This window comes from Nuphar pumila, chromosome 9, assembly GCF_984573655.1.
Source record: "Nuphar pumila chromosome 9, dmNupPumi1.hap1.1, whole genome shotgun sequence".
NCBI lineage: Eukaryota > Viridiplantae > Streptophyta > Magnoliopsida > Nymphaeales > Nymphaeaceae > Nuphar > Nuphar pumila.
The window spans coordinates 9,271,386-9,343,474 of record NC_143257.1 but is presented as its reverse complement, the minus strand read 5'-3'; the positions used below and the strand labels follow the sequence as shown (position 1 = coordinate 9,343,474).

The 72,089-nt window shown below is 38.7% G+C and overlaps 2 protein-coding genes and 1 non-coding gene across 4 annotated transcripts; 2 read left to right on the top strand and 1 right to left on the bottom strand.

Annotated features, from left to right (window-relative positions):
- The first annotated feature begins 14,965 nt into the window (after window positions 1–14,965).
- LOC149828393 (uncharacterized) lies at window positions 14,966–15,533 on the top strand. The gene has a single exon (XM_090016833.1). It carries the CDS (start codon window positions 14,966–14,968, stop codon window positions 15,401–15,403), a length of 438 nt encoding a protein of 145 aa, XP_089872959.1. The 3' UTR covers window positions 15,404–15,533.
- Window positions 15,534–29,231: 13,698 nt separating this feature from the next.
- Window positions 29,232–35,035, bottom strand: LOC149828392 (putative 6-phosphogluconolactonase 4, chloroplastic). Of its 2 annotated transcripts, XR_016434280.1 has the most exons (4): window positions 34,470–35,027; window positions 34,221–34,356; window positions 33,052–33,587; window positions 29,232–29,531 (listed from the first exon to the last, which is right to left on the bottom strand). XR_016434280.1 is itself a non-coding variant. In XM_090017551.1 (3 exons), the coding sequence occupies exons 1-3, from the start codon at window positions 34,835–34,837 to the stop codon at window positions 33,105–33,107; spliced, it is 987 nt and encodes a 328-aa protein (XP_089873677.1). In that variant the 5' UTR covers window positions 34,838–35,035; the 3' UTR covers window positions 32,849–33,104. The 2 variants fall into 2 exon arrangements, 1 of the variants encoding a protein (XP_089873677.1); XM_090017551.1 differs by lacking the exon at window positions 29,232–29,531 and having other exon boundaries at window positions 32,849–33,587; window positions 34,470–35,035.
- A 22,842-nt stretch (window positions 35,036–57,877) lies between these two features.
- LOC149828391 (small nucleolar RNA R71) lies at window positions 57,878–57,980 on the top strand. Its single transcript, XR_016434528.1, has one exon. It is a non-coding gene; the product is annotated as a small nucleolar RNA R71 (small nucleolar RNA).
- Window positions 57,981–72,089: the final 14,109 nt, after the last annotated feature.

Below are 72,089 nucleotides of genomic sequence, written 5' to 3'. Positions count from 1 at the left end.
TATTGTGTGGCATTTCAACATCATATAGCAACATATCATCACACGCATTGGCATCATAATATAGCCACATGTAATATCACATTTCAGATATTACATAAACCTCGAAGCATGCATATTTAAATTCTATAATTTCATGCATGCGTGTTTCATAATATGAAATATCTAAACCTCAAGCATACATACTTACTATGTAATTCAAGTCATCTATACATATTTCAAGTCATGCATTTTTAGTAATATATATATATATATATATATATATATATATATATATATATATATTCTTTATATACTTCTCATATACAAAAATATATATTTTAATATCATATAACTGTCAGGTAATTAGCGTAAATTCCTGCAGTAATATGTATGCATTAGAATCGTACAAATACCAGAGTTAGTATTAATTTTCTCTACCTCAAAATCTATATAATTTTACAAGGAGCTAAAAATCCTGAAAATGACATACTTCTTCAATAGTTAGCTTTCACACTTCAGAGCTACCCTAATTTCATAAATTTAGAGAGAGCCTAATTAGAGGTCACTCCCAAAATCGTGAAAAGAATAAGCATTTTTACTTCAAGAAAATCGGTACCAAGGAGAGGAGAGAAAGAGAGAGTGAGAGAGAGAGTTAACAAGGAGGTATTTATACAAAGAAATACATAATGGTGAGTGTGAATATGATATAAGGTGAGTGATGTGAGGAATTTAAGAGATTGTTTGGTGAGGGGTTTAAGAAATTGTGATGGGGTTTGGTGAGGGATTTAAGAGATTAACAACAAGAGATGTGATGGGTGAGAGGATGTGATGGTTTTAGGTTGTTGGATCCAAACCCAAATTCATTACCCATTTTATTTCTTAGATCTAAATAGGAATCCAAATACAATTTAGTTTTAATTTGGATTGGATTCACCAAGTAGATCCAATCCCAATCAAGTGTGTTGATCAATTTGGGTCCCCTAGATCCAAAACACATCGAGCTAAAAAACCATTTCAAGTGGGTTGACTTATGTGGATCTGTTAAGATCCAAACCAAATGACTTTTGGACTTGTTGGATCTGACGTGTTCCAATTGGATATTTTGAATTCAAAATTTTGTAGGTGGGTTTTGATTAGATCTTTACTAAGATCCAAACTCGAATACCTCTTTTGATTTCTTAAATCCAAATCAATACTTGGATTAGAACTAGGGGACCTATGCATGTATAAATCTAGTGGATAGCACCGAATGCACACCCAATCAGATAAGCATAGGGCTCCTGCATGCAAGGCAGAGATGACCCAAAACAATGGTCGAGCACCTAGGTTGGTTAGACCGTCTCAAAAGTATTTTGGTTGAACTAGACTTCAAATCCGAACTTGGTGCAAGTTAGAAAAAATTCAGCCACATGTCTACAAAGTCGTCGGGGACTATTGTTCAACTCTTTTCTCAGACAAAAAGGACCTGGAGGTTATGGGTCAAATTGAATCATTTGGAATTGGTTTAGATCAGTGTTGAGTCTGATCTAACATTAAACAAAAATTTAATCAGACACTACTAATTAGATATAGCCCAAAAATAAAATAATAGCATCGATTCTGTTCCCTTGCGACTTACAGTGTACAAGCGCTAGAGTCTATTTTGCTTTTGTTGAGTCTGATGTAAGCTGCCCGGTTCAGGTGAATCAATACCCCGAAGGGGCAGCCCGTATACTTGAACTGTAATAGTCTGCGGGCAAAATTGTGAATGAATTAAATGCGTTGAGCTTTCTTTTGTTCACCCTCGTTGTGATTGCTTCTTGTGATTGCAACTTCTCTCCCTCTATTCTCTCTTGCTCTCTTGCACTCTGATCATAAGCTTCCGCGACCGGCAAGCGAGCTGACGAGTAGGCTTGCGGCGGTAAGGAAGGACCGTCGCGCCGCGCTGGCCCATTGAAGGAAATAGGCCCATGACAAGTGGTACCAGAGCCCGTTCTCGTGCTGGGGAAGGGACTCCGGAGTCGGTATCGACAGACACGCCGACAGGCTGCGATTTGTGAGCAAGACATCGTGGCGCCTTATCAACACTTGTGCAACACCAGAGGCAAGACAGTTGCCGAAGCTGAGGAGATGGGTTCACCTCGGGGCCAAGAAGAGTTGGCTGCAACTGTTAACAAGTTGGTGAAAGATGTGACTTCGCATGATGAAGCGATTTCACGCGCATGTGAATCATTCAATGGATTGAATGATGTGGTGGCGAGCCTGCAAGAGCAGGTGAACTTACTAATGGGGCAGGTCACTTCGTTGACTACTACAGTGACCGATCTTGAGTTGAGGAACCGTACGTTGCAGCGGACGGTGACCCTGAATGGCGGAAATGGTGAGAGACCATCAAGGATTGATGTACCTAGACCCGCAAAATTCAATGGTTCTCGCGACAGCAAGGCCATTGAGAACTTCTTGTTCCAAGTAGAAGACTACTTGGATATCCAAAATGTGACCCTTGAAGATCTGAGGATCAAGGCTGCAGCGGCCTTACTTGATGGTGATGCTATCGCTTGGTGGAGGCGGAAGCGCAATGACATGGAGAGGGGTCAATGTGTGATAGACACCTTTGACGACTTCAAAGTAGAGTTGCGCAACTACTTCATGCCAAGAAATGCGCAGAGACAGGCTTACCGAATGGTTCGTGAACTCAAACATACTGGTTCATTGCAGGACTATGTCCGAACGTTCCAGAAGCTTATGCTGGAGATACCTAACATGCCAGAAGACGACATGCTCAACTGGTTCATTGTGGGACTTCAACTATGGGCACAGTCCGAAGTGGAAAGGAGCAACCCCCGTATTTTGGAAGATGTATATGTGGCGGCTGAGCGCTTAGTTGATACTCAGCGCAAACCTTTCACCCCATCAACCAAAGTTGGGAAGAAGCCTGACCACGGAGGCAAGAAAGATGAGCAGCGCAACGATAAAGGTGAGGTGTCGACACGCCATCAATCCGAAAAGAAACAGAACTACACAAAGCATAACAATAGCAACAAGGGTGCGGTTGTGACATGTTGGTTCTGTGGTGATAGACATATCGCCCGGCAATGCCCAAAGCGCCTTGTAAAGGACGACGGGCAAGCCAATGCTGCACAGGAAGAATGCAGCGATACTGAAGGCAGTGACACTGAGACCATGCAACCGAGGATGGGCGCCATGCGATCGATTAACGCAGCTAGAAGTTGCGCAGCTAGAAGTTGCGCAGCTAAGAACATGCAGGTCAGTAAGGAACTTATGTACGTAGAAGTCATTATGAATGGAAAGTCTACTTCGGCAATGGTAGACTCCGGGGCCACACACAACTTTGTCTCGCGGGAAGAGGCAGAGCGGTTGGGCTTGAAAACAGGGCCAAAGCAGAGGACTATCAAAACAGTAAACTCTGAGGCCAAGCCCATTCTTGGTGAAGCAAGAGATGTGGCTACTCAAGTGGGGAGTTGGGTCGGCAAAGCCAACTTCTCTGTGGTGCCCCTGGACGATTTCAAGGTGATTCTGGGTATGGAGTTTCTGCGAAGCCAGAATGTGATGATGCTGCCAAAGTTTAACACGTTGACGATCATGGGATCAGACCTGTCCCACACAGTGCAGTGCCTTACGCAGAAAGGCAAGTCTTCAGTGTTATCACCAATGCAACTGAAGAAGGGTGTCAAGCATGGGGAGCAGACATTCTTAGTTGCAGTGCGTGCAGATGAAGGGAAGGTAGAAGCAGCAGTGCCGCCGACCCTAGCCCCTCTATTGGAGGAGTTTCGGGGGGTGATGCCTCCGGAATTGCCAAAGCGTCTTCCGCCAAGACGCGAGGTCGACCACAAGATTGAGTTGACCCCGGGAGCAAAGCCTCCCGCAATGGTTTCATACCGTATGGGGCCAGCAGAGTTGAAGGAGCTGCGCAGGCAGCTAGACGAGATATTGGACGCAGGCATTGTTCGTCCATCAAAAGCCCCATTTGGTGCCCCGGTCCTTTTTCAGATGAAATATGATGGCTCTAAACGGTTATGTGTGGATTACCGGGCCTTGAACAAGGTCACGGTGAAGAACAAGTACCCATTGCCATTGATAGCAGACTTGTTCGATCAGCTAGGCAGTGCCCGTATCTTTTCCAAGCTAGATCTGCGATCGGGTTACTGGCAGGTGAGGATTGCCGAAGGTGATGAGCCGAAAATAACTTGTGTCACCCGCTATGGTGCTTACGAATTTCTAGTAATGCCATTCGGGTTGACAAATGCTCCAGCCACGTTCACGACTTTAATGAACCAGATTTTCTACCCTTACTTAGACAAGTTTGTGGTAGTCTACCTGGATGATATCGTGATCTACAACAGTAACATGGAGGAACATGTCGGGCACTTGCGAACAGTGTTTCAGGTGCTGAAGGAGAATGACCTCTGTGTTAAACGAGAGAAGTGTCTCTTCGGGCAAGAGGAGATCAGCTTCCTTGGCCACGTTGTGGGGCGTGGTGTGCTGCGTATGGATGGGCAAAAGATAAGGGTCATCCAGGAATGAGTTCCGCCAAGCAAAGTGCCAGAATTGCGGTCATTCCTCGGCTTGGCAAATTATTATCGGCGTTTCATCGAAGGTTATTCCCTCATTGTTGCGCCCCTCACAGATTTGTTGAAGAAGAATCGGGTATGACTCTGGACAGGAGCGTGCCAAGATGCCTTCGAGGGTTTGAAGAAAGCCTTAGTGAGAGAGCCAGTGCTGCGACTGCCTGATCATTCGAGACCCTTCGAAGTCCACACCGATGCCTCAGACTTTGCCATTGGCGGAGTTATTATGCAAGACGGGCATCCGATCGCATATGAGAGTCGTAAGCTGAAGGATGCAGAGAGGCGGTACACAGTGCACGAACGTGAGATGACCGCCATTGTGTATTGCCTCAGGACCTGGCGGCACTACCTTTTGGGTGCCGAGTTCGTCGTCAAGACGGACAATGTGGCCATGAGCTATTTTCAGACGCAAAAGAAGTTGACGCCCAAGCAAGCTCGATGGCAGATGTTTTTGGCTGAGTTCGACTTTGCCTTAGAGTACAAGGTTGGAAAAACCAATGTTGTGGCGGATGCCCTGAGCCGTAGGGCTGAATTAGCTGTTGCGCGCACAGAGCCGTCTGAAGTGCATTTGGAGGGTGCATTGCTGAGCCGCATCCGTGAGGGTACACAGCAGGATCCGACCGCACAACACCTTGTTTCTCTGGCGCAGGCAGGGAAGACTCGGCGATTTTGGCTACAGGATGGCCTACTTGTAACAAAAGGGGGACGCATCTTTGTACCACGGTGGGGAAGCCTTCGTCGAGAGCTACTCAAGGAGTGCCATGATACACTATGGGCCGGCCATCCTGGTCAGGAGCGGACCTTAGCACTCCTTGAGCGCGGCTACTATTGGCCGCAGATGAGAGACGATGTTGAGGGGTATGTGCGGACATGCCTCATCTGCCAGCAAGATAAGGGGACGAACCAGAAGGCTGTCGGTCTCCTTGAGCCTCTACCAATTCCAGAACATCCTTGGGAAAGCATCTCTATGGACTTTATTGTTAGTCTGCCAAAGGTAGAGGGCCTCAGTTCTAGTTTAGTCGTGGTGGATCGTTTCTCAAAGTATGCCACCTTCATCTCAGCTTCCAAGGAGTGCCCTGCAGAGAAGACTGCAGAGTTGTTCGTAAAGCATGTGGTGAAGCACTGGGGCATACCAAAGAGCATTGTGAGCGATCGCGATGCTCGCTTCACGGGCAAGTTCTGGCGTGAAGTATTTCGGTTACTTGGCTCTGATTTGCTGTTTTCAACAAGCTTCCATCCGCAGACAGATGGGCAGACAGAGCGCATCAACGGGATACTGGAGCAGTACCTTAGGCACTTTGTTAGTGCCAATCAGAAAAATTGGGTGAAGCTCCTTGATGTGGCACAGTTTTGTTATAATCTGCAGAAGAGCGAATCTTCAGGCCACAGCCCGTTTGAGATAGCCACGGGGCAGCAGCCACTGACCCTGCACACTCTTGCCGCACAAGAAAAGGGAAGGCCATCCTTCGCCTATCAGTTTGTTCGCGACTGGCACGAGCAGAATGAGTTGGCGAAAGCATTCTTACACAAAGCGGCGAAGAGAATGAAGAAGTGGGCGGACAAACACTGTCGGCCCGCAGGGTTCCAGGTTGGGGACCAAGTGTTGGTGAAATTATATCCTGGTCGCACAGGCATCTTCCGCGGGCGGCACCGCGGACTACTCAGAAAGTATGAGGGACGCTTCACCATCACAAAGAAGGTGGGCAAGCTGGCATATAAGCTGGAGTTGCCCCCAGACTTTAAGGTGCACCCGGTGTTCCACGTGTGCAACCTCAAACAGTTCCATCCAGATGATGGAGACCCAGAACGCAATGTGCCGCAACGCGCTCCCATCATGCAGAGGGCCCCGGCAGCACAACGGGCCGAGAAGCACCTCAGTCAGATCCTTCGCCACAAGGTCAACTACTTGGGGCAAGCAAAGAAATACTTGGTGCAGTGGAAGGAAACAGCGGAACCAACGTGGGAGCCTGCATTTCGAATGAACAGTCGCTACCCGGCTGAAGTTAGGGCTTACCACGAAACAGATGGCGCCGAGGACGGCACATGATTTGAAGGGGGGAGCATGTTCCCTTGCGACTTACAGTGTACAGTTGCGCTAGAGTCTATTTTGCTTTTGTTGAGTCTGATGTAAGCTGCCCGGTTCAGGTGAATCAATACCCCGAAGGGGCAGCCCGTATACTTGAACTGTAATAGCCTGCGGGCAAAATTGTGAATGAATTAAATGCGTTGAGCTTTCTTTTGTTCACCCTCGTTGTGATTGCTTCTTGTGATTGCAACTTCTCTCCCTCTATTCTCTCTTGCTCTCTTGCACTCTGATCATAAGCTTCCGCGACCGGCAAGCGAGCTGACGAGTAGGCTTGCGGCGGTAAGGAAGGACCGTCGCGCCGCGCTGGCCCATTGAAGGAAATAGGCCCGTGACAGATTCAAACCTGAACAAAAATCAAGAAGGAATTACACCCTTGTTGTGTCATCTAGTGTAGGAACAACTAGTCGACATGGCTTTCAAGAATACAACTTTGATACCACTGTCGAGACTTGAGCTCAGGGGAGGTTGGTCTTGTGAAATCCAAGTAACGGTCATTATGAGGCACAACTTGAGACGGAGGTGTGCACCACAAGAGAAAAGAAAGTAGTGTAAAGGGACAAAAAGAGAGTTGTCTCTCCTAGTTGGCTGCTTGGGAGACGTGCGGTGCAAGGGTCGATGACAATGGATGGGAGAAAGGGCATTCTCTCCGGGTCAACGTTGGGCGAAGAAGAAGAAGAGGTAAGGGAGAAACACATCCCTTAGAGAGTCAGAAACTATAAACAAGAACTAAGTTTAGAGAAAGATCTCAATAAGCTTTATTAAAAAATATATAGGCTATGTACACCTATTTATAGAGTTACAATGTGGCAAAAGTGTAACATTCAAAAAGGCTAGCCTAGATGGAACTCTAGGTTGGTCGACCTCTATTGTCCGTCTTTTGAGGGTCTCTCTTATAATCCCAGCATAGATAGGAGTCTAGGCTAGGTGGTTCTTTTGGATCAGATCCTGGGGCAACATATCTAGGTTAGATCGGATCCTAGGGTGGTATATAACAACACCTCCCTAATGAAGATAGAAGAAGTGTACCTGAGGCATGGGGACTGGATGTGCGACCACTACCTGAACTTCAGCAAATGTTGATATTGTTTTAGGTGTGCCCAACTATGGAGGACAAACAACCCTAACCTCATCATGTTTAGGTTAGGGTTACAACACGTACAAGCTCTAGACAATAACAAGAGGTTCTTAGTAAAAAACAAACCGATTGAACTAGAGAAAAAGGTGTTGATGGTCGGGGAGATTTGAAAGACGTATATGGATGCCCTGCTTTCAAGGGGTCCAGGCAAAAAAAAATGGCAGGTCATCATGCTGGACATACGAAGGTGTTGCAAAAGGGAGACATGCAATACAACCCAAAGAAGAGAAAGCAAGACATGGGGAGGACGATGCAAAAAATATATCAGAAAAATAAGGAGGATGAGGAAGGGGAGGGTCTCTAGGAAAGTCAGAAATCTGGCAAACCTCTTTTTTTTGTCTGAAGAAAGAGGATGAGTCCCTTCGTTCGCTGGTCCAACCCAATAATAATTATTTTCATTCGGATTAAGGGAAGATGAGCTATTACCTTAGAAATGGAAAGTGCAACCAGGAAGGGATCCAAGAGAGGCATATAGAAGGATGTGTGATTGAGTGTTGAGAGAATCAAGGGGGGAGAGCTAAAATCTTAGGACTCTCTCCCTTTGAGAATTTTATAATTGGGTGGGGGAATAGGTGGTGAGCCTATCTGTTGGTTACCCCCTCAGATGTCACCCCCTTATTCGTTGGAGGGGTTTGGCTTCATTTGGATGGCGGAGACCATCAATTTAAATTTACCCCCCAATATGAATTGAAAGCTTCTTCCATAACCCCATCATATATGGCAATGTCCCTTTTCTAGAAGGGAGAGAATCTTGCCAAGTGTTGACTCCATTCTTAATGCCCAATGTTGAGGGAATAAAGGTACAAAAGTAGTATGATGAGGCTTGTAGAGTTCATTAAAGAATGAGACCTAGTGGACTTGCATACCTAAAGCAACCACTTTATGTGACCTAACAAGAGGACCAATCCTTGCTTGAGGAAACTAAACATATTCATAGTTAGGAGAGGGTGGTGGGAAATGTTGCATGATGGAAGGACAATCATGGGGCCAATCACTATATCGGGTCATGTGTCCATCTCTCTTGAGTGGAGGAGATTAAATGGAGCAATGACCATAGATTTATGTGAAAGCTTTGGTTTGATTGGGGCAGCCTGGTCTGGACCATGCTGGTCCAGACCATGTTGGTCCAGACTGGTATGTCCAGCCGTGTAGGCATAATTGAAAAAACTGTCCAAGCCTTTAGAGATTTATTTGCAGAGTTGCAATTTCGAAGATAGAACCTAAGATCAGTTCGAGAACTGCATATCAAATACATATTCTATCTCTTGAAACCTTTTTTTATCATTTTATCTTTTCATCAATACATCTTAGGGATTGAGGTAGCTACATTCCAAGAATCGCTTCTCACTTTGGGAAATCACGTTCATCAAATTCATTTCCTCTTGATTGAATCATTTTCATATATTTATTTTTTTCCAAATTCATTTTTCCCTCTGAGTGAATCATATTCATCCGGATTTCTAAAACTCATTTTCCATTTGAGTAAATCACAATCACTCATATTTCCAAATTCATTTTTATTTAGTAAATCATATACATCCAAAATTTTCAAATTCATTTTTCTTTGAGTGAATCATATTCATCCGAATTTTCAAATTCATTTTCATTAAGTGAATCACATTCATATCATACATTTTTTTTTCAAGTGATCCTCAAAGTCTTCAAAAGCATTTTTATAAAATCTTCAAGAAGGCATTCTAAATAGGTAAATCTTAACATATCCATTTTTAATCTTCAAGAAATGATTGCTCATATCACATTCATATAGCTATCTTAGAAATCAAATGATAAATTGATACATCCTAACTCATGCATGAATTACTCAAATATCAACTCCCAATTTATAATTTCAATCATATTCATACATATTTAAAACAATTCATTTTCCTCATATGAATTTCATTACTTTCACACAAATTTAGAGGAACAAAAATCCAATTTTGATATGCACATTACTTATCTTCAAGAAAGCATTCCTCATACGTGAATTTCATCCTTTTCACACAAATTTCTATGAAATCAAGTTTTAAATTTTCATATTCACATGGATTTCCAAGAATCTTCTAATTTAGAGAGTAGCATGATTTTCTTAAGTAGGCTTAGGTAAAATTAAAATTCGTGAAAGGCTTAATTTCTTAAGAATGAAAATTTCATAAGGCCCAACTAATTATTGTGATTGATCATAGTTCTTGAAATGAGAAAACACCATTGAAATTGGTACTTCTCTATTTCAACCATGAACCTTACAAAAACATGTAGATCAAGAAAAAGACATAAGAGAAAAAAAATAATAATATACATATTCCTTTTGTTAGGAAAACCACGAGCAAGAAACAACCAAAAGGAAACAAAGAACAAAAACAATCTAACGAAACACAAGAAGAACACAGATTTACGTGGAAAAACCTCTCCTCAAATCCGAGAGAGTAAAAAAACCATGGCCGCCCAGAGAGAAATCTTATTACTCTTATCAGACAGTACAAGCTAGGGAAAGAAAAGCGAGAATATAAACAAGGCAAGGGCGACAACCCTAACCCTAACCAAATTGGGTCGGATCCACTGAAAACCGGGTCCCAAACATAAGTTCCAAAAGGGACATTGCCAGCGGGAGCCGCGCCGGGGGGAGCCCCCGGACCCCCCTTCGTGCAAGGGCAAAAACAGTGAATCAGGCTCCACAACTCATCACCTTTACCATATCCACATGTGTTATGAAAACACATGTTTATATAGTTGAAGAGAGAGAGATGATAGAAGAAGAGAGATGAGGGGTTGAATAAATATCAAGATGCATAAATAATAAATTCACTTAGCTTGACTTGTAAACTTAGGCTTGAGTTTCTCCTTCTTTTGGATCTTTCAAAGTACTAAAAGGGTAGAGAAGCATTCTTAAGAGAGACTCTTCATTACTCCTAATTGAAGAAAGAAGAAAACTCTAAAAAATGTGAAAGCATAAAAAAACAAAAAAGAGAGGAAACAGATGAGCTCTTGGATGCTTTAACCTCTCCAATTGATGAGGTATTTATAAAGAAAAGGTAATGATTACTTTCAAGATGAATGACTTGAATCAAATACAAGAAATAAAGGGTTGAGAAGGGTTGAGATTAAATCACCTTAATTCTCAAAAAAAATCTCCCAAGCATAACTCTTGACCCTCATATCACATGTTGAATTTTTCTAATATGAAAACCTATTCAAGCTAGAGATTCTAGCTCTTTTGCTTTATTTGTTTCACCTATGATATATTTGGAGATTCACATGGGACTTAGTGCATCTTACTTGGATTAAAAAAAATCTAACATCTAATCATTATAAAAAATCACCCCCCTAGTATACTTGCATCTAGTTAGAATCAAACTTGTCATTACTAATTTGTTGTCTTTTCTATTTACTTTAATTAATTATTATTTTATTATTCTATTTAGTTAGATTCAAACTATCATTACTACTTAGCTTGCTATTTTCTATTTACTTTAACTAATTATTACTTTATCATTTCTTAGATATTCCATTTGACAACCTCAATTAATACTAATTCCATATTGAATATTATTTTTCTCAAAATTTCATATTGAGTCTTTAATTTTTCAAATTTTTATCTCAAGGTTACATTTTTCCAAAATTCTATTTCAAGGATATATTTTTTCAAAATTCTATTTCAAGGCTATATATTTCTAAAATTCTATTTCAAGATTATATTTTTTTAAAATTCTATTTCAAGATTATATTTTTTTTAAATTCTATTTCAAGGCATTTTTTCAAAATTCTATTTTAATGCTATATTTTTTTAAACTGTATTTTAAGGCTATATTTTTCCAAAATTCTATTGCAAGACTATATTTTTTCAAAATTATATTTTAAGATTATATATTTTTTTAAATTATAAAATAACTAATGAAATTTAATCAGTCCTAACTAACTTAGCATTCTATACTCTAGATATATAAGCAGCGGGTAGAATCAATATTTTCATATTAAGAATTATATTAAAAGTACCGGAAAATTCATGGGTCTTACACGTTCTACAAGCTCGAGTCAGTCTATTACATTAATTTTTTTTTTCTGACTCGATCTGGGCACGTCCAGACTGAGTCACCCTGGTCGCATGGCTAACTCGGTCTGTCCTTAAGCAGAGACCAAGTCCACCCGACGCTCAGGGTCGGCTCTGTCTCCCTCCTTCTCCGTTGTGCAGTTGCTGCAGGGTACTCCCCTGTCTTCCACCTGAACACAATCGCACCACCGCATTCTGTTTTTTTTTTTTTTTTATATCTCATGCCACCGGCAACTAGCCGACAATGAGGGTAGAGGAGACAAACTCCTCTATGCCTCCTCACCACGAATGGCAAGTGGCAGGGTTTCCCTCTTGCTCTTGTCATTTCCCCTTTTTTCTTTCCTGTCATCGGGAACCTATCAGTTGCTAGTTGCTGGCTGTGAGGACAGAGGGAACCCCCTGCCTTCACCACTGCTATGAGCGGCAAGGACAGGAGGACCTTGTCCCTGCGGCTCTGCAAATCACTGGCAACCGTGCGATTGTCGGTGCCCTTTTAAAAAAAAAAAATGAGAGAGGTGCTTACCCGACCGACAATGGCGTTCCTCGCTGCCGCTCCTCTTCTTCTCCTCTTTCCTCTCAAAATCTTTTGGTGTCACCTCTCTCTCTCCCCTCTTTACCAAAGTCGATAGGGGATCCATGGCTTTTTATAGCCATGCGCTCCTCACCCTCCCCTTCCTATACGTTTCCCCCCCTCCCTCTCCCCACTTTCCGTTAGTGGGAGAGGGAGAGGGAGAGGGGGGTAACAGCCCTCTCCTCCTGTAACTGCCCCAGGTGGGCGTAACCCACTTGGGCAGATTCCAACCTCCAACTGTTGGGTTTTAGTATCGCAAGTAGATGTCGACTGTGCTTGAATGCTATTAAAACCGTGAAAAACTTCTTTATCGAAAGCAGAGATGTGCATGCAAAATATTTTCTCCAACAATGGACAGAATAATAACTTACGTTGTCCACGGGACTTATTCCTTCCTAGGTGGTAGCATACAGACTAGAGAGGGAAGTAAGGGGGACTTCGACCGGAGGTGCTGGGCTTTGATCTCTTGAAGTCAGATCTGGCTGCATTGGAATGAAATCATATTTGAAGAGACTCTCCCAAACTTGAAGCTTTTGCAGATCAGAATTGATTGCAAAAATAATACAAAACCATGGATTTCTAGTCCAAAGAAAAAGGGGCCGGAGGGGGGTGCGTTGAGGAGGTTGGACTAGAAATCTACGGATCTAAGATCCCAGGATCTCAGATCTGGGTGCATTCAAATACAACCTAATGTTTGATTACGTGAATGATCTTTCATCCTTGGTTCCCGACAACCGAATCCCCAAGTCAGAAATGTGCATTTTGAGATGACTATGATCGACTTCAGCAAGTTTGAGTTCGGTCATGCAGCATTCCTGCACTTCACCAAGCATATAAAAAAGTAAGGATAGTTTCACACGCCATGGTTACAGTAGGCCAAAGTGGATCTTTCATTGACCATTATTAAGCTCAGTTAAGTATGATACAGATTGGCAGCCTCGCTCTGTTGTCATTGATTAATTACATGATGGGTCGGGGAACAGTTGGGTTCAACTCCCAGATGTGTGGCTTGGTCCAATGGACAAATCGAAATTCTAATCACAGTGGCCATGTAGGATCGCTTCGTGATTGTAGGTGAGGTAGCAGTTGGGCGGTTTTAAGTTTTTAAAGATCTAAAAACTGTGGATTAAAGACCTGTTTTCAAAGCCATTGATCAGGCCCCATGTTGGATAAGACCTTTGGAACTGAGATATGAGGCAATCAAACGCCTCTTTGGGGAAGAAGACAGTGAAAAGAAGTAGTGCATGGCAAGGTTGTTAAATGCGATGAGGCGAAGCGAGGCGTTGAGCCTGCGCTTCGCCTCTGAGGCATACGCCTCAGGTACCTCTCACAACTGGAATGGAAGTGAAGCGGTGGGAGGGGAGGCAGTAAGAGAATGGCCACCCGCCCAGCTGGTACGGAAGCGAGGGATATGCCGGTCGTCCGGTGGTCAGAGAAGACTGAGAAGCAGCTGCAGCACAGCAACTCCGGTGGTCGGTGGTCACAACTGGTCGGAGGTTGATGAGGGGCGCATCACAGCAACGCCTCAGTACCTTGAGCGTGTGCCTCGCCTCTGAGGCGTACGCTTCAGGTACTGAGGCGTACACGCCTCTCACAACACTGGTGCATGGTTTCACTAGTGGAGGTGAGCGAAATCGAGCAAGCTATCTACGTCATCCTCAGTGCATCTGTTCTCAGATCTTGACTGCTTCAAACATGGGTTTTAGTTACGAGCTTTAGGCCAACCACTCCCAACTACCCCACATGCGATGGCAAACCTCTGATACCACCGAGTAGTTCCACTCATTCCCTATGTCATATCCCATTTTCATACCCCTCTTAGATCTTACGTTGCAAGTTTAGTTTTGATCAAATCTGGCCTTATATATGGATCCAACATGATAGATTTAATAGGAATCGACCCTTGGATCATATTCTTTTAACGAAAAAAATATGATTTTTTAAACCACAAAATTTTGTGTTTTGTCAACTAATTATTTTTTTTTAATCCCCAAAAAATCCTGCACACAAGTCAGACTTCGGGGATTTAAATGTCGATCTGCACTAAATTGCACTAAATGAATGATGTAGATCACATCTGTGGAGTTCCTATTCGATCATAACAACCTGCATCAACGAAATCCCAAAGGAGAGATATTAAGATGGGGATGATGACATGGTGGATGAATGGAACCTGTTTGTGAGACCACCAGGGTTACCAACAGGAGGATGCTACTGTGCAACAAGGGGTCCTCCACGAGCAGCAAATATGCAGGTAAATTAAATTAGAGTCAAACAAAACGCATAATGAAAACACCAAACCGACCAGAAAGTGGTTGACAGTCTTTTCTTAACGCAAAGAAGTTGACTGAAGACAACAAATTAAAATTGAACCCCATGTTCTCCTTTGCTTATTTTACCATTTGAAAGGACCTTCAGATGCAGTTGGTTGAACAAAACACAGTGTTAGCTGAACTCCCAACCAACACCCAGCAACTGCGTTAGCACGATATAAGAAACCCAAGAGCCTCCAATTGCGTCCACCGAACAGAAGCCCAGAAATCAAGTGTAAGGGAGAAACTACAGGCAGCACTGAACCATGGCTACCGTCTTGTTGAGCGACCAAAGGGCTGGTGCAGAGGTGGTTTATGGCGCAGAGGAGTGCTACCGCCACTCCCTGGAGCTCCTGGAGGAGCTGGGCTTCCCCAAGGGTGTCCTTCCCCTCAAGAACTTGGAAGAGTGTGGGAGGGTCAGGGAGACGGGGTTCGTGTGGATGAAGCAGAAGGAGCCGTACGAGCATTTCTTCAAGGGCACCGACAGCAAGGTGAGCTACGCGACCGAGGTGACGGCGTACATAGAGAAGCACAAGATGAAGAAGATGACGGGCGTCAAGACCAAGCAGCTCCTTCTGTGGGTCCCACTCACGGAGATGAGCGTCGACGACCCCTCCAGCAAGAAGATCTACTTCAAGACATCAATGGGGTTGGGGAGGTCTTTTCCTTTCTCCGCTTTCGACTCGGAAGAGGAGGAGGAGTAGGAGAATAAGAAGAAGAAAGAGAATGGAGCCTAGTGAGTTGATCAGTCACTCAGAATCCGATCTCTGTTTGTCTATCAGGAATATATAATCTTAGTATATTGGTTCGGCAGAATAAGTTGAATGTCATGTTCTCTCTCTTCTTCTTCTTTTTGGCTTTGGATTGGCCATGTTGGTCTTAGCCTGCCATACCTCCGGTCGCTGTCTGGACAGTATGAAAGTCCTCAATGTCATGTTATTCGTCGATACCTTGCTTTTTTCAGTTGTTTGTTGTCTCAATCCATATGTGACCCATCGTTTCAGACTTTCAAGCGAAATGCTCGCATCAATTGCATCTTTGGCTTATCTTGGAACGATAATCAAGTGACATGAGTTATATAAGTTGGTATTGTTACAAAAGTTTTGATTACAATAACCAAATTGGTAGAGAATGTTAAAATGTAAAACTGTACATATATGTATATTATTATATATATATAAATACATTTTTAATTTCTTTTTTTTCTGTATTTTTTTTCCTTTATTTTTATTTTTTTGTCTTTATGTCATCTAGTTCAGTTTGAACTAGAATGAATGTTGCTAGTCAAGTCCTGTCCAGACTTGACTAGCAATAGAGCTGCTGGACTGACACAGTCCAACAGCTCTTAATAGAGCTGTTGGACTGTGCCCAACAGCTCTATTGAGTCCTCTTTCAGCTGTGTATATAAAGGGGTGCAGCCCCTCTTGTATTTAACCCCAATGCTTCTTAAGCAATTGGTTTTTCATATCAATAAAGAATACATTTTTATTTTTATTTTGTTTCCAGTTATACCCTTTTTAAGGGTTGTGCTTTACTGTCATTCTTGACACTTGCTCTTGTTAATCAAAGCACGTGTTTCGAAGATCCTCATTTCATTTCATGGTATCAGAGCCGCGAAAGTACTAAATCTTGAGGAAAAGCTGCCTCAGTTTCCGTGCCCGTTTGCAAAAGTGTTCGCCACTTGAAGAGAAGTGTTTTATCACTTCATTGGAGAAGATTTCACATCTTGTTGTATTGTTTTTTATTTCTTTCTTTCTCATTTTCCTTCTTGTTTCTCTTCTATCCCTATTCTTTCTCTCCTTGTAATCGATGGATGACAATGATAAAGTCACCATCATGCCTATGAAACTAAGCGATACGAACTATGTAACATGGGCTTCAATCATGAAGCACCATATATGGGGAAAAGGCTTATGGGGGATTGTGGATGGTTCCGATTCGGAACCTAAGCTATCTCTTACTAAAAAGGAGGGAGATAAAGAGGTCCCTCTATCGGAAGAAGAGAAAATCAAGGCTATTGCCTCATACGAGAAGAAATGGAAAGAATGGAGAATATCTCATGCGAAGATAATGTCATGGCTTATCAATAGCGTTGACATTAAAAAATGCTCAAGTCTTGCCAAATTTGATCATGCCGATAAGGCATGGGAATACCTTAAGAATATGTATTCCCTTAAAGATATTGCACACGTGTGCAACCTCCAAGAAAATGTTCGAATGATGACACAAGGAGACAAAACTATTCGTGAATATTACAATGGGTTGTCCGAACTTTGGGAAGAACTTTCCCTTTTAGAACCAAAGTGGCATTGTGCCGAAGACATCGAGCTTCGTCAGAAACAACTCGATGCTGAACATTTTTACCAGTTTATCACTGGATTAAGGCCGGAATTTGAAACCACTAAATCGGCCCTACTTCACCGGGGAAAAATTCCTTCTATTGTTGAAACTATTGAAGAGTTAACAATGGAAGAAAATCGTCTCCGGAAAGGTTCTTTAAAAATTGAAGATGATTCCGTTTTAGCCGTGTCTAGACCAGGGAATCATGTTCGATCATATAGGCCTCCTCACTTTAACCGACAAAATGGTGACTATGATAAGAAGAAAGTTATTTGTCATCACTGTCATGAACCGGGACACTACAGGCCACAATGTCCCAAACTTAAGGAGCTGAGAGAAAAAAGAGCTGCAATTGCTGGATCGGAGCCTAAAGATCAGGATGCACCAGTTTCCCTAGCCCAACTAATGGAGATTCTTCAGCCTCTCATCAAAGGTGCCTCTTCCTCATCTGAAGCTTCAACCGGCGCATCAGCCTCATCTTTTTCTGATTTAGGTAAAATTTCTTGGCTTCTTGACTCTGGTGCATCTTTTCATATGACCCCAAATAATCAAAGTCTATCCAAATGTGTTAAAAATAAAACAAGTGTGTCAAAGGTCTTTACTGCTGATGGGACTTCTCTTGAAATAGAAGGAATAGGAAATTTTAAAAAAATTTATAAAACAAAAAATTTTTTTATTCCAGAAATTAGACATGTTCCCAAATTAAATTTAAATCTTTTATCTGTATCTCAAATTTCTGATTATGGGTGTAATATTTCTTTTTCTTCTCATGGTTGTTGGGTACAGGATCGCCAGTCAGGCAAGCTGATTGGGGAAGGCCATAGAGAAGGAGGACTCTATTACATGGATTTTTTGGAAATGCCGAAGAAAGCTTTTTGTTATAATATTCAAAAAATAGAGTTGGAACTGTGGCATACGAGACTTGGTCACCCACATATAGCCAAAATCCAACATTTTCCAAATCTAGGAAAATTTTGTAACTCCGAATCATTTGATTGTAAAGATTGTATTCTCGGCAAAATGAAAAGATTACCATTTCAGAACAGAACCTTTTTCTCTTCAAGACCACTTGAATTAATACACTCGGATGTTTGGGGTCCTGCACCAGTAATTTCTAAAGGAGGATTTGTTTACTATGTTATTTTTGTCGATGATTTCTCCCGACATACGTGGATGTACTTTCTCAAACATAAGTCTGAAGTATTTTCATACTTTCAAACTTTTCATAATATGGTTAAAAACAAATTTCAAAATGATATTACTATTTTTCGCACAGATTCAGGGGGAGAGTTTTTATCCACAGATTTTCAAAATTATCTTAAATTGCATGGCATCACACATCAAAGATCTTGTCCTTATACACCTCAACAAAATGGACTGGCAGAACGAAAACATCGCCATATTATAGAAACCACTAGAACTTTATTAATAGCAAATCAAGTCCCTAAAGACTTTTGGGCAGAAGCTGCCTTAACTGCCACCTATCTCATTAATAGGATGCCATCTTCTTCGTTACAAAATATCACTCCCATTGAAAAACTAATGAACATTTCTCCAGACTACTCTAGATTAAGAATATTTGGGTGCAAATGTTTCATATTTACTGACAAAAATGATAAACTTTTCCCTCGTGCGATTCCCTGTGCCTTTTTAGGATATGCTGAAAACCAGAAAGGTTATAGATGTTTTGACTTCAAAAATAATAAACTATATGTGTCTAGAAATGTTTCCTTTCTTGAAAAGGAGAGCTTCTTTGATTTTAGAAAATTAAAAGACGTCACTGAGTACTCCTTTTTGCTAGATCTAACATCAACATCTGATGAATATGACCTTGATTGTAACTTTGATGATGATCAAAGAATTATTGATCTTAATGTTGAAAATGAAGAAGTTCATAGAGATACTAGTATTCAATATTCCAGGCGACAAGAGTCTAATACTCCATGTGCACTTGAGAAATATTCTAACATTCCAACTAGACAATCATCCCGAATCTCGAGGCCTCCAGAAAAGTTTGTATCATACGAGTCTTTCTCACCCACATATAGGGCAGTTATTGCATTAATTCACTCATATGAAGAACCATCCACATATTTTCAAGCAAAAAATGATATCAAATGGATAGAAGCCATGAAAGCTGAATTAGATGCACTTGAAAAGGCTTCTACATGGAATATTCAAGATCTTCCTCCAGGGAAGAAAACTATAGGATGTCGATGGGTTTATAAAATTAAAACCAAGAGTGATGGTACTCTTGAAAGATATAAAGCTCGTTTAGTAGCCAAAGGTTATGCCCAAGAATATGGGATTGATTATGAAGAAACCTTTGCTCCGGTGGCTCGTATGACTACTGTCCGAACCTTAATTGCCTTAGCTTCTATCAAAAAATGGTCTATTTTTCAAATGGATGTCAAAAATGCTTTTTTAAATGGAAAGCTAGTTGAAGAAGTATATATGGAACCCCCTCCTGGTCTAAGTATTCCTAAGGGTAAAGTCCTTCGCTTAGAAAAAGCTCTTTATGGACTTAAACAAGCACCAAAAGCTTGGTATGATAGGTTTAGTCGTGTTATGATTGATATTGGTTTTCAATTCTGTTTAACTGACACTGCTTTGTTTATTAAGAATTCTGATGCAGGGATCATTGTGCTTCTTCTCTATGTGGATGATATGATCATCACCGGAAGCGATAAACAGGGAGTTAAAACAATCAAAACACTTCTTAAATCTCATTTTGAAATGACTGATTTGGGCTTGTTGAGATATTTTTTAGGCATTGAAGTTGCTTATTCTCCTAGAGGATATTTATTATCTCAGACTAAATTTGCTTTTGATATTGTTTTCAGGTCTGGTATTACTGATGATAAGAAAGTTGACACTCCAGAAGTTGTTAATGTTAAAATGAAGATTGATGATGGAGAACTTCTTGCAGACCCTACTCCTTACAGACAGCTTGTCGGGGCACTTTCCTATCTATCCATTACCAGACCAGATATAGCACATGCTGTTCATACAGCAAGTCAATTTCAACATGCTCCTACTTCTGTTCATATGGGAGCAGTCATGCGTATTATCAGATACATCAAGTCCTCTCTTTCACGAGGACTTTTCTTATCTTTCTCATCTTCTCTTGATTTAATTGCATATACTGATGCTGATTGGGGAGGTGATCCCAATAACAGACACTCAACCACTGGCTTTTGTGTCTTTTTAGAGGAATCATTAATCTCGTGGAGGTGTAAAAAGCAGCAGAAGGTATCTCTCTCATCCACCGAAGCTGAATACAGAGCCATGGCAACCACGACCATGGAAGTAGTTTGGCTCCGACGACTGCTTGCTGACATGGGAGTTAAAGCAACAAAGGCTTCACAAATGTGTTGTGACAACAAAAGTGCGATCTACATTGCCAGTAACAGAACATTCCACGAACGCACCAAACACATCGAAATGGATTGTCACTACGTCAGAGAGGAATATCTACACGGGATAATTGATCTGCCATATGTCACTTCAGAATATCAGTTAGCAGACTTCTTTACAAAGCCTCTCGCTGCTCCCCGATTTCACTTTCTCTTAGACAAACTTTCGCTCATTGTACCGTAAGTTTGAGGGGGAGTGTTAAAATGTAAAACTGTACATATATGTATATATAATAATATTATATTATTATATATATATAAATACATTTTTAATTTCTTTCTTTTCTGTATTTTTTTTCCTTTATTTTTATTTTTTTGTCTTTATGTCATCTAGTTCAGTTTGAACTAGAATGATTGTCGCTAGTCAAGTCTTGTCCAGACTTGACTAGCAATAGAGCTGTTGGACTGACACAGTCCAACAGCTCTTAATAGAGCTGTTGGACTGACACATTCCAACAACTCTAAATAGAGCTGTTGGATTGTGCCCAACAGCTCTATTGAGTCCTCTTTCAGCTGTGTATATAAAGGGGTGCAGCCCCTCTTGTATTTAACCCCAATGCTTCTTAAGCAATTGGTTTTTCATATCAATAAAGAATACATTTTTATTTTTATTTTGTTTCCAGTTATACCCTTTTTAAGGGTTGTGCTTTACTGTCATTCTTGACACTTGCTCTTGTTAATCAAAGCACGTGTTTCGAAGATCCCCATTTCATTTCAGAGAAGACAAAGAAATAAGGTTGAAACTAAATTGCCTGGATGCATACGAGCGAATGCACTTCTTTTTACTCGATATTTTGCCGTTCTCATGGAAGTGATAAGAATGCCAGGAAAGGATATTGTCAAATCGATTGTGATATACATCGGATCCTACTTAAGTCAGCCAGTAGAACACAGATAAACAGTAAACATTCTGTTGCCAAATTTACATATAATGCAAAACAGCGAGTCTGACACACCTTTTTTTTAATTTATAACATCCGGCAGGAAGACCTGGTCACGCAGGCTCAGCCTGCCATACCAATAGTTGTCGCGCCGGCTGCATAAAACTCCGAGGCAAGGACCCCTGCCCCCCGGGGCCTATGCTAGGCATTGGCTTGTGCAGAGGGGTGGCATCCACAGAAATCAAACCTTGTCTGCCCATCAAGCAGCCAAGGACCCACCCCACTAGGCCAACCCCACTTGGGGATGAGTCTTAGGACACACTTGGAAGCAGGAAAAACTCATAAGAAATCTATTTTGCCATGATTTCAATAAGGAAAATCCTCCAAGATGGAGAATTTTTATGAAATCATGGCAAAATAGATTTCTGTTTTAAACAATCTTCTATTGTTTACAGGGAATGGAAAAGTTGTCACTTTTCCTTTCCAATTCCAAGCATTTTACCGCTTCCAAACGTGTCTTTGGTAAATTTTATGGAAAAGAAAGAGCTTGAGAGTATAGATGAGAGAGAGAGAGAGAGAGTTTTAATATGGCATAAAAGGTCAAAGAGACTCATATAAGGTATATTTGTCGTCCTGACCATTATAAGCTCATTACTTTTAAATTAACATTTAGAAAATACTTTCACAATCTCTTTTTATTAGAGCTAAGGATGCAACTCGAGCAGTAGTTAAAATAAAAATTTTGCACAAGTAAATATTATTAGAGCCAGTGTGACAAATATCGCAAGATTTATGAAAATCTTGCGATAATATCACGAGAAATTGCCTGAAAGTTTAAAACGGCAATTTCCCATGAGATTTTCAAAATATTGCGAGATTTATGAAAAAACATAAATACCGTGATTTAAACACGATATTTACATTTTAAACGGCTATTTATATTGAAAAAAATCCTATATTTTTATTTATAAATCATTTTTGTGAATATTGTCTTATAAAAATTAATTTTTATATTTTTAATTAATTTTTTATTGCCAAAAAAATGCAAGATTTATGGAATTTTTTCAATTTCTCGTGAGTTTTTGAAAAACAAGAAATTGCCGATAAAAACTTGTCACTATGATTAGAGCTAAGAATGCAACTGAAGACGGTCCAGATCCACTGAATAGCAAAATGAAAGGAAAGAATTCAAAGTCCCATTTTAGCTAGTGCCAACCGTGAGATAAGGAGTTGTGTATCTTGAAGATTTGATAATATTTTGTATTCTTTATTCAACCTTCAATTATAGGAACTCCAATATTTATGTAATCTTTAATATATAGTGGACAACTCACCCACAAAGAGATAAAGCGTGTTGTGAGATCTTATCGTGGATGTAGGTGACCTCCACCGAACCACGTTAACTTGAGTTGTTTTTCTTCTTTTACTTTCTTCTTCCTTACCATGTGACTGTGTGGGTCATTCTCCACTGTTGTGAGCTCTTTGAAATATGAACCTTAGATACACTATGTGATTACTCTTTGTAAACGTTATGATGCATGCATCTTATTGGAGCTCAAGGATCCAATAGATCTTCAGGATCCAAACCAATGCTTATCAAGGAGAATCCATCTAGAAGGCTCCAAGATAAGCACCCATTGTGTGAAGATGGTAAGTCTAATGTGGAAGGAAAGAGTTCTTGTGAAGATAGCAAGTTCCATGAAGAGGGAAAGATTATCCCTCAATATGTAGAGATAACAACCACGTTTCAATGGAAGGAAAGATTGGAGAGAAGGAAAGGAAAATCTCTCATTCTTAAGTTATATTCAAAATCTATATAAACAGAATCTCCTTTTAATGATAACAGAAGAGAGTGGAGAGTATTTTCACCGTGGATGTAGACTGGTAAAATAACCTTACCACATAATCTTGTTTGTCATTCTCGCTGTGTATGTCCTTCTCTGATATGGTATCAGAGTCGGACTTGGGCACCGCGATCTATCGAGTATTGCGTTGCTGATTTTGCTTCTTCTGGTCCTGTTCGAGTAGTGCTGCAGATTGAAGTTACGGGTGCCTGCAGTTCCTTTCTTGCTGTCGTTCCTTTCTGGTCACAGCCACTGCGCAGTGTGTGTTTGGCAACTGTTTTGGTAAGTGGTTCAGACTCTTTTTAGTCTGTGTTACTGTGAGTAGCCATCCAATGGACTCATCATCAGGAAAGAATGATGAGACTGTTCAGATGAATCACTCTTTGCCGCCCCCCAATCGAATTTACAATACTTCTTGTTTACGAAATTGTCCAGCGACAATTATCTCTTGTTATGACTTAATGGGGGTAAGTCAATGTGTCAAAACCCATACCAGAAAAGTACAAGAAACCAGGAAAAAATGAATTGAACCCCAAATATACAGGCAAATGGATGCTCACACTAAGCACACCAGAGGTTCGGCAGGCAAATCAAATATTTGCATACCCGTTAGGAGGTGAGTACAAAAGTGTCTGCGTTTTTTACATAGGATATTGAATTTTGTGTCCTCATACTCATGAACGAAACAAATTTGCTGAAAGAAAACATAAGCACATAATAGACATTGGCCGATGACCAAAGCAAATGTCCTGTTACAATATCGGGCCTATGCTATTGCAGTCTAAGTAATCAATTGGAGTTTTTTTGAAGTGATTGGTTTTAAAACTCTCAGTGAATTGTTGTTTAAAGTCAAACTAGATTATAAAGATCTACATATTTTTGGATGTGCATGCTTCACGTGTTGATTTATGTGTTTTTCTTGATTATGCTAGCCAATATTGGGGATTTTATTGTTTGAATTTCAAAAACAGTGAAAATTTTCATCTCAAGACATGTCATATTTGATGAAGGATGTTTTCCCTTGTAAGAGTCCTCTTCAGTTTCTCCCTTTATCAAATCAACTCCAATGTCCCACTTTCCTTTATCCCCTATGTCTATCTCTTCCCCACCATCTCAATATGCAGGTTCGAACTCTAACTCTCCACCTACCTCTCCCAAGGCTGACTCTAGTTAAGGTCTGTTATCCAGTAGTGACCCTGACCTTAGCTTTGGCTCCAGCTCCCCTATGTCAGGATCTCCTGTCAGTGCTGATCCAAGCCCATCCTCAGCTAGTGAGCATTTTGACCCACCTCCTCCTGCTCATGTATGCACTCATCCCATGACCACCTGCTTTCAGGATGGCACTCTCAAACCTAAAACCTGGCTTCGTACCAAGTACCAATTCAAATACCCTCTACCCTTGATCTACCTCATTGAACTTACCCGAAATCTTGAGCCTACCCCATTTTCCCAAGCCAATAAGATCCCTGATGGTGTCTGCGATGAACGATAAATTTCATGCCTTACTTTAAACCGGATGCAGACCTTGGTTCTACTCATGGTTGCCAGTTGAGGAAGCGGGAGCGGGAAGTGATACGAGAAGCAGGAGCGGGAAGTGAGGCACTTTTAAAATTTTAGGAAGTGGGAAGCGTAGGACCACTTAGGAGCGAATTGAGAATCGTCGGAAGCGACCTAGAAAGTGAACTAGAAGTGACCTAGGAAGAGAAGGGGAAGCAAGGGGGAAGCGAAAAAATAAAAATAAAATAAAAAATACAAAAAAATGAAAAAAATAGGGAAAGCTAAGGAGAAGTGTGATGGGAACCGTGCTTCCCATAAAAGGGAAGCATGTTTCCCATTAAAGGGAAAAACACTTCTCATAAAAGAAAAGTGTGCTTCCCCTATGCATTTCGGAAGTGCGACATTTCGCGCTTTTGAAGCACGCTTCCCCACTTACCTAGGTGCTTCCGGTAACTTTGGTTCTAGTTCATAATTAGGCTTCACATGTTGTTGGGAGTAAATAGATTTTAAAAGTCAAATGCAATGCAGATGGCACATTGGAAAGTTACGAGGCACATCTTGTAGCCAAAGGCACATTGATTTTTTTTAATACTTTCTCTGTTGTCAAATCACCAACTTTTCGTGCGGTTCTTTCCATTACTGTCATTAAAGGGTGAGAGATTCAGCAGTTGGATGTCCATAATTGCCTTCTTCCATGGTCAGTTGTCTGCAGAAGTTTATGTCTAAACCACCCTCCATGGTCAATTATCTGAAGTTTATATGTTTAAACCACCATGCTTTCAAGGTCCTAGATATCCACACTACTTTTGTCATCTACAAATGGCTCTCTATGGCTCCACGGACATGGATTCAATGGCTTAGTAGTTTTCTAATTTCCTTTGGATTTCAACCTGTTTGTTTATCACCAGTTCTTCATCATGATATTCTTATTAGTTTATATTGATGATATTATTGTCACTGGCAACTTATCTTATTATCTTATATCGTTCAAGTGCTTCTTCGTGTGTCATGGGCCAGTAGTTTGCTATCAAGGATATTGGCCTTTTTCATTTCTTTCTTGGCATTGAGGCAAACTCTCATAATGGGGGTTTAATCTTAACTCAATGGAAATATCTTTTAGAACTCAAAAAATGAGTATGCTTGGCACCAAACCTGTCACCATGCCTCTTCCTGTAAATCTCTAGCTCACAACAGACAATGGATCTATGTTTTCGAATCCAACTCTATATTGCAACATTGTTGGGGCTCTTAGGTATGCTACTCACTTGCCAGGACTTAGTCTTTGTAGTAAATAGAGTTTGCCAATACATGCATCGCCCCACTATTGATCATTGGGTGAAGCATATTTTGTGGTATATTAAACACACATTGGATATGGACCTGGTTGTTCTGCTTTAATATTATTTCATGTTTGCAGGATGCAGAATGGGCTGACTGTGCTGATGATCGAAAGTTCATCAAAGGTTTTGCTTTCTACCTTGACTCCAACCTTCTTTTTTGGAGTGCTCGAAAACATGTTGTGGCCAGATTGAGCACGAATGTTGAATGTTGTGCTCTTGCCAATGCAGCTATTGAGCTTGCCTGGGTCGAAAAATTGATGCTTAACTTTGTCATCCCCCTCGTGAGATCCTTGTCTTATGATGTGGTGATAATTTAAGTGCCACCTACATGACAGCTAATATCGTTCTTCATCAATGAAGTAAACACATTGAAATTGACACTCATGACAGAATTGCCAAGAGCTTGTTCGGTATATTTCCACTCTCAATCAGCTTGTCGATATTTTTACCAAGCCCTTCACCTCGGATTGTCTTGCTGAGTTATGGTACAAGCTTCAGGTCCGGTCCGGTCCGGTCCGGTCGGGTCCCATCCCTTCAAGGATCCAATCCATCTCCAGGATCTAAACCAATGCTTATCAAGGAGAGAAGATTCCAAGATAAGCACGCACTGTGTAAAGATGGTAATCTAAGGAGGAAGGAAAGAGTTCTTGTGAAGATGGCAAGTTCCATGAAGAGGGAAAGATTATCACTCAAGGCACCATATGTAGAGATAACAGCGACATTTCAAGGGAAGGAAAGATTGGAGAGAAGGAAATGAAAATCTCTCCTTACAAAGATGTATTCAAAATCTATATAAGCAGAACCTTCTCTTGATGATAACAGAAGAGAGAGAGAGAGAGAGAGAGAGAGAGAGAGAGAGAGAGTATTTTCACCGTGGATGTAAGCTGGTGAATCAGCCGAACCACGTATCTTGTTTTCCCTTCTTGTTGTGTGTGTGTTTATCTGATACTTCTCGTCCATGATTTCATCAGCCACCATAGATTAACAAATTTCATAGGAATTGAGGCAGCCCCACTTTACATCCATACAAATAAACCATTTAAACACATCTTTCTAAGTTCAATACCTCAGCCATGAGGCTTATGAACCTCATTAAAGATTATCTGATTATCCTCCACTATCATCAAGCACGAGTTTGAAAATTCTCTTCATCTTCTATCATATTCATTACGTGAACAAATTTGGGCAGGCCTTCCCTATTTCATCCTTCAACTATGTATGAGGGTTTTTTGGTTGTGTGCAAGATTTTTGGATAATGATGAAGAGAAAGTGTTACTAAGAGAGGAACGTTCTAGTTGTAACGTGCAGGTGCTTTGCACCAAACTAAGAACACTCAGAGAGAGAGAGAGAGAGAGAGAGAGAGAGAGACCTGGGTCGCCCATGTGGTAGCAGGCTGAGGAAAGATCAGGTGCAATGTAATTACACACTTTTGGTGTGCTGCTGCACCAGATCACAGGTGCAGCAGCGCATTAAAAGTGTGCATTCACATTGCACCTGATCCTAATAACTTAGGGAGAAGGTGCTGACCCCTTCATCCCTGGTTTGATTCCGGTGCCTTTCACTGATGGGGCTCCATAAAGGCTTAGGTACCAGTAACCCCACTCGGAGTTTAACTACTTTGGCAGGACACTTCATCATCAAAAGGAGAGAGAGAGAGAGAGAGAGAGAGAGAGAGAGAGAGAATTTTATAATATTTGATTAATTTTTTATTGTTTTTTCATGTGCACTTAATTTTCGTGATGTGTCCAAGTCACCAAGTAATCTTACCTATGTCACTCGATCAAGTTAACTCCACTGGAAATTCAATTCACTCTGTCCCTTACCGCACTTCAGCTTGGTAGTTTTCAGTGCCTGTCTAGGGTAGAACCCTAGGACCACCGAGGTGGTATCCCATGCGGTAAGCAGGGTCCTGTACCAAGCTGAAGGCCCAGGTTCGAATCCCTCTGCCACATGGGGCTTAAGAGATATCTGGTAGGGGTCAGACTAACCCCGGCTTGCCTTTAAAAAAAAAGGTTGAGCCCTAGGGTTTGACGGTGGATAATGCTGGGATCCCCTGTCTGCTGCCTTTGCCCTGTTGAGCTTTTATAAAAAAAATAAAAACAAGCAGAGGGCTTGGACTTATAAGATCCAACCAAATAAATTCAAAGTTTATAGAGTACTAACATAAAGACTAGTTGTCAAGTTCACTTCAAAGAATTATGGCACAATATATGATGAATGGCAACGACACAACCTAAAAAAAGGTCAGGCTATGCTGGTAGAATAAACCATGATTAAGCCTTAGGGATTGTAGCTTATTTTCCAACAGCATAACCTATCCTCTGTTTGGATTTATAAGCCTTACGGCTGAGGTGTAACAGCACAATAATCATGAATCTCTAAATTAACAAACTTCCATTGATGTGCCAGTCTCATCCAGCATAACCTATGGTTTGCCAGCCAAATGCTTCAATCATTTGCTCCACATTATTTATCCGATGCAAAAATATAATTAAATATATTTGTTACTGTTCAATGAGCTTATGGAGTAAAGCCGAGCTGAACTCCTATTCTCCATGTTCAGCTTGCTGAGCCCATTTTATGAGTGTGAACTTGGTCCTATGAGTCAAATATGGCTCATTTCCCAGCCCTATTCTGGATAATTGATGGCATCATGACAGAAACAATGCTCAATATTGAGCTTAGAGGACCGACAAAATGCCCATGACAACAGGTGATGATGCAATGGAGATTCATAAACTACATACGAGCCCAGGGGAGAAAGTCAGATCTGATGGTGCTTTAAGCACGAACACCAAAGGCGCGCTCAAGAGCAGAACACTAGCCTCATGGAAGAAGGATTTCATAACTTCTTACCAATTTCCCCAAGGAGGCTGACCATATCAGCAAGCTTTGCCCAGAAATAGCGCTCTATCTTTCTATGCATTGTACTACTGTAAACAATTCCTATCATAAACCCTCATTTTGTCAATCTGAGACCCAAATATCACGGATACTGCCATACTTAGCTGCAATCACACTGGGGCCTCTCAATGGAATGCAGGATTCCACATAGGTGTACTCTTTGCTCCAATTCAATCAGAGCAATGTTATTGTGATCGAAGGCCCGTAGTTGTTGCCAAATTTTTTGACACAAGTCAGCACAACTGAAAGGGAGGAGATCACAGTCATGATCTCAGCTAATGTAACCACCACCATCTAGATTTCATAGCATGCTGGAAAAATGCTCTGTACACCTTCAGGTAATAACTAAGATGTGATTACAACAAAGATCCAATGTTGGTAATTTCTACAAGACTCGTGATTAGCACCATGTGTCAAATTCCAATACCTACCAATCGGTTTTCTCATTATTTTCGGTTGGGAAAGTAATGGCCATATTCCTTCTGTTTCTTTTCTTGTAAAAACATCAGAAGCAGATTGACTACGAGCAATTGAAGGCACCTGCTCCACATGGGTGTGCGTGTGGTAAAGAATGTACAACAGCAAGCCCTTCCAATGATCAAGAAAGCCACTGCATAGCCATGATGATGGATCTTTTTATTATCAAGTGCAGCTGACTTCAAGTTTAAACTCATACTCTACCTCCCCACTACATCTTGCCACAATAAATTGCTATAGGAACAACTCAAATTTAGTCACTATAAAAAGGCATTCCATGTCAGAACCTCTGGCCCAAATTATCTAGGACCACCCATAGACAACCAATATTGCGTGCCCATGCTTCAGAATGGCAACCTCATTATAGAGGGGCGTGGTGATCTTCATGAATAATATCATAAGCAAACAAAATGACCAAAGATCAAATGACAGACACTTCTCTGAAATAGTTACCATTATAGTGGTTTACATCATAAGCAAGGAGACTGAAAAAAAAATTACAGCGATGAAACTTGTATCCACAAAGAACACATAAAAGACCCAGAACAAGTTGATGATTACATGAAGAAAAATCATTTTGATAAAAACCAAGGGTAGATCTGCACATAGAATGAACAATGGCAAAAGAGACAATTGACACGGAACCAGTAGAAGAGGTGATCTAGACTTCTATAGTTCATACGATCTCAAGAGTAAAAAAGGAACATATTTTAAATAAGCTACGTTGGTTAATCTACTCCATAACAAAATTTAGAATTAGGACCACATGAAACAAAGAGTATAGAGAGAGGATCAGCCACTTAAAGTCTCTTCGTGCAACACCCTACTCGTGAACTTGCACCCAACAACCAGAACATGAGAACAGTGTCAAATCCTAGCTAGTCACTTTAGACACCAAAGTAACTTTAGAAATAAGAAGCTTTTAAAGATGCCGGAATCTAAAACCATGACACCTAGATAAGTTTTCTTTAGGCAGCGAATACAGACCTGAGAGCATGACACCTACTAGATAAGTTTTCTTTAGGCAGTGAATACAGACCTGAGAGCGAAAACCAATAAACAACGCCTCATTAAAGTAGAATGAAACAAAGCGCCAAAGATGGAGGTAGAGATGCCAGACAAGGTGCGAAGAAGCTATTGCAAGTACTTTAAAGTGTTACCAGGGCTAGTGGATTCAATACAATTGAATTTCAAGTCTCAAATCCTTCAGAATGATGGCAAGCAACCCCTTCCTCATACTCCCTGATAAAGTCTTGAGCCTTGACAGCTCATCTATTTAGGACCCTTAGAGCTGTTTCCTGATTGTGGCCCTAGTGGGAACTTTCACAGATGAGGCTTCTTCACAACCCTAAAGTGCATGAAAAATGGCTAGATTTCAAGGTTCCGACTCTAGGAGAGTCGAATTTCTGTGCTTTTTGGGTTGGCACCCAAGCTATTGAACAGTCAAGTCCCCTAATAGGCATTTTGGGATGTTTATCAAGGTGATTATGATTTTCATCCTTCAAGCTGTGAAGGCCGACCAAGGTGTACACTAGGACGTTCAACGGACATTTATTCAGTGATGTTGACTCCACGGGTAAACTTTCTTGATTGAAGGCAGAACAGAATATTTTTAGTTGCAATTTTCTCAGGCAACATCAAGTGAGTAATTTTTCAAGAATGAACACCAGTTCTTTGATCTCTAGGCCTTTCTGTTGATTTAAGTTTTGACATAGCAGATCCCTAAATAGATGTGCTGTCAAGGCTCAAGACTTTATCAGGGAGTATGAGGAAGGGGTTGATTGCCATCATTCTGAAGGATTTGAGACTTGAAATTCAATTGTATTGAATCCACTAGCCCTGGTAACACTTTAAAGTACTTGAAATAGCTCTAAGGGTAACTTGTTCACAGACTTCCTGTAGCAAGAAAAGAAAAGGAGCTGTAAACTACAACCCATCTGCCACTTGAGAAGTGGAAAAGTGATTTCACACCTTTAGTAGGAATAATGGGCCTCCTGGAAAAGTGTGTTAAATAGAATTCCACCTTCAGTAGGGTTGTATCTTACCTGCTTAACATGTACTTTTCAGCAATTATATCCTGATTTACTGGAATTACTGAGGTTTGCATGAATTCTCACAAGTAGCAGAGCCATGTATAGTTTACAAAATGAGTCGTACATGCCAAGAAATTTTATTATTTCCTGCCTTGCAAACATGGAAACAGAAGCTTCTACAAGCACTAAATGTATGCTAATTGCTCCAGTTCCAGATCACAGTTTTCTGCAATGTTTCTAAGGATTTTAATGTTTCTCCAATGAGTTCCAACTCAATGCTCTATGCACATACCATGCTTTTGAGAATTATATTTAAGCCGGTTGATGATGCAAAGGTGGATGAATAAAGGCCTTGATAAGCTAGGAGTGACCAGATACAGGTAATCAAGCTTTGAGTATCTATAGCAGCATGCGCAATGCACAGAATACAGCTAAAACTTTGGTATATTTATCTCCTACGTTACACATTGAGCTGCTTTTTTGTCAGATTTTTGTTGAACGTTGAAACAATCATATTCTTTTACTCATATTACTCCATCGATATCTATGTGTCCCAGTTAATGTAGATGGCACATCCCAAAAACACTCTTCCAGTAGGTAGGAAAATGATTCCAAATGTAATGTATCAATAGGAAACTTAGGGTAATGCTACAATCTGATCAACTAACCATGAGACACAATGTCAACTTAATAACTGACGAAACAAAACAGAGAGTATCATCAATTCATCAACTATGACTTGAGAGGGGAAAAAATGATAACGATAGTAACAACAAGAAAAGAAAAAAGAACAGAAGGAAAGGAAAAGGAGAAGCCGAGGAACCATCTTCTGAATATATGATACAATTTCCAGCCCAAAACAATTGAATATGATTAAAAGATGTTCCAATATATTGAACATTTAAATCATTTATTTCCATTAAAGAGTAAGAGCATTAGAGAAACAACCAGAGCATATACCGCCATTTTCAAGGTGTACACAGAATTGCTCAATGGAAACCTCCTAGTTGTCCGGGAATAAGAAAATTAACCTTGAATAGCATAGTGTCAATTGACAAAGAAAATCTTAGCACTACATATTTCATATAATTGATAACTTCAGCAGAATTAAATTAGATGACAGAAATGTATTAAACCACTGAATAATGTATTTCTTTCAAATAACCTGGTCAAACTACATAGCCATGATCATTGATCACAAAGACAATGAAATCTGTGATCAGATTGGTAACATGATACTCGTGCTAATGTTGTTCATCGATAACGAATAATCTATTCCAGGGAACATGGAACATGATAATCACACTTCATTAAACTCTGGGGAAATAGGGCTACCACCATTCCTATCACCAGTCATGCTCTTGGAAATCATATTATGGATTTTAAATGCTCAGACAGGCCAATATCAGCCACTTCATCTTGCTAACATGATGTTTTGTGGATTTACTAACGATTAAAAAGTATGCACTGAAATTTGTCAAATTCCTCTTAGCATTGAGCACGGAACAAAATAAACCAACAACCTAATGCCGGTTATTACAAAATATTTTATATGTTAAAAAAACTTCAACACTAGCCAGAGGGAGGTTGACGGCATAAACAAAATATATATTAACCTACCAAAGTATGGCATGCTGATGTTCAAGCTCTCACCATACACCCGTGATGAACATTCAAAGAGATGCAGATCTTTGCAGCAACGAAGAAGCAGCTTTGTCTGCAAACCAAGTAAGGTCACCTTGAGGAGAAACCATTTGAACTGGCAACAGATCAGGATTCTCAACATCTTCCAATGCCCTCCGCAAGGTATCAGCTTTACCACTTCCAGTCACTACAATTCCAATATTAGATGCAGAATTGATGACGGGGAACGTGAAAGTTATTCGTTCAGGGGGTGGTTTAGGGGAGTCCTTCAGGAAGGTAACCCAGCGCTGGGTCTCCCCAACAAGAGGATGCCCAGGGAAAAGAGATGCTACATGACCATCTGGGCCCATCCCTAACAAGATAAGATCAAATTTTGGGAAACCGTTTTCAGTAGACATATCAACAACTTTCGACTTGACAAGCTGCCTCAGGCCAGTTTCATAATCTTCAGCAGCAGCCTCAGCAGAGAATGAATCATTGATAGCATAAACATGACCCGGGAGGATCGGAACCTACAATGGCAAGAAAAAGGAAAAATCAAACAATAACTAAAGGTATGAAAAAGCAGTGCCGAAACGTGCAATCTTGCCTACCACACTAGATGAACACACTCAAAACTTTATCAGGTTTTCAATTTCATTGTCCAGGAAAGAGCAGGGTTAAAGGATTCGCAAGCTTAAACAACTAAATTGCATATGTCAAGCTCAATCACATCTTTGGTTACCAAAGCTGCAGTATAACACGGCACCCCAATCCACATTGGACTAGTTCAGCAAAAACTGATCAAGGTGACTTGGTGGTAACTCAAGAGCAGCATTAAAGCAAGTCGGTGGCACCATTGTTCAAGCCAAACCACACCAATATCTTTTCCACTTAAAATTCTGCAATTGAGTCGCTAATTTCAAACCATGGTTCAGATTATTTTAAACAAAAAAATAAAACGCAGTCTGATTACACGTTTAAAACAAATAAAGGTTTCTTGAAACCTATAAATAACAAAATGGAAAAAATATCTGGTGATTTTCACATCCATGACATGGGCAATTTCTACACCTTCATATCTCTAAAATTAGCATACCAAATCCACACCGTCACACTCCAGAGAGAATAATCTAAAAAGTATTATTGAGAGAGAGAGAGCGTACTTTGGAGAGGAAAGCATCATAAGCGAGCTTGTAGTTGCTATCAGGATGATCCTTTGGAACCACCCTCTCGTCCACCCAGAAAACGTGCCACCGAGCCCACTCTATCGCATCCACATAAGGAGGTTCCATCAGTTTCCTGAAACCCGGAAATGAGATAGATAAATAGAGATTTCCAGGAATTACCGAGGAAAACGAGAGATCGAAATTCGAAGAAACGAACCAAATCTAACCCTATCCCTAAGATTTTACCTGAGGGCCTTGACGAGGGAGCCGCCGGAGAGGACCAGAGAGAACGCCTCTCTCTCTTTCACGAACCTCTCCGATATCCGTGACGTGTACTCCGCTAAGCTCTCCGATAACTCCTCCTCGTCCCCGAAAACCAGCATCTTCGCCTCTTCCACTTTTGCCGTCGCCGCTCCCGCCATCGGAGGATGCGATCTCCGACAGAGCTCCTCCGGCGTTCTCGGAGATGCGCAGACGCGGGGTCTGGAAAGAAAAAGTAGGTGCCCGGCAGGAACCGATCGCCGGAAAATCGGAGAACGGGGAACCGGCCGGAATGTCGATCGGAGGGGACCGGAAACGGTTTGCGGAGAGGAGAGGGTGGACGCGAGGTACATAGCTCGCTATGACTCTCGCTTGATCTGTTTATGCTTACTGTCCTGCCGCCGGAATCTTAAGGCCGGCCGCCGTCAGACGGACAGGTGGCGGTGAGGGGTCGTTAGTCAGCCAAACAGACGGCCACTTGGTAACCGCAGCCGGTCATTTTAGGGTTGGTGGAGCTTTGTCCGTACGCTTGAAAAAATAAAAATAAAAAAGAGAGAAATTCAGGAGGAACAAAGAAATGGCGTCACCAGCGGGTCGGGTTTGAGCTAGATCCTTATCGTCTTTACTGTGTGTTAGATCCAGACCCGTTTTCAGGTGGGTCATGTATCATACTGACAAAAGTTTAAAAACGGCAAAATATCGGCAGCCGAAAACTCGTGAGAAATAAAAAATCTTTTAAAAAAGTCACGTTTTTTCACAAAATATTGGCAATAATAAACAAATTAAAAAAACTGTTAAATTCATTTTTTGTGAAAATACAAATTAAGAATATCTAAAAAATAAAAAACATAAATATTGCGTTTAAAATGTGATACTTGTGTTTTTATGAAAAAAAAACATGATATTTTGAAAACATTGCGAGAAATTGAATGCAAAAGTAGTCTAGTTCTAACCCGGTTTAGAATTGAATCAGGCCCATGCTGTTGGATCCGGTAATGTATGTCCTAATCAAAGCCAGATTCGAAGCAATTGTGATTGGGGTCCATCTGATCCAAATCAGAGTTGTGTAACAAATATGTTCTGTTCTTGCCAGAATTAGGTCCAGTCCTATCTGCTTTAGCTTTTCAACATGAAAATCAATTGATTTTATCCATTTTCAGCATATCCAATACCACAAAGCCTTAGCTCATAACTGGATCGAAATTGTATTATGAAATCCAATTCAAGAATAGATCCAGTTCAAGTTAAAATTCTGGACACAACTGAACAGGAAGAATAGGAAAATCCTCTTTGGATTTATGGAATTCCTTGTATTTTGATTTCAATCATCAAAATTTTCTTTTTCTCCTAATTTTGTTCAATTTTTTTTTGGAATTGAATTTCAATATGGGTGTGTTTGGAATTGTTTGAGACAAAGGAATGGGTGGATTCCTAAAAATAAAAAATGAATCCACGTGATCCAATTTCTTTGAAATCCTTGTTTTGGGTTTCCTTCAAAAAGAAGACATAATCATCAAATCTTTTGTTTGTAAGGTATTTAATTTCTTTTGATACATGCCACATGATGCTTTTGATACATGCCACATGCTGTGGTAGGATTTGAAAATTGAGTAGAATTAAAATCCAAATTTTTGTTTCCATTGTCATTGATGAAATAATTTTGATGGAATTGGATTTCAATTCTTCCCAATTATGCAAAACTCAAATGCACAATTTAGTGGCATGTGGATATGGTAGATTTGGGTTTCAATTTTATTAAGAGTGTTGGGATTCAAGTGAATTTAAGAGTGAGAATTCAAACTAATTCGCTCAAATTCTTGTGTTTGGATCCACTTAATGGTATGACAAAATAGAATTCAATATCCTTCAATTTCTCTATTTAGAATTGTCACATCCTCAGGTGGGAACTCTAATTCCTGAAACTTGCCTGCCTTATCGGTGTCGAGTTCCAACCCTCTCTCCGTCTTCTCTACGCTCCCCTCTACCTCATCCCATCACTCCTCTCCTCCTCTACATCATCCACTCCCCCACTCTTCCTCTTCCACCTCAAATCTTCTCCTCCTCCTCCTCCCATCATCTGTCTACTCCTCTCCTTTCTTCCTCCGCCTCTTTCACCTCTATCCTCTCCTCCACCTTCTCCTCCTCTTCCTCTTCCTTTTGCCTCCTCTTCCCACCATCCAACTCCTCTCATTTATTCCTCCTACTCTTCCGCATCTATCCTCTCCTCCACCTTCTCCTTCTCCCTCCTCTTCCTTCTGCTTCCTCCTCTTTCCACCATCCAACTCCTCTCATTTCTTCCTCCTACTCTTATTGAATCCAAGTATTGGATCAAAAGTATAGATTCAGGTATTAGATTCAAAGTTGATCATTGGGTCTCACAAAGAATCCAATAAACCACAGGAGCTATAAAAATGATATATTATCAGGAATTCTCTGAAATAGAGAGGTGGTTGATTACAACATAGAGAACCCTCTTGAAGGAAGCCATTAACTTCCCTATCTCTCTTTGTGCCTCTATCTCTCTCCCTCTCTTCTTGTCAATTTGTTGCAACTACATCATTTTGAGCCAGCATTGGTATTAGAGCTCAGGAACCTCCTTATTCAGAAAAACCCCATCCTTGGGAACCCCTCATTGAAAAAACCATAATAACCACCATCGATGGTGGTGGTGTTTGAGTAAGGTGGCAAGTTAAAGGTTTATTGTCTCGATTGACAGGCCCTGCACCAAAAAAAACACCTACAGAGGCAACTTTGACTGGAAAACACCCCATTCCCTATCGATATATCCTGCCAATCGATTTTTTTTTCTTCTGTGCTCCATTGGTTGGTAGATCCCAACAACTTTACAATCGATGATGAGGAAACACATCTGTCGAGTGGTCGTCGAACCAGGTGGCCTCGGCTACAAACATTAGAGGTTGCAGAGGAGGCAGATGAAACTCCTCCACCAACACCCACCGTACTCGTTGCCGAAAGAGGGTGATCGTCAAGGAGGAGAGCCTCAAGAACAAGCCCACTCAACCCTTTGATCAGGCATGCTATGCTAACTTTAGGCTTGGAACATTGTAGACCTTAAAGTGCACCCCAACCTCACCTGAAGAATTTTGTTATCGTATTTTACTGTAGAATGTTATCGTATTTTACTGTGGTGATGAAGAATTTTGATGGTCGAAAGATCTTGACAGGAGAGGCACACCCGAAGGAGAAGATTGTCGAGTGTCGGGGTTGGTGGTACTACAGAGCAGGATGGTGTGGTGAAAGACTAGGGCGATGGCACCTATACCATCAACTATGTAGTGCCCAAGAAGGGAAACTGCATGGTGAGTGTGGAATGCAATGGGAAGCATATTATGGGCAGCCCGTTTCCAAAGTTCTTCTCTGTCGAAACGCTTCCCACGATTGGAGTCCTCTCCGCGTTTCCAACCACATCACCATACCCTAATCCCGTGAACCAGACGATGCCTAACATGCCTTGTAAATCGAAACAATTTGAAAAGAGGAAAACCTCTCTTAGAACAAAAGGGGGACTGAGTGAAGGAGAAGGGAGAAGAAGAAGCAACAGCAGAAACTTCATACCGAAGGACGACCAAGAGACGTCGACCAAGCAGCAACGCCACCTCCAGAGAACAAGAGCTCCTATACAATGGGTTTCATTTTTCTTTTTTTGCAAAAGAGGGGTTATATGTTGCATATTTTCATAGGGGTGGTTTGAATTGTTGTGGAATTGAATTAAAATGTTGAATATTCACATATAGATGGTTTCTTTATGAAATTTAGAAAGGGGGTCTTTTGCCTAATATTAAAATGGATGGTCCGAAATTATATATTTATAGAAAGGCTTCTAGAGTTTCTTTATTTGTAGAAAAGTTGATAACATTCAAAAAATTCTAGAAAGAGGTTCAGAGTTTCACATTTGATCATGGAGTGAATAATGACTATAATATTTACGGTTTAATTGTTCAAGCATGTTATATTCGTAGAATTATTATTTAAACATTCTGATTTACTATTTATAATATTTGCTGTTTAATTGTTCAAGCATGTTATATTCATAGAATTATTATTTAAATATTTTGATTTACTATTTAGTGCATGTAACTTTTTGTTTTTATAGAAAGGGTGTTGAAACTTAAAAATGACTATAAAACCATACTAAAATTATAGAAAAATATAATTTTGCATGAAAAATTAAATGAAATCATGTCTCAGCATGAATATTATTGGGGTTTTTTTGCACTAAAAAATAAAAATGGTTATTATTTTCATTATATAGATCTTGGATATTGGGTCTATCTTTGTTTATGGAATGTGCAAGAGTATGATGCATATTTTTTAGATTTATTTAAACTTCGATAATGGAGACTTGCTTTACATGAGAGCATCATTGCTCACCTTCGTGGGCAAGTGGGAGGATACCAATATAGTGCCCATGAAGGGAATGGATTTATTTTTCTATAGATATAAAATTCTTATAAATATGAATTATATCCATTAGCCCATATTGAATATGGTTTGAGGTTAAATTGCACATTGATCATATGATTTACATCCCAACTTGCTATACTTATTTTGAAATTTGGTATTTATATACATGTATAAGCATGTTATATGGTTAGTCTCATAATAAATAGCTCTTGAAATTGTTTAAAGTTGGATATATCCTTGTTCAAGATATGATGATGGGTTGCTACATGTACACATTATTTGATTTATTGAAGTATTATGATTTGAATAGAGCATGATTGCACATGATTTTTATTTATTTAATACTAGATATTGAAAACTTGCCTAAAAGTGAGAATAAGTTTATACAACCTTATAGACAAGTGAGAGAATGTCACTAATGTGCCCATAAAATTAGTGATTAATTATGACTTATTGTGAATGTAATTATTGTTGAAGTTGGATTTTTACCCTGAATACAATGAATTTGAATATAGATCTATGATTGGACTTTGATGCATAATAACCATAATTTGGTATTTACTTCAAATTATGTGCATGTTTATCTATATGTAATACATTGTTTGATCTTTATATGATAGTTCTTATGATGTATATGATAATACATATAGTATTGCTATAAGACATGTTTATCATGCTATATGAATGTTTAATGATACATGTGTTGCACAAGGTTTATTCTGTTTCATTGTGCATATATTTTGCCATTAAGAATTTGAAAAGTGATGCATTTTTTTAGCCATACGAGTATGACAATTGATAAATATGATCATGAAGATATACTCTCACTTATATACACGTAGAAACATGTTATATAGATAGTCCCAAGTCAAAGAGCTGTTAAAATTATCGTATTCGTGAACATGCTGTAATTAAATAAGTAGATGATGATATAGTAAATCCAAAATAAAGACAAAGATCTAGGTTTATTTCAACAACTTGATGGAACATATATTAAAATAGAACATGTTTGATTAATTTAAGAGATATATCAGGTTAGGACATGAATGATTCATTTCTTTTTTGTTTAAGACCAAACATGATAGTCTTGAATTTTCTTTTGTGGATATTGATTATCCCATGTAGATTTAGATAATGAAATGATCCACAATGTATAAGTCCAATTTAAATTAAACATCAAGACTATAAAATTAAAATAACATTAATGTGTATTGAGCTCCCAATGTTACTGCTTGATATTTTATGAATCTAAAAGGCCTTGGTTTTATGCTTGAAAGTGTATGTCATGATTGAATTCTAAAACGCGCCCTTGAATTATATTAACTATTATAAAGTGAAAGTAATATCCTTTTAAATTTGAATGCTTTCAAAATGAGCTAATTTTATGAGAACGTGATTACATGGTTTTTGCATATTTTGGATATTGTATGGCTTGCAATTATGTGTTTAGACAAAATTGAATTTGGATATATAGATCCAAAGTTGATATGTTGATGTAGTGAATCACTTTGTATAATTAGAGCATGACTCTAAATGTGCATGTTTGAAAAGAAATATATTCAAGTTTTTTATTATATATATGAAAAGTGAGCATAATTATGATTGAAATATTGCTCTCTGAATGAATAATTTGGACGAGAACATGATTGAGCATTTTTGACATGCTTTGAATGTTTAATGCATGACTTTTGTTCATGATTTGGATAACAAGACATAATGATTGGATCTAGATACATGGATCCAAAGCTGATATGATTAGGTAGTAATGAGGTTGTGATTCACTTTGGCTTTTCATAATGCACATGAAAAGTATAAGCATTTGCCATATTTTAATAATTGATTAAATAAGCTTAGCTTGATATATTTGAATCTTATGAATGTAAATTGCATGCAATATGACTAGATTTTTAATTTGAGTCCAGATAAGGGTCTACCATTATTGATTTTAAGCATGAATATATTTGAAAATTACTATCAATATAGATGTTGACATAGATAACTTGTATCTATGGGTTTAACAATTTAGCAATGAATCAACTATTGGAGTTGAATTAATTAGTAGTGTGCCAAACAACCTACTGATGGTGAGCAATATGAAAATGAACCAATTGCTGGATAGCCAGCCCATGGATGATCATAAAAAACCATGCATTCATCCTAAAAGAGGATATATCAGGAGGATTGGTGGCCATTATGGCCTTTCTTAGAGTTCATGTGGTTAGTAAAGGCTGGCCACCTCTACTTATCATGTGAGAAGTTTTTTTACTGCATAAGATGCAAGGAAAATGTGGTATTGCAATGCATAGTAAAGTGAAAGCTGAATTATAACTTGCACATATATATAAATATTTATTATAATTGCTTGTGTGAATGCATGAAGATATGTTTTTTATATTTTAGAAGTTTTATGCATGGTATGCAACATGATCATGTTCATTTTTATAATCATATATATATATATATATATATATATATATATATATATATATATATATATATATATATATTAGTTCAAAATGATCAAGTGGTGGTTAACCTAATGAATGTCTAAGTATGTTGCATGTGATGATGATGCACATGGATTATTTGTATGAATGCAAGAACACATGTTTTTCATGCTTTAGAAGCTTTATGCATGGTATGCAATATGATTGTGTTCATTTTTATAATCATATTTATGACTATTTGGATTTGAATATATTATTCCAAAATGATAAGGTGGTGGGTAACTTGATGAGTGTCTTAGCATGTTGCATGTGATAATGATGAACATGGATAATGAGTGTACTGTCTATGGTAAAATCTTGAAAAGTGATTACATTGATAATTTGGCAAATCAAATTCTTATGAATCCATAAGATGTTAAATTTTATGAATTCATGAGATGATAAAAATCTATAGTACTCTACTAGAGTGCATAATGTTTTTGTGCTAGGTTATTAGGACATGACGATGTCCTATGATATGGTCATGGAAGAGTCATATGAACCCCATGACTAACTAAGAAAGTAACACCCTCATTGTGATATATATGCAAACTAATTAACATGGTGATACATATTTGTTTGCTTTGGAGCTATAAACTGCATAGTTAATGATGCAGTGAAAGTGAAAATAGAAATAAATTTTGCATATGGTATTGTGCATTAAGGGTTATGATTGGAATTTTTAATATGATGATAAACCCATACAGTTATGTGAAATGAGTACATGAATTAATCATGATAGAAAATCAACCTAGTTTATAAATATCATCATGATACAAATATATTATAAAAAAATGCAGTTAATATATGTAAAATCTCATGATGTCATGGCTAAACTCATACTATATGTGGAAAGAATCATGATTCATCTAATGATGAAAAAACTATATTTCTATATGAGAAATAATCTATAGTATGTGTAGAAAACATCATACATAGATATTGATATAACCCTTGAAATTATACAAGGTCACTTGGTGCATGCTTTGCTATATATGATACATAATGCATCAATTGTGATATAAGATGCTAGTTTGTCCCTATGGCCAAGTGGGAGATGTTGAATCCAAATTATGAATCCAAGTATTGGATCCAAAGTTGGCCATTGGGTCTCATAAAGAATCCAATGAACCACAATGTAGTGGACCCTTGAAGTGCGATTATGGAGGTAGTTATTGGATAGTGGGGCATGATGGCAACATCAGAAGGTGTAAACACGATATATGCTCAGGGATTCTTTGAAACAAAGGTGGTTGATTACAATGTAGAGAACCCTCCTAAAGGAAGTCATCAACTTTTCTATCTCTCTCTGCTTCTATCTCTCTCTCTCCTTCTCTGTCTGTCACTCTGCTGCAACTACATTCTTTTGGGCCAACATGTAATGCCCCAAAATTTCTAACTTGAAAAATTTAGGAAAAAATTATTTTTTTTCTTTGTCAGTTTAAAATGAGGTTTATAGCACAACAAAAATTGTTTGATTAGCCTAAGTTAGCAAACCTTGGGCAAGTTACAAGTGTGGAGTGAACCGTGCAAGTCTGGATCCAACTTTCTCCATAGGGCTTGAATCCTGGTCTAACAACAAGGATTTTATTTTGAATCTCAACCCTTTTCATTTTCTAAGCAAATCAAAATAATTTAAATGATTATAAATAAAATAAGGTAAATTTGAGCAAAATAGATATCATTCCAAAATAAATATGATGCAAGGTTTAGACAATTCAAGCTTGTCTCAAAATAAAAAAAATAAGGCCTAGAAGTCCTGGTCCATCATTCCTGTCTCGTATCCCGGCCTGCACTGCTCTGCAGGTCATTCCTCACCTATATTCTCTTTAAAGAGTCAGACTCGTAAAAGCTTGACAGGTATATACACCAAAATTTGCAAGAAACTATATAACATTAAAACATATCACATCACATTATTCTAATATAGATAACCATGAAAACAATCAGTCTGACAAATATAGAATAGAAACAATGCAACATATGTACTCATCTTAACTGACAATTTCAGGCATGTTTTAAATATAATATTGTGTGATTAGCAAGGTCTTTGTTCCTCTTGATTTGAAAGCTCGCTCGGGTACATCAGAGATGCATAAATATCGTAACAGAACAAAATACTTTAGGTGTTTATTATGCTATTGTATTTTATTGCCCAAAGGTCTAACTCCTGGGAGTTCAAATGGGCGGCTAGTGGCAAAGAGATAGCTTGCACTTGGCACTAGAAGACAATAATTAGGATATATCATGTACTAATTGCAATAATTGGGGACCTATTACCTAGGACACATCGATAGCCCCGACCACCTAACCTCTGAGTGACTGGAGACCAATTGGGATGCCTTACTCTCACAAAAATATCAAGAAGATAGATGAACCTATCATGTGTCACTCTAGACTTGTATCACCTACCCTCTCCAAGGTACCAAATGGTCGCAATTGGTCATGAGGGTTATCTATCTTATAACCTATCTGTTTGCTCTGGTGCCTTTAACCATTAGCGTATCACCTGTGAAGGCAAATCAACATTTATTTAGGTGTGCATGTTAATCATTTATAGTGTACATCCTTTGCACTCGTAGGGTGCTTCATACTCCCAAGCTCGTTACAGAGCCAACACTCATATACACATGTCTTACATGCCTTATAGTACAAAAATAAGTGCATATCACAACCCAATTATCAGTCGGGTTCCTTGAACCTTAAGCTTCAACATGAGCCACAACAGTCATGCATATTACCAAAGGTTATATCTCATTTTATTATGCATACATATCTTGGTATTCCATTAGTTAATATACTCGTATTTGAAAAACAACAAGATGTTTTGGAAAATACGGTAAGGAGTGGATTCATCACAATTATCATACCTCTATCTAGTTAAAAAACTTGTTTTTAGGTTCAAACCATCATAAACACGTAGCCAAGGTCAAAGGAGGGGTAATTTTAACTTAGAAATTGATCCACAAACTTTTGGGGTTGACTCTTGTTCAGAAGAGTTGATTTACAAAGCACCAGAGTCTACTATTTCTTTAAAAGAGTCAACTCTTTTTCAAAAGAGTGATTCACAAACATACCAGGGTTAACTCTTAATATAGAGGTTCGACCCAAAATACAAAGAGGTGATTCATAATATTGAGGGTCGACTCACAATACAAAGGGGTAATTCATAATACTGAGGGTCGACTCAAAATACAAATGGGTGATTCATAATACTGAGGGTCGACTCAAAATACAAATGTGTGATTTATAATACTGAGGGTTGACTCAAAATATTGAGGATCAACTCAAAATACAAAGGGGTTATTTTTAATACTGAGGGTCAACTCAAAATATGGAGGGTCAACTCACAATACAAAGGATGATTCATAATACTGAGGGTCGACTCAAAACATAGAGAGTCGACTCAAGATACAGAGGGTCGACTAAAAAATATAGAGGTTTGACTCGAAATATAGAGAGTCAACTAAAAAATACAAAGGGTTAACTCAAAATACAGAGAGTCAACTCAAACTGGTCAGGTTCACACAGTACACCACAGGGAGGGTCGACTCTCACTTCAGAAGAGTCAACTCACAATAACATAGCCAAAGTGCTTAGCAGGGGTCGAGTCTTCAGACACGAGAGTAGACCCTTGCTAGTCCAGATTAATAGGGTCATCCCAAGTGTTGACTCTTCAAATGCAAGGGTTGACCCTCGAGTCTATCTAACCACTTTGTGAAGCAAGGAGGGGTCGGCCTTGGCATGCAGGAGTCGACTCCTGTGCTTCACAACTTGGTTTTTTTCTTCAAGATCGAGAGTTTTTACCAAATTTTGTCGAGGTAATTTTGCACGATAAAGGTATGAATTATGAACAAATATATATACATTTTGATCTCACATAATCCTAAGCAATATGAGTAAGAATACCTACCTTGAAAGTTTGTGTACTTGGATGAGGGTGAAGCGAACACCGACGGGAATGGTGGCGATAAGGGTGCAATGGTATTGTGGACAGAGGTGGTGGCAGCAGTAAGTAGGGTGGCATGCAGGTAGTGCCTGGCAAAACCCACGACGAGGTAAAGGGCAGTGTGGCAAGGAGGGGAGTGGTGGCATGGTGGTAATGGTGGGTGTGCAGCACCAGCAAAGTGGTGGTGTTGTGCGCAAAAGTTGACAAGGCACAATATGGTGGCGTCCAGCGGAATGAGGAGGAGCAATAAGGGTGGAGGTGAGAAGGTGGCAACGTGAGGAGTGGTGGAGTTTTTTGGCAGGGATGGGCGACAAGGAGGGTTGCAGTAAGGTGTCACGGTGGTGGATAGCCGGTTGAGAGAGTGGTGGTGGTGGTGGCTTAAAACCAAAGAAGAAGAAGAGTGGGAGGGAAGAGGTAGAGAAGAGAAAGAGCAAACATGAAATGAGAGTGAGTGTTAGTGGGGGTTGGTATTTATACGGAGAAGGGAGGGGTGAGGGAGGTGACACTTGTAAAGGTGATGGCCAAGTGTAGGGAAAAGGTGGCCACGTGTAGCAGGGGAGAAAACCATGGTGAACAAGAAAACCATGGGCGGGTTTTGGGTTGGATCATGGATTGGATCTACCATGATCTAATCTAAATCCCACCATAATGAAATATGGTTGGGGGTCCCTAGTTTGGCTAACTAGGTCCCCATCTAGTTACACATTAAATTCTAATTAGGTCACCTAAAAGAAGAATAACTAAAATACCCTTACCTATCTATTTAAATTTCAAATAAATCCCTTCAAAAAAGAAAAATTACTAACATGCCAATTAGTTAATTAGAAAGGAGAACCATATCCCTTGTGCAGTTGACTGAACTGGTCAACATAGGTTTTGATGACTATGACCATCAAGTCCTAATTGTCCCTGTATCTTTTTCAAAATGACTATTTTGCCCCTAAAACTTGTTGGGCATGCTCTGAACTCATTTTAACTCATTTTTTAACAAAATAAAAATAGTTACTCGACCACCTGCACAAAAGTTATAAAAATAGGCCTCAAAATTTTCATAATGTTTCACTTAAAATTTTTAGATATTACACATCACCTTCTCCTCCCGTTGCTCCTCTGTCCCTCTCTCTCTCTCTAATGCTGGCAGTCGACGTGAGTCTGTCTCATCGACAGTGAGCAAAGGCCTGCCATAAATTATGTATTTTTTTGTATTTTTAAGTTCTTTTTTAATTGTTTTCTTCTACTTTTTTATTTTATTTTTTCATATTTTAAAGGCAATTTCCATTTTTATGAACTTTTTAATTAAAACATCAATTTTTAAATAGACTAATACCAATCAAGCGGTGTCCATACGATATCGCCTGATTCAAACATTTTTTGAAAAAATGATACGAGTCCAATTTCCATACTAACAACATTGATCCAAACACAAGAAATCTAAAAATTGAGAATTCTCTTTCCTGAAATTTTCTTGGATCGAAATTTCATATTTCTATGAGAATTCTCTTCCAAAGTATCCACACACACCCTAAATTACCTAAATTGAAATACACTTCAAATCCCATGAATCATGACACATAAATTTAAAGTGTGTCACAAGATTCAGTATAATCGAAGAGCAATATGGATTGGCTTTGTGATGTAATAGTTAGGAGAATGGCTCCTAAATCCCACATGAATTGGCACCCTAGTGCAGCTACGAAACTAGGAAACTATGAAACGCAAAAAATTGAAAGAAATTCACACACAAAATATCTCAAATTATTCATCTCTAATTGTCCATGGTTGATATTTTGGAATGATCTTTTTTAAAACAATTATTTTCAATAAAACTTTGGAAAATCGTCAACCAAAAATATAAAAACCGACTTTCCACAAAGTGGTAAGTACGGGTCGAATCCTCAGGGAACAAGAATTAATCACAATATTTCTAGAAAATTTAATTTATTAATGACAAATGTCAATCTACAATTATAAAGTTAATACAACTACAATTAATCACTAAAATGAAAATAAACAAGCACTCAGTCTTCTGCTGCACACCAAGGGTATTTCCGTCTTTTTGCCAATTAGAGAATCTTCGCACTTGGACAATAACCGTGGAAACTAAATATGCTTTTCACCTAAAAATACAGAAAAATACAAAGTTAGTATTCTATTCTAACAATGCAAACAATAACTAAAATTAGTTCTAATTTTATAAAAATAATAAAACAAATGCTACTTATCAAACAAAATTAAATAAAATACTAAATTAATTCTAAAATTAACCAAATTAATTCTACTAATGTTGTATGATGATTATGCAACTCCTCAAATGCAGAAACTACTGAAAACAAGTCTAAAATGCCAAAAATAAGAAAATTACGAAACTACCCCTAACTAGTGTAAAATAGCTTTCTGACAGGTTATCGGAAAACCACTGTTTGACAGGGCAAACGAGGTCCGATTTTCCCGAAATTTGTTCTATTCTGCAACTGACAGATTAAACAAACTGACAGTTTTACAGAATTGAAAAACAGTATCTAGAACTCCAGATATAAGCGTTTCAAATCTGGGAAAAATCAGGATATCGCAAGTCCTGTAATTTGAAATCCAGAAAAAACGGTTTTCGCAAAACGCTTAAAAATCAGACCAAATCAACTCCGAATGAGCTGAAATTTGGTCTGCAGTCAAATAACACGTCAATAAAGTGAATAGAAGAAATTTTTTTGGAAAACACAGAATTTTTGCACAGAAAATAATGCTAGTGCGACAGGGCAAAAATCTGGTTTTTATTTGAATGTACTATTCACTTTATGAATCTATTTTAACACTCTTAAAGACAAATCATACCTAATGCAATCTAAATGACAATGTATAACAGTGTATATGCAGATGACTATTACGAATACGCTAAATGCACGGCGAACAAAGCATGATAAGCAAATTATGACTATAACTACGTTAACTAACAATGTAAATGCAACTATGCTAAACAATAAAATGCAATCTAACTAAGAAGTTAACTAATATCTAACTATCATTCAAACCATCACAAAACACATTTCACACATACTAAACAAATACGATATACGTACACACACTTCTACACTAAAACTAAATTAGATAAATAAACTAATTAGTATAAAAATCAAAAGAAATAATACTAAATGAACTTACTTCACTAAAGAATAAAGGCTAGGGTTAGGGTTCACTCGGTTAACTCAACTAGGCTCGGTTTGAACTTGAGTAGGTTCAGATTGGATTAGGATGAACTCAGATTGGATTAGGTAGGCTCGGTTTTGACTAGGTTGAGAGAGATAGGCTCGAGATAAGGTTGACTCGACTCGGACTAATGTGGACTTGGTTTAGGTTTGGCCTAACTAATTGGGCTCGGTTTTGACTTAGGCTAGAGTTGGTTTAGACTAGGGTTTGCCTCACTTAACTTGGGTCAATTAAAATAGCAACCTCTTAATTAGCTACAATTAATCCAAAGTTCACGATTTTAAGGGAGAAGGTTGGGAAAATAAAGTAATAATGGTAATTGCTCAAACTTTGAAATAAATTGGATTCTCCAAAAACCGCCCCACTTAATGAGGGAGTTACTCTCCTTAATTGTATTTAAACTCTCACTTTGGAAAATGAAAAGTCCAACTTAGAAGAAAACCCCACGATTTTTGCTTTCCCAACTTGAGTAAAGAGCATTTATTCCTTTCTGAAAATCGTGGGACTTAATTTGGAATTTTAGTTTAATTTTCAAAAACACTTTCCAAGATCAAAGAGTAACTCCTACTTTAATGCACATCCAAAATTTATTTCCTCCTTAAATATCCCACACGATTTTTGGGGAATCCACTCTTTCCAAAAACTTTTTAAATGCAATTACCTTAATTACCTCCCCTCTCAAAATCGCCAACTCTAAATTAAGAATATACTACCAAAGAATTTAAGACTCACCTAGGTAATGAAAAGGCCTAATTGAAAAACACGATTTTCTAAACTTAAATGCTGCCCTAATTACCAAAACCTACTTAAATGACCACTAAAAACGGCTATGAGATAAAACCCTAATACATTGAACCTAGACACCTTCCTAATTCAACTAATGGCAATTAAGACTTTCTAAAAAAAATCAACCTAGAGCTCAATAGGAGCTCTAATGGCTGCCGCCCCACCTTGGGGAAGAAGAAGAACCACACGAAAATAAAAAAAAATAAAATTATAAATTAACAAAAAGCAATAAAACTAAATAACCACTATTTTGATAAAACTAACTTAGAAAATAATACAAAGGACTCCTAATTACACAAAGGCTAACAAGAACAGCACTATGCTGGAATTAAAAACATAAAAAAAAAAAAAAAAACTTGATTTTTGAAATTTTCTTCAATAGCCTCAAAACACAAAAACGAAAAATGATTAAAACAATTAGTTAAATCAATCCTAAAACAATGAAATGACTAACACAAGTTTATGCTACTGTTAACATACTAAACACACAGTAAACCACACGTCTTACCAACCTAAACACACTTTTAACGAAAATGAAAAGATCGGCTAGAATATCTCTAGCCGATTTTTTTTTTCTTTTTCAAAAATGAAAACAAACAAGACACAAGCACAACCCACGAATAAAATGAATTAAACTGAACTTTTATAAATGGATTATCAGCAAAACAACTCAATACACATGCTGAACATAAAAAAAATCAGAACAAAGAAAAAATATTTTTGTAAAAATCAAGAATCGGCTAGAATAAGTCTAGCCGATTTTTGGATTTTGCTTTTTAAATGAACACACAATCATAACTCACAACCAAACGTTTAAAATGAATCAAAAGGGAAAAATTTTATTGGATTTTCTGTAAAAACTTCACAATGAGACACGTTGAAAACAAAAACTCAAATCGGCTAGAAAAACTCTAGCCGATTTACACGTTTTGATTGAAAAACAATAAGAGTCAATAATCAAACATGAAAACAATAAAACAAAACCTATATCTAACGTGTTGGTCTATGCACGAATGTTACTCTAAGGTTGAACAAAAAATAAAAACAAGAAACACACCGAAAATAATAAAAGAAAAGCAACACTCACTTTCAGTTTTAGCTAAAAAAGAAGGAAGAAGAAGACCTACCTTTTGGAAGATCCGACGACCGGGGGGATGAAGAAGAGCGGACCGTGGCTGGAGATAGACGTCCTACACAGTTCGAGAATGCTGGACTTCACCAAAAAACGGCACCTTTGCAGCTGCTACACGTTGGAGATCCACCGACGATGGAATGTGAGCCGATTCTCGATCGGAGGGTGTAGAAAGCCGGATGGAGGTAGGGCCGGCTCACCTTGGTGGTGTGTTTCGCACTCCCGCCCAAGGTTAATGGTCTCCACCTCTGCTACACCTGCAAAAATACAGAAAAGTGGTGAAACGACAGCAAGGAACAAGAAAGAAATGAAAATAAACAAAAGAAAGATCGAAAATATGCTTGAAAATCAAGCATAGACCGGTCATCAATGGCCAACACGTGGGGGAGATGGAGAGGAATGAGTTGCTGGAGTAGATTCATTGCAAGGGGCGTCCAAACACAACCAAAGACGCCTAGGGTTCTTGAAAAAAAACTATTTATAGTTTTGACATTTTTCAGAAAGAGTGTTAAAAAATAAAATATTGCTAGGCGCCACTTTCTGGGGGGTTTTCAGAAAAACTTTTTGAAATGGATATGGATAGGCGTGTGGGTTGGATTTTGGGCTTTCTAAGAGTTGATCCAAGGTCCAATTAACCTAATTGGGTCGGATATGGATCCGATCCACCTCGAAATCCATGCCCAAACACTGAAATAGCCATAACTCTCTCATTTTAACTCCGATTTTTCTGAAATTCGAACCATAGCCCCTTACTATCAAAACACATCTAAACATGGGTTTAAAACCTTAAACTTGATACAAAATGCATGAAAAACTTGTTTACATGATGTGCATTTCATGCATCATCAAATACCCCATGCTTGAATGTTTGTTAGTCCCTTAACAAACCCTAATTATGATATGCAACGAAGACAAGAAATGTTAAGCATGAATGCATAATACTAACTCACTTTCGTAGGAATCACGGTTGCATTTAGCGTATGCAACAAGCCCTTTAAACCCCTAGCTTACACTAGTGGACGAGTAAGGTCTCGTGAGGGTTTGCAGAGATGCTACCCACAAACATCAATGAAATGCGAGGATGATCTTTCAAAAATATTAGGCTCTTAAGAATGCAGTTGGAACAAATATCTCATGTAATTGACATTCTCAAAACAAGTTTAAACATCTCATGCCGCCACAATAAAAATTCTTTTCCTTCACTTTTCTAATATTGTAGCTAGTTCATGATTTTTCTCGGAAAGTCAAGTATTCTCATGTTTTACTCATTTATTCTCACTTGTATATTTTCTGCACAGTAATACACATATATGCCTAAGCAATGAAAATTTTCTCATTTTGCATATTCTTTTTCTTTCATTTTCACTTTTTTTTCAACTTTAGATCTCTTGCGCATTCTTCTCATATGAGCACTATTTCGAATAGTCAGTTTTCGTGACCCGTGTAGCGAGCTTTGGGTCAGTGACTCCCAAGCCGGTCGGCCTTAGGGCACTAGATACAAAGTATCCCTCGGACTTAATTGCTCGAGTCACTAGACCTTCTATTCTAATAGTTTACGTATAGTCTGCCTCTCGTCATGTGCAATGTCTCTATCTCTTAGGCTTTCTATGCAGTCCATGTAACAAGTTTTCGAACCGGTGGCTCCCAAACCAGCTGGCTTTGGGGCACCAGGTGTAAAACACCCTTCAGATTCTACTTACTCGAACTACAAAGGCCACAGATATCGACTTAGACAAGAAAGTGATCTCCTTCGTTATCCTTTTCGTTAAGATACTCAAACACTTCATCTCGTGTCTGAGTTCCACTACTAGGATTCACGAAGACATCAACAACTAAACGTAACTCTATTCTTTTAAACTCATTTTTCAAACACATCTTTCCATTGCTTATTTCTTTCAGAAAACATACTGTGCATACTTATACTAAAGTAATTCAAAATTTTCTAACAATCAAATACTATCTTTTCTTTGAATTTTCTCATGAATAACTACTCTATTTGACTCAGTTCAGAAAAAAAAAATTTATGGGGCTTAAAAATTTATAAACTGTTAGATTATGCCAAAAATAATCATATATGCTACAACTTATTCTCAAATGCCTACTTAGATTACCAGTCATACAAAAAAATTTGAATTTTTTGTGTGCATGCATCTAAACCACCCCCCATGCTTGAATGACACTGTCCCTAGTGGCATACAAAATAAGTAAAAATGTAATGCACATGCACACTAAAAGACACTAACAACTATATGGGAGAAAGGATAGATACAACCTGATTTGCTCTGAGCTTCTGAAGTTGAATTTCATCTGATCTTTGAATTCTTTGAAAGCTCTTCCATGCACCTGGTAACTGATACACTACGTGTTAGATTCATCCTGCATACATCAAAACAAATGTTAGCACATATGAAATACTGAATAAAGAAAAACACTGAAATGAAAAACAAATTAATGTACATATGATACATCCCTCTGGTCGAATCCTCATGCCTTCGTGAGATGCACTATCTCACACTCACCATCCTGCAAGGCATCTGAAATGAAGGGCTTCAGTCTTTGCCCATTTACCTTGAATGTACCTTGGGTCATAGGATCGAATAATGTTACCGCTCCATGGGGAAATACTTCTTTCACAATGTACGGACCTGTCCATCTCGATCTTAACTTCCCTGGGAATAAATGTAAACGAGAATTATATAGCCACACTTTCTGATCTGGCTCAAACACTTTTCTAACAATATGCTTATCATGAAATGCTTTTGTGCGAGCTTTGTATAATTTGGCATTCTCATATGCATCATTCCTGAGTTCCTCTAATTCTGAAAGTTGTAGTGCTCTCTCTTTGCCAGCCTGGGTGAGGTCAAAATTCAATTTCTTGATAGCCGAGTACGCTCTATGCTCTAGCTCAACAGGAAGATGGCATGCTTTCCCGAATACAAGGCGATACGGGGACATGCCAATGGGAGTCTTAAATGCAGTTCTATATGCCCACAGTGCATCATCTAATCGCTGGGACCAATCCTTGCGGTCCGGACGAACTGTCTTTTCTAAAATTCGCTTAATCTCCCTATTGGACACTTCAACCTGTCCACTAGTCTGCGGATGATATGGAGTGGTGAATCTATGATTGACAGAATATCTTCTCAGAAGAGAAGCTATCTGTACATTCCTAAAATGCTTGCCACCATCGCTAATCATCGCACGTGGCACACCAAAGCGACTGAAAATGTTGTGCTTAATAAACTTAAGCACTACTCTGTGATCATTGGTCTTGGTTGCCACAGCCTCGACCCACTTAGACACATAATCAACCGCCACAAGGATGTATAAATTTCTGAATGAAGGCGGAAATGGTCCCATGAAATCAATGCCCCAAACATCAAAAATCTCGACTATCAAAATCGGAAGCAAGGGCATCATGTCCCTCTTGGACATGTTCCCAATCTGCTGGCATCGCAGGCATCGCCTACAGAACTCATGAGCATCCCTGTGGAGTGTGGGCCAATAAAATCCTGACTGCAAAACCTTTGCAGCCGTCTTCCTACTACTAAAATGCCCTCCACAGGCTAATGAATGGGAAAAATTCATAATGGACTGGTATTCCTCCTCCGGAACACATCTCCTAATGATCTGGTCTGCACAGTATTTGAACAACTTTGGTTCATCCCAATAATAGTGCCTTACCTGAGATAGGAATCTCTCATGCTCATTCTTGTTCCAATGCTCAGGTATCTGCCTCGAAACCAGATAGTTCACAATATCTGCAAACCAGGGTAACTGCGGTGTACTGACTGACATGATCTGCTCGTCAGGGAAAGAATCATTGATCGGCCTCTGATCCTGCGTGGTCTCCACGATCAGTCTGGAAAGATGGTCTGCTACTACGTTCTCGCTTCCCTTCTTATCTCGAATCTCGAGATCAAACTCCTGTAGTAGAAGAACCCAACGAATCAATCTCGGTTTGGTGTCTTTCTTATTCAACAAATATTTCAATGCAGAATGGTCAGAATAGACAACCACCTTCGAACCGAGTAAATAGGACCTAAATTTATCCAATGTGAAAACTACCGCAAGTAGTTCCTTCTCTGTCGTAGTATAATTCATCTGGGCATCAGACAGAGTTCTACTCGCATAGTAGATCACATAAGGCTTTCTATCAACGCATTGTCCTAAAATAGCCCCCATAGCATAATCAGATGTGTCGCACATAATCTCAAATGGGAGAGTCCAATCTGGAGGTCTCAAAATAGGTGCAGTAATCAAGGCCTCTTTGAGAATCTCAAAGGCCTTCATATAATCCTCACCAAAAACAAAGGGCTGGTCTTTCTCCAATAACGTGCAAAGCGGTCGGGAGATTTTGCTGAAATCTTTTATGAACCGCCTGTAAAAACCCGCATGCCCTAAAAATGATCGAATCTGCCTCACAGAGGTAGGTGGAGTCAAACGGGAAATGGATTCCACCTTCGCTCTGTCAACCTCAATACCACGCTTGGACACAATGTGTCCTAGCACAATCCCCTCCTGGACCATAAAATGGCTCTTTTCCCAACTCAGGACGAGTTTGGTCTCCGCACACCTACTCAGTACTCGAGTAAGTTTTTGGAGGCAATCTTCAAAAGAAGAGCCATACACTGAAAAGTCGTCCATAAAAACTTCCATCACATCATCAATCATGTCCGAGAAGATAGCAAGCATGCACCTCTGAAAAGTGGCCGGGGCATTACAGAGCCCAAACGGCATACGTCTAAACGCGAAGGTGCCATAAGGACATGTAAACGTGGTCTTCTCCTGGTCGTCAGGATGGACAGCTACCTGATTGTATCCTGAATATCCATCTAGAAAGCAGTAGTAGCTCTGCCCTGCGAGTCTCTCTAAGATCTGATCAATGAATGGCAATGGGAAATGATCTTTCCTAGTTGCCACATTCAGCTTCTTATAATCGATGCAGACTCGCCATCCTGTAGTGGTCCTCATCGGAATTCTCTCGCCCTTCTCGTTCTCAACCACAGTGAGTCCTGACTTCTTTGGCACAACCTGAATCGGACTGACCCACTGGCTATCAGAAATAGGGTAAATGATTCTGGCATCCAACCACTTCACCACCTCTTTCTTTACCACTTCCTTCATGTTGGGATTTAGCCTTCTCTGCATATCCCTAAATGGCTTGACTTCCTTATCACAATGGATCATATGCATGCAGAATGAAGGATCAATCCCTTTCAGATCAGCAACTCCCCAGCCAATCGCTGCCTTGTGCTCTCGAAGAATAGTCAGCAATCTCTGCTCCTGCTCCTCAGTGAGCAAGGACGAGATGATCACAGGCAGAGTCTCATCATCTCCGAGATAAGCATACTTGAGTGAATCTGGTAAGGGCTTCAGCTCAAGTTTCGGAGGTGACTCGATCGACGATTTGGCGGGGGTCTCCGCAAGTGGTGGAAGAGGCTCCCTGACAGCTCCCCAAGGTGGTCTCTCTGACGACACTCTAGACACATCTACACTATCTACACTACTATTCTTCTCTATATTGTACAGATCTAAAGAATCCTCAGTAATGTACAACTCAGGTTGCTCCTCCACTAACTCATGTGCAATGTCTACATGAAAGCAGTCCATGTCTCCTGCTGGTCCCATCGCGGCATTGAAAATATTCAGCTTGACCTTTCGATTGCCGAATGAGAGATCCATGGCTCCGGTCCTACAGTTGATGCACGCATTGGCAGTCGCCAAGAATGGTCTGCCTAAAATAATCGGAGTCTGGTGCTGGCTGTCTACTCCTTCCATATCAAGAATAATGAAATCAACTGGAAAATAAAAATCATCCACCTTAACTAGCACGTCTTCCAAGACACCTCTCGGTACCTTGACAGAACGATCTGCCAGTTGAAGCGTAATCGGAGTCGATCTCATCTCTCCTAGCCCGAAAGAATCAAAGAAATACCCAGGCAGAATGTTCACGCTTGCTCCAAGATCGAGCAATGCGCGTTCTATCCGGATGTTCCCTATAGTACAAGCAATGATAGGGGCTTCAGGGTCTTTGAGCTTTGGTGGTGTCTGATGCTGAAGTACTGAACTCACCTGCTCAGTCAGATGGACCCTGTTAGGAACTCTCTCTCTAGATTTACGCTTCTGCGTACATAGTTCCTTCAGGAATTTGGCATATGTCGGCCCCTGCTGAATCGCATCGAGCAAAGGTAGGTTGATCTGCACATGCTTGAAGATGTCAAGCATGTCCTGGATCTTCGCACCTTGCTTCCCTCTATATTCGGGAGACTCTAATGCTTTGGGATAGGGTGGTGGGGGAATATACTCTGCTGGCTCCTCCTCTTTGTGAGAAGGCTCACTCTTATCCTTCTTCTTCTCTGAGGATGAAGATAAAGATGATGATGAAGATGATGATGGGGATGGGGATGATGGCTGAGCCGACGTAGGTGAAACAATGGTTTCTGGCTCCTCTATCCTCTCTCTACTCTCTCGCTCTCTGCTCTCGACGTGATACTCACGTCCACTCCTCAAGGCCATAACTGATTTAACCTGCTGCTGTGTCTCAGTATGAAATAGGCCTCCAGTCATCTGGTCCTTGCCCTTCGGGTTCATGACAGCCTGACTCGGCAATGTACCGTCGGGTCTCCTACTAATAGCCTCAGCTAACTGTCCCATTTGCGATTCTAATTTCGCAATGGACTGCGTATGCGAGCTCAAAATCTGGCTACACTTCTCGAAGGCGTTCTGATTAGAGGCTTTCACCTCTTGGAATGCCTGGAGAAGTCTCTCCTCAAAAGATGTCTGCGGGGCAGATTCCTGCTGAATCGGGGGAGGAACTGAAGAAGAAGAAGACTGAGAATAGTTTGGTCTTTGAAATGACTGAGTAAAAGATGGTTGCCGAACTGGCTGAGAGGATGTAGGCATCTGCATGGAAGACTGTGGATTCTTCCATGAAAAATTGGGATGGTTACGCCAACCCGGATTATATGTCGATGAAAATGGGTTATTCGGCGGTCTGACATAACCCTGAGCTGCCTGAACTTGTTCTTGAACAAATTCAGGGTACTGAGCTGCCGAAGGGCACTCAGTGATCTCGTGTGCCGGACTGGCACAAAGAGTACACACCTGCTGTGTAGTGGATGGTCCTGAGAGAAGCTGGTCTAGCTTCTGAGCAATCATGTCTACCTTGCACTGTAGTGCAGTAGATGGACCAATCTCAAGAACACCAGCTTTCTTCTGAATGCTGGGTGTGGATCTATCCGAATGAGAGCTCGAAGCATGGTGGAGTGAATTCTCAGCTAATGTATCAAATAACCCCCATGCTTCGTCCTCGCTCTTCAGCATGAATGTCCCTCCACATGAAGAGTCGATCATCTGACGATTCTTGTCAGACAATCCATCATAGAAGCTCTGCACCAGTTGCCATTTCGGCACCTGATGATGGGGACAATTCCTGAGGAGATCCTTCATTCTCTCCCAAGTCTCATGAAAGCGCTCACCATCTAGCTCTGAAAAGCTAGTGATGGCTCTACGATATTGGTTCGTACGACCAATGGGAAAATATTTCCGAAGAAACTCCTGTTGCAATTGATCCCATGACTCTATTTCTACAGAATCTAAGGACTTTAGCCAATACTTGGCTTTGTCTTTCAATGAAAAGGGGAATAGAGTCAACCTTAAAGCATCATCATCGAAATTCTGTATCTTAACAGTAGAACAGATTTCGAGGAATTCATCTAAATGTCGGTAGGGATCCTCATGACTAAGGCCATAAAAGGATGGAAGCATCTGAATAATGTTGGCCTTAATCTCGTAATGCGGCGCTCCTACATCGGGTCTCCGAATGCAAGATGCCTGAACATAGTCTGTGGGAATGAAGTATTCCCGCAGAGGGCGTGAAAGCACTGGGGGTGGAGGTGGAGGATCCATGTCAGCCATTGTTGCCGAACTTCGATGAGAATGTAAAATTCTCTCTGGGTTGTCAACAAATGGGTGTAATGGGGTTCCTAGACCTCGCCGACCCTGCATACACTGGTACTAAGACCAGATGTAAGCAAACGACCTAAATCTAAAAATAAAAAAAATAAACTACACAGGTACTAAAATGTAAATAAACAAATAACAGTAACTAAAAACAAACAGATATGCTATCTAGCTATGTCAGAATTCTATACTAAATAAATGAGTAACAAAGTAAACTATTCTAAAATGCTAAAACAAATAAATACAGGAAATCACAAACTATGTTTTTCTAAAACCCACCTGTCTAATCGCTCCTTGCAGAATGATAATTAAGTGAATCCTAAAAAGAACAATACGTGAATCCTATATTTACTAACTATGTTAATCCTATATTCACTTACTAATCCTACTAACTAAAAAGAAAAAAACTAATTAACTAACTAAAACAAATTAATAAATTAAACTCTAAGAAATATAGTAATTAATTCGTCGTTCCCCGGCAACGGCGCCAAAATTTGGTTGATATTTTGGAATGATCTTTTTTAAAACAATTATTTTCAATAAAACTTTGGAAAATCGTCAACCAAAAATATAAAAACCGACTTTCCACAAAGTGGTAAGTACGGGTCGAATCCTCAGGGAACAGAAATTAATCACAATATTTCTAGAAAATTTAATTTATTAATGACAAATGTCAATCTACAATTATAAAGTTAATACAACTACAATTAATCACTAAAATGAAAATAAACAAGCACTCAGTCTTCTGCTGCACACCAAGGGTATTTCCGTCTTTTCGCCAATTAGAGAATCTTCGCACTTGGACAATAACCCTGGAAACTAAATATGCTTTTCACCTAAAAATGCAGAAAAATACAAAGTTAGTATTCTATTCTAACAATGCAAACAATAACTAAAATTAGTTCTAATTTTATAAAAATAATAAAACAAATGCTACTTATCAAACAAAAATTAAATAAAATACTAAATTAATTCTAAAATTAACCAAATTAATTCTACTAATGCTGTATGATGATTATGCAACTCCTAAAATGCAGAAACTACTGAAAACAAGTCTAAAATGCCGAAAATAAGAAAATTACGAAACTGCCCCTAACTAGTGTAAAATAGCTTTCTAACAGGTTATCAGAAAACCACTGTTTGACAAGGCAAACAAGGTCCGATTTTCCCGAAATTTGTTCTGTTCTGCAACTGACAGATTAAACAAACTGACAGTTTTTACAGAATTGAAAAACAGTATCTAGAACTCCAGATATAAGCGTTTCAAATCTGGGAAAAATCAGGATATCGCAAGTCCTGTAATTTGAAATCCAGAAAAAGCGGTTTTCGCAAAACGCTTAAAAATCAGACCAAATCAACTCCGAATGAGCTGAAATTTGGTCTGCAGTCAAATAACACGTCAATAAAGTGAATAGAAGAATTTTTTTTGGAAAACACAGAATTTTTGCACAGAAAATAATGCTAGTGCGACAGGGCAAAAATCTGGTTTTTATTTGAATGTACTATTCACTTTATGAATCTATTTTAACACTCTTAAAGACAAATCATACCTAATGCAATCTAAATGACAATGTATAACAGTGTATATGCAGATGACTATTACGAATACGCTAAATGCACGGCGAACAAAGCATGATAAGCAAATTATGACTATAACTACGTTAACTAACAATGTAAATGCAACTATGCTAAACAATAAAATGCAATCTAACTAATAAGTTAACTAATATCTAACTATCATTCAAACCATCACAAAACACATTTCACACATACTAAACAAATACGATATACGTACACACACTTCTACACTAAAACTAAATTAGATAAATAAAGTAATTAGTATAAAAATCAAAAGAAATAATACTAAATGAACTTACTTCATTAAAGAATAAAGGCTAGGGTTAGGGTTCACTCGGTTAACTCAACTAGGCTCGGTTTGGACTTGAGTAGGTTCGGATTGGATTAGGATGAACTCGGATTGGATTAGGTAGGCTCGGTTTTGACTAGGTTGAGAGAGATAGGCTCGAGATAAGGTTGACTCGACTCGGACTAATGTGGACTTGGTTTAGGTTTGGCCTAACTAATTGGGCTCGGCTTTTGACTTAGGCTAGAGTTGGTTTAGACTAGGGTTTGCCTCACTTAACTTGGGTCAATTAAAATAGCAACCTCTTAATTAGCTACAATTAATCCAAAGTTCACAATTTTAAGGGAGAAGGTTGGGAAAATAAAGTAATAATGGTAATTGCTCAAACTTTGAAATAAATTGGATTCTCCAAAAACCGCCCCACTTAATGAGGGAGTTACTCTCCTTAATTGTATTTAAACTCTCACTTTGGAAAATGAAAAGTCCAACTTAGAAGAAAACCCCACGATTTTGGCTTTCCCAACTTGAGTAAAGAGCATTTATTCCTTTCTGAAAATCGTGGGACTTAATTTGGAATTTTAGTTTAATTTTCAAAAACACTTTCCAAGATCAAAGAGTAACTCCTACTTTAATGCACATCCAAAATTTATTTCCTCCTTAAATATCCCACACGATTTTTGGGGAATCCACTCTTTCCAAAAACTTTTTAAATGCAATTACCTTAATTACCTCCCCTCTCAAAATCGCCAACTCTAAATTAAGAATATACTACCAAAGAATTTAAGACTCACCTAGGTAATGAAAAGGCCTAATTGAAAAACACGATTTTCTAAACTTAAATGCTGCCCTAATTACCAAAACCTACTTAAATGACCACTAAAAACGGCTATGAGATAAAACCCTAATACATTGAACCTAGACACCTTCCTAATTCAACTAATGGCAATTAAGACTTTCTAAAAAAAATCAACCTAGAGCTCAATAGGAGCTCTAATGGCTGCCGCCCCACCTTGGGGAAGAAGAAGAACCACACGAAAATAAAAAAAAATAAAATTATAAATTAACAAAAAGCAATAAAACTAAATAACCACTATTTTGATAAAACTAACTTAGAAAATAATACAAAGGACTCCTAATTACACAAAGGCTAACAAGAACAGCACTATGCTGGAATTAAAAACATAAAAAAAAAAAAGAAAACTTGATTTTTGAAATTTTATTCAATAGCCTCAAAACACAAAAACGAAAAATGATTAAAACAATTAGTTAAATCAATCCTAAAACAATGAAATGACTAACACAAGTTTATGCTACTGTTAACATACTAAACACACAGTAAACCACACGTCTTACCAACCTAAACACACTTTTAACGAAAATGAAAAGATCGGCTAGAATATCTCTAGCCGATTTTTTTTTTCTTTTTCAAAAATGAAAACAAACAAGACACAAGCACAACCCACGAATAAAATGAATTAAACTGAACTTTTATAAATGGATTATCAGCAAAACAACTCAATACACATGCTGGACATAAAAAAAATCAGAACAAAGAAAAAATATTTTTGTAAAAATCAAGAATCGGCTAGAATAAGTCTAGCCGATTTTTGGATTTTGCTTTTTAAATGAACACACAATCATAACTCACAACCAAACGTTTAAAATGAATCAAAAGGGAAAATTTTTATTGGATTTTCTGTAAAAACTTCACAATGAGACACGTTGAAAACAAAAACTCAAATCGGCTAGAAAAACTCTAGCCGATTTACACGTTTTGATTGAAAAACAATGAGAGTCAATAATCAAACATGAAAACAATAAAACAAAACCTATATCTAACGTGTTGGTCTATGCACGAATGTTACTCTAAGGTTGAACCAAAAATAAAAACAAGAAACACACCGAAAATAATAAAAGAAAAGCAACACTCACTTTCGGTTTTAGCTAAAAGAGAAGGAAGAAGAAGACCTACCTTTTGGAAGATCCGACGACCGGGGGGATGAAGAAGAGCGGACCGTGGCTGGAGATAGACGTCCTACACAGTTCGAGAATGCTGGACTTCACCAAAAAACGGCACCTTTGCAGCTGCTACACGTTGGAGATCCACCGACGATGGAATGTGAGCCGATTCTCGATCGGAGGGTGTAGAAAGCCGGATGGAGGTAGGGCCGGCTCACCTTGGTGGTGTGTTTCGCACTCCCGCCCAAGGTTAATGGTCTCCACCTCTGCTACACCTGCAAAAATACAGAAAAGTGGTGAAACGACAACAAGGAACAAGAAAGAAATGAAAAGAAACAAAAGAAAGATCGAAAATATGCTTGAAAATCAAGCATAGACCGGTCTTCAATGGCCAACACGTGGGGGAGATGGAGAGGAAGGAGTTGCTGGAGTAGATTCACTGCAAGGGGCGTCCAAACATAGCCAAAGATGCCTAGGGTTCTTGAAAAAAAACTATTTATAGTTTTGACATTTTTCAGAAAGAGTGTTAAAAAATAAAATATTGCTAGGCGCCACTTTCTGGGGGGTTTTCAGAAAAACTTTTTGAAATGGATATGAATAGGCGTGTGGGTTGGGTTTTGGGCTTTCTAAGAGTTGATCCAAGGTCCAATTAACCTAATTGGGTCGGATATGGATCCGATCCACCTCGAAATCCGTGCCCAAACACTGAAATAGCCATAACTCTTTCATTTTAACTCCGATTTTTCTGAAATTCGAATCATAGCCCCTTACTATCAAAACACATCTAAACATGGGTTTAAAACCTTAAACTTGATACAAAATGCATGAAAAACTTGTTTACATGATGTGCATTTCATGCATCATCAGTCCATTTACAAAGATCTATCATCTATAAATAGATGAGATTTTACCTAATTCCAATTCAAGTAAACTACCTAATTTGATAACCCTCTTAAAAGATAAACTTATCCTAATCTATTAGATTTGGATATTGTATATAATACATAAATTCAATACCCATTACAAATGAACCAAAAATGCAAAAATGATCCAAATACAAAATATCCAAATGATAAAAATCTAAAATATAAATTGGATCCAAATGGATCCTTATGGACTCGGGTCTTCTGCTCCGCTCTTGCATCATTCTTCTCGAGTTGGAGATGACTTGCCAAATCTGAATTTTGCTTGCATTTTTTCAATTCCGTTTCACCTTGTGGGTTATGGGCTCACAATATAGAACTAGGTCTATCATCTGAATGAACCAGAACATGCACACTAAAACCAAGAACATTATTTCCAAACCAACCAAAGTCACATGAGATGCCTCTGAAGTGAAACAGGTCAAACAAATCTGGAGCAGATGGTTGAGACAAAATGTGGATCCACTTTGAAGGAACCAACGACTAATAGCCAGAGGAGGCCGACAAAACCCGTCGGTCATCTCCCAGCCTACGGGTGGCCTCGAACTCTCTTGGCCATTTACAATAACCTGCAAGAGAGGGAGAGGGTTGGTGGTGAAAGGAGTAGGACCAGATGGGACCAGTAGAGGAGTTTTGGCAAGGATGTCAGTCGGTGCCCAAAGCAGCTGATGGTTTGAGGTTTTTGTCAGAGGTTCGGATGTATGCAGAAATGGTGGTGGTGGGCGGTTGAAGGGGAATAACGAAGGTGGAGATGAGGAAGAAGATGGTAAGAAGGGGAGGCATGCAGCCGCTGGCAAGGGCTATCGTCAGTCAAGGATGATCGATAGGTGCACTGATTATCTATCTCAGAGAACCTATGTTGGGCATTCGTTCACGTCTTTACTGGATGACGGGTCTACGAAAAAACACAATGGTCCAATGAATGATTGCTTGGCGGCAACTGTAGGTATTTGCGTTGAAGATCTATACAACATCGCCCATCAACCAAGTATGTCGATGTTTTGAGTAACTGTAAGTCATGATTAATTGATGTCAATCCCTGAGTTGAAATATTCTGCAAATGCTTGAATTTGATGGGATTGTTCCCTAAAATCATTCGATTGAACGAATTGAGGTGAACTGTCCCTTTTTCCTAACAGGATCTTCCCTCAAACTTCACAATATCAATGATAAAGGAGAACAACTGAAGCTCTTATACCAAATTAATGCAGTGGTCAAGATAATCGTTACTGAAACCCACACGAATCGGCATCCTAGCACAGCTACACAACTAAAAAACTACAAAAAACAAAAAGTTGACAGAAAATTAAAAGCAAATCACACAAAAATATCTCAAATTAATTTATCACTAATTGTCCATTTACATAGAAATCTCATCTATAAATAGATGAAATTTTACCTAATTCTAATTCAAGTAAAGTATCCAATCTGATAATTATCTTAAAAGATAAACTTATCCTAATCTAGTTAGATCTGATTATTGGATCTAATATATAAATTCAATATTCATTATAAACAAACCCAAAATACAAAAATTATCCAAATATAAAATATACAAATGATAAAAAACCAATATATAAATCAGATCCTTATGGATTCAGGTCTTCTGCTATGCTCTTGCATCACTTTGGTAAGACCTTAGCTTGGGCTTTATGCATTGGGACTAATTTGAGTGTCTAGTCGAACCCACATAAGACCCGAATAGCACACTACAAGGATGCATGTCAATAGCGGCGATATATCTCGTCGCTATAAACCTATAATGGCGAGAATTCTCACCAAAAAGTCACCGAAAAAAATGAACCTTTGTTGAGTAGTAACGATGACATTTATACCTCGTTGTTAAAGGGTAAACCAACACCAACGATGATTTGTTGTTGTAGGCTATAACAGAGAGAATTGATTCATTGTTATTGGCTATAACGGTGAGACAAGGATCTCGTTGTCTTAGGTTATAAACCTGTAAAAAAAATTTAACGGATGTCGCCCTGTTTGTTCTAGGCCCATTTGCATATTTTCTGTCTCGAGGGTAATAAAAATACCACTTGAGATCTCTGCTCTGAAGACAAGATTTTCCTACACCATTTGTAAAATTACATCAATTAACAGATGCAGGATTATGACCAACAACACTAGTGGACAAGCACCATAAACTTACCAAATCAACAACTATTGAAAACAAAATACAGAAAGCCATAAAAAATATCTTCATCTTTGTATCATGAAATGAAATTGCAACAAAACAAGGAGGCATGCAATTGTGAAGAGGACAAAGCCCGATACCTGAGAGATCTCAAGGCACAAACTTCCAGGGGATATCCAGCTCACTGTCATTGGTGAAGCTAATAGCAGCGAGATTCATGGCCGTAATAGAGTAATAGCAGCAAGATTTATGGCTCACCGCTATTAATAAAGCTAACGGTTCACCGTCCTGGATGAGGTTTGGGTCTCTCTCTCGATGTTAGATCACCCCAACCATGGGGTCAGGGTAGTGTGCTAGACAATGTTAATAAGGCATAAATTGTTTGAATGTATCCCTAGGCCCTTGCCATCGAGTCTGGCAGTCTGTGTTTAGTACCTACAAACTTTGTTAAAAAAAAGAACAAACTTGTGTTGTGCATGTAGTGTAGAGCATTGCATGCATCACTTAAGAAAGAAATTTTTTAGTTAAAGATAAAATGCTACCCATGCATACATGGGTGGTTTGGTGTTTGGATAAGGTCATGCATTGATTAACTGTTCATGCATTGATTTAATTACTTATGCATAAATGGTTGTGTACACTTGATTCTGTATGTGTTTGCGTGTATATTTCAAACATATTTTAAATAATTGAATGTTAAGCATGAGTATATTTGAATTTGATATCCCATGCATAAATGTGTTTATAATATTTGTATGCTTCATATGTGCTTAGTTCTATATGTGATTCATTGTTAGTGTTATCTTACTGGGGGCTAGATTGGAGTCTGCCCCCTATATTATAACCATACAGGTGATGCGTAGACATACTGAAGTGATGGCAGGATTGTTGCAAGGAGTGTCAAGGGTCAACTGTTTGGGTTATGGATTTGATTTGGCAAAACTTGATATTATCAACTTTGTTAAATTGTGTAACATTTATTTATAAACTTATGGATGATGATTTAGATCATTGGTATATGGCTTGATTAGTTCTTTGTTAATGTACCTATAATCCACCCAGGATTTTTAACCAAAGTATGTTTTCGTTGTTTAAAAAAAATCCTCATATTTTTGGGTTAAAGTTTAGGGCGTTACAGATTTGGTATCATAGCTATGTTTTAAAACACTTGGTTTTCTTGGTTCACAACCCGTCTAGCTATCCGACATCACAATGTAAGTAGGTTCTAACGTAATTATTTTATTATCATATTATGATGTGTTCAAATTTGTGAAATATTATTGCTTAAGTGTGTATTTGAACATCTATAAATAAAATTTTAGGGAGATCACATGCTATACTTGACCCGAGGGTTTAAGTCATAATGGGTTATTTTGGGTTGATTTGTAGATGACACGACGCCAACCACAGGGTTAGACTGCATATAGAAACTTCCTACTGAGAGCTCTCAACACATTGACCAAGACATACCAGAACCTCGCCAACAACAAAGGCAATGACAATGAGAATCACGGAGGGGATCACAATGAAAACCATGGTGTGAACTACAAGCACTTTATGGATATAGATCCACCGAACTTCACTGGGAAGGAGGATCCTGATATGACAAAAGAATGAATAAGAGCAATTGAAAAAATCTTTCAAGTATTGGAGGTTCTGGAGGACCAAAAAGTGATTTTTGTTGCTTACAGTTTGAAGGAGGATGCCAAAAGCTGGTGGGACATTGATTGTGAGGTTTGTTACATGCCAGCCCAGTTATAAGCTTTGACACATGCATAATTTTTTGAGGGGTTTCTAGAGACTTAATTCCCACAGCATGTGCAAGATCAGAAGAAGCATAAGTTTCTTGAGCTTCTGCAAGGAGGCATGAGCATGGCAGAGTACACCATGGTTTAGACACTTGGAGAAATATTGTCCGTATATGTACACTACTAACGAGTCTCGTGCTCGAAGGGATGTTCATGGGCTGCAAGATTAACTAAAGACTGAGATCCTCACAAGTAGGTCGCAGAATCTGAACCAGACCATAGAGCAGGATACAGAAGCTTTGGAATAGGTTTGAGATGTGTTCTGATGCACCATATGGGAAGGTGATTGCCTATGCATCTCATCAATTAAAGGTGAATGAATAAAAATACCCTACGCATTTAAAGGTGTGGTGACATTTTTTATACAATTAGCAATTTAAGGTTTTTTCATATCATAAAAGCCTTAAGTATATCTTTTTTTAGAAAGAGCTTAACATGAGACAGTGGAGGTGGTTAGAATTTCTTAAAGATTATGATATCTTGATATCTTACCACCTTGAGAAGGCGAGTCGCAGATGCCCTGAGCAGGAAGTCAGGTAATTTGTCATGTATTGTTAGTGGCCAATAAAAATTACTGAAAGACTTCATTGAGTGAAGACCCTTTGAACTGGAGCATAACAAGATCAATATAGCTAACATGGTTGTGAGAACCGATATTATATAAATGATCATAGCAGAACAGAAGGATGATCCCAATTTTCAGAAGATGACAACAGTGTGTCAATAAAATGAATCAACTCTATACTTAGAGGAGGACAACAATATCTGGTTTTGACAAAGGCTTTGGGTGCCAGAGGATCTTAAATTGAGGAAGGATCTACTTGACAAGGCATATAGATCTAGGTATACCATTCACCCTGGCAGTACCAAGATGTTTAAGGATCTAAAAAAAAATTTCTGGAGGAACAAGATGAAACATGAAGTTGTAGAGTATGTTTCTAAGTGTGGCATGCCAATAGGTCAAAATAGAATACCAAAGACTTGGAGTGATGATGCAGACCCTAAAGATACCCCAATAGAAGTGAGAATACATTACCATGGATTTTGTGGTAGGTCTGCCCAAGACCAGACAACAGTGTGATACTATATGGGTTATTGTATATCGCCTTATGAAGTTGGCATAATTCTTGCCGATTAGGGCAAACCAGTCATTAAAGAGTCTTGTAGATTTGCACGTGGACGAGATTGTGAAACTACATAATGTTCCTTTATCTATCATTTTTTATAAAGACCTAAGGTTTACTTCAAAGTTTTGGGGGCAGCTACAAAAGGCATTAGATACAAAACTCAAGTTCAGTACAACCTTTCACCCTTAGACAGATAAACGATCGAAAATGACTATTCAGATATTGAAGGACATATTATGTGCATATGCTCTAGAGTGGACAGGTGACTAGAGTAAGCAATTAAAATTGGCAGAATTCACATATAATAACACTTCTCACGCAAGTATTAGTATGAAACTATATGAGGCATTGTACGAATGACCCTGCAGGTCCCCGATTTATTGGAACGAGGTAGGTGATAGAACTATGAAATCACCATTTATACTCCAACATTACAGAGATCAGCTACAGATGATTCACAAGAGACTTTTGACAACTCAAAGTAGATAGAAGAGTTATGTCGACTAGAGACGATGAGAGCTTAACTTAACCATAGGAGATCGAGTATTTGTTAAAGTATCATCGACAAAGAGTGTATTTTAATTTGGCAAGAAGGGTAAACTTAGACCTAAATATGCAGGACCTTTCAAGATTATTGAAAAGATTGGTGAAACAACTTATCATGTAGTATTACCTCCTCAGTACTCACAAATTCATAATGCTTTTCATGTATCCATGCTGAGAAAGTACATCCATGATCTCTCACATGTGATCCAGTTTGAGGATGTGGACATCTGAGAGGACTTGACTATAGAAGATAAACCGATGAAAATTTTGTATCGTAGGGAATAAGTGTTGAGATCCAAGATGGTTAATATTGTCAAAGCATGGTGGCATAATCATGTAATAGAAGAATGTACATGGGAGCTAGAGTCGATCATGAAAGAAAAATACCAATTCTTGTTTGAGTAGTACTTGTACTAAATTTTGCAAACAAATTTTTTTAAGGGGGTTGGATGTAAAACAATTTTTTAACTATTTATTTAAATCAATAAAGATGAATTTTATGTGAATTTATGACTTGAATTTAGTTCATATTTAATTTCAAATTAATGTTGAAGTTATGATTGAATTCTCTTTTAATTTGAATTTCAAGAAGTGAAATTCGATTCGAATTTGAAGTTGGATTTGAGAGGTAATCTGAATCACAATTTGGATTTGGATTGGATTTCAATGTGAGTTTAATTAGAACTGAATTTAGGTTGAATCTGGATTTAATTTGGACTTTTAAATGTAGTTTTAAGTTGTGTTTGGACCTATAGGGTAAGACACCTCTCTATTGGGCCCCACTTGGATCCAATTGCCTACATGGCAATGTAACTTAAATTATGTAATTTTAATCCACTAGGGTGGGACGTCCCCCACTCTCTTATGAGGTGATAAATAAAAAAATGTTAATTAGTTAATTAGGTGGATATTATCCTAATTAACTAGCTTAGTTGCCAAGGTAACTAAGGGTTGGTTGGCCAAAGACTTCATTTGGTCAAGGTGGTTAGGTTTGCCTATGTGCCGATACCTATGTGGTAAATACATTGAACCTAGACCTCTAGGTGACATGATTTTTCTAGGAGGTTTCCTAATTTAAATTTTGCTTAATCCTTAAGCTAACTACCTAACCTAATCTTAGGGACTCAAGTATAAAACCCTTTATAGACTCTCTCCCTTTACATGATTTTAGAGAGAGGAGTCCTAATCACAATATAAGATTATTGTGGGGATGCCAAGTGGCATTCCTCCTCTTAAATTAAAATTTGAAAATTTACTTAAATAATTAATTACTAAAGTTATTTTTAATAAATAGGAGGTTTAACTATGGGTTTGATAAAGTCCAAACCCCTACACGGTTTTGGAGTTGGAACCTTAGTGAGTGTTGGACTCTTTGAAATGGTGCCATGTGGAACTCTATCCTAATTAGAATATTGTGTTTAATTTTAATTAAGAGGTCTATATATGTGTCATTGGATTAGGGGATCTGATTAGAGATGAGTGGCTAGGATCAAAAGAGAGGAGACCTAATTGGGAGTTAGGGTTTTGAAAACATATAAGAAGGGAGTAGAGAACCCCCATTCTCATTTTCTTATAAGTCTCTCTCTCTCTCTCTCTCTCTCTCTCTCTCTCTCTCTCTCTCTCTCTCTCTCTCTCTCTCTCTCTCTCTCTCTCAGGGGCCGACCCCCTCTTCATTTATTCTTTTTCTTCCCCATGCCCTAGGTAGGAATCCTCCATTAGAGCTTGAAGCTTGGATTTGTACCTTCATTATGGTGTACCACAAGGATAATCTATACCATAGAAGATGAAAGATCCATAGACCCTTCCAAATCGAGGTAGGGTTTCTCTAACTTTGGGTGCATGTACAAGCTTAAGTACGCAAATCATGCATGGGAACGTGTTCCCTACACATCCCTCGAGGTGATATGGTTTCAAAACCCAAAATAAGTTTTCGGGAGATTGATTTTGAAAAAACACTATATTCTTTATGGTTTTCATATGTTTCATACATATAATCGTGTTTAGATTTGTAGATCCGTATGTATAGTAGGTTTATATGTATTTAAGCATGATTAGATGATGTTTTAATCGATCAAAATCATTTTTAGTGGATTTTTATGGTGGTCCTTGATGCATATTTGATTCTTGATGTAGCATGTTGTTTTTCTATAAGTTTTTGTCTGACCAGTCTGTTTGTAAATTCAATTTTTCTTAAATACATCATGAAAAAATTATGACAAGTTATGGAGACATTCTACTCACATAGAGGAAGTTTCCAGTCCAAACCTTGTACTTTTCTGAGTTTAGATGAGAGAGATATGACATCTGCAAGTTGATGCAGAGAATCTGTCCAGAACTGTGAACCTGTGTTGATAGATTTTTATTAGAAAAATCATATCCCTCTGATTCTATATTATTTTGATCCAATCTTTTATGGTTGATTCTTGATATATATTTGAATTTGTGATAAAAAAATTGGGTTATGATTCAATATGGTTTGAGAAATAAAAATCGGGCAAGGTGGCCTAGAAAACTATTTTGTCTTGAATTCTGTTCTATCCAAGAACAAGAGTTATATGTGCTACGTACTTTTTATCTCTTATTTGGTAATGAATTTGGTATAATTTTTAGTGTGATTGTTATAGACATGTTAAGTTATGTTTAAAAAAATTACTAAAATTTATTTTATTATTTAAGATGCCCTGTCTGAATGACTAAGGACAGACATCTTCAGACAAGATTGTCATGTGACTAAAAAATAGATTGTTAATGCAGAATTTTTATAAATTCATCCAAAATGATTTTGAGGTCAGATTTTTGCCTGTAGTTAGGTAAGACATGTGAGAAGACACTATTTTTTTAGGGCCAAATTTGTAGTATACAAATGTTGGTAGATTTTATAAAATAGGTCAGAATTTTGTGTACATGGTTTTGAGTGAGGAATATGTGTTTGCTTTTTTGTCTAGGTACCAAAGTGGGCCCCATAGACATGAAATGGTTTCTGAGATGAATCATATCTGATTTTGACTTGTTTATGTACAGTATGTGAGTAATGTGTGGCATCAAACTGTATTTTGGTTTTGTGCATGATTCGTTTGTTATAATGCATATACATGTTGTTTTGTTATATAGCATGAATCTTGACTTGTGCATGATGCTTTGATGTATTGCATGATGGGATGATGTGCAATATGTTAATGTGATATGCATCATTATATGATTTAAATGCTATGTTGTGTTGTAAGTCTTAAAAAGATGCATGCACACTTGAAAGCTCGAAAGAAAGCTTGTAAGTTGTGTGATACCCGAGTT

Coding starts and splice junctions, on each gene's coding strand:
- LOC149828393 (XM_090016833.1), top strand. CDS start 14,966: ATGGCTACCGTCTTGTTGAGCGACCAAAGGGCTGGTGCAGAGGTGGTT.
- LOC149828392 (XM_090017551.1), bottom strand. CDS start 34,837: ATGTACCTCGCGTCCACCCTCTCCTCTCCGCAAACCGTTTCCGGTCCC. Junction 34,357..34,469: donor TCCCTCGTCAAGGCCCTCAG/GTAAAATCTTAG, acceptor TCCGGGTTTCAG/GAAACTGATGGAACCTCCTT. Junction 33,588..34,220: donor ATGATGCTTTCCTCTCCAAA/GTACGCTCTCTC, acceptor TTGCCATTGTAG/GTTCCGATCCTCCCGGGTCA.